The sequence below is a fragment of the Aplysia californica genome, unplaced genomic scaffold (assembly GCF_000002075.1).
Source record: "Aplysia californica isolate F4 #8 unplaced genomic scaffold, AplCal3.0 scaffold00102, whole genome shotgun sequence".
NCBI classification, from domain to species: domain Eukaryota; kingdom Metazoa; phylum Mollusca; class Gastropoda; order Aplysiida; family Aplysiidae; genus Aplysia; species Aplysia californica.
In genome coordinates, this window is record NW_004797372.1 from 248396 (window position 1) to 300872 (window position 52477).

The 52477-nt window shown below is 40.9% G+C and overlaps 5 protein-coding genes across 5 annotated transcripts; 3 read left to right on the forward strand and 2 right to left on the reverse strand.

The window, feature by feature from the left end:
• The first annotated feature begins 3685 nt into the window (after positions 1 to 3685).
• Positions 3686 to 7697, forward strand: LOC101860640 (piggyBac transposable element-derived protein 4-like). Its single transcript, XM_013080836.2, has one exon. The coding sequence runs from the start codon at positions 4982 to 4984 to the stop codon at positions 6494 to 6496; it is 1515 nt and encodes a 504-aa protein (XP_012936290.1). The 5' UTR covers positions 3686 to 4981; the 3' UTR covers positions 6497 to 7697.
• Positions 7698 to 13712: 6015 nt separating this feature from the next.
• LOC101855414 (mediator of RNA polymerase II transcription subunit 29) lies at positions 13713 to 25987 on the forward strand (the record flags this gene model as incomplete). Its single annotated transcript, XM_013080827.2, has 3 exons — positions 13713 to 13798; positions 14711 to 14795; positions 16279 to 25987. Coding segments are annotated over 3 exons (387 nt in total), but the record flags the coding sequence as incomplete, so codon positions are not given.
• Positions 22995 to 24657, reverse strand: LOC101860882. Its single transcript, XM_005095378.1, has 3 exons — positions 24552 to 24657; positions 23915 to 24024; positions 22995 to 23858 (listed from the first exon to the last, which is right to left on the reverse strand). Exons 1-3 carry the CDS (start codon positions 24655 to 24657, stop codon positions 22995 to 22997), a joined length of 1080 nt encoding a protein of 359 aa, XP_005095435.1.
• Positions 25988 to 28952: 2965 nt separating the features above from the next.
• On the reverse strand, positions 28953 to 38879 carry LOC101855552. The gene is made up of 6 exons (XM_005095354.2): positions 38706 to 38879; positions 37388 to 37509; positions 36412 to 36542; positions 35662 to 35742; positions 30354 to 30516; positions 28953 to 29197 (listed from the first exon to the last, which is right to left on the reverse strand). The coding sequence occupies exons 1-6, from the start codon at positions 38763 to 38765 to the stop codon at positions 28978 to 28980; spliced, it is 777 nt and encodes a 258-aa protein (XP_005095411.1). The 5' UTR covers positions 38766 to 38879; the 3' UTR covers positions 28953 to 28977.
• A 215-nt stretch (positions 38880 to 39094) lies between these two features.
• Positions 39095 to 51500, forward strand: LOC101855779 (dr1-associated corepressor). Its single transcript, XM_005095355.3, has 8 exons — positions 39095 to 39258; positions 40077 to 40149; positions 40769 to 40862; positions 41855 to 41995; positions 42911 to 42986; positions 44035 to 44218; positions 45924 to 45954; positions 46833 to 51500. Exons 1-8 carry the CDS (start codon positions 39199 to 39201, stop codon positions 47320 to 47322), a joined length of 1149 nt encoding a protein of 382 aa, XP_005095412.1. The 5' UTR covers positions 39095 to 39198; the 3' UTR covers positions 47323 to 51500.
• Positions 51501 to 52477: the final 977 nt, after the last annotated feature.

Genomic DNA, 52477 nt, shown 5'->3' on the forward strand with positions numbered 1-52477 from the left:
TCTCTCTCTCTCTCTCTCTCTCTCTCTCTCTCTCTCACACACACACACACACGATTTCTACCGGGTCTGTATACTTCGTGACTTTGTTCCAGGTTGTCGGGTCTGTATATACTTCGTTTTTAAAATCTGAGGCCGAGTTTAGCATGTTTTTAAAAATACGGAATGCTGAATCCTATCTTTGTCACGCAACCAATGCAGCCAATTTTGTCATTCAACTTTTTCAGCTTGTCATTCACCTTGACAAACTCAAAACTATCCTGTAACTTCTGCGGTAGTGTCAATTGCCACCGAGTGACGCGGTGGCAATTGACAAAAATTGATTTTTTGTCAATTGCCACAGAGTAAATTGATCTGGAGCTCTTTGGCATTGGTGGGTAGATCTAGCTTATTGTGCTTGAGTGCTCGGTGTTGTGCGTTCGCCTCTCTGTCCCTCTGTGTGTGTGTGTGTGGTGTGTCTTTACTCTTTTCCTGACCCCCGTCTCCCGATTTTTGTTCCCCGATATAACGTGAATTTCTGCTGGAGTTCGTGTGCGTTTGTGACTTACTTCTCTAGAATTGCCTGTGTTGGTTCTACACCAACAAGGACAAAGTGTAGGCTAAGGCTAGCCTAGATTAGATCTAGGCTTACGTCTCATTGAAAACACGCCAAGTTGGTACAGTAGCTCTAGACTAGATGCTCGTCCAATGAAATTAGTTGAGAACAAATTGACCCATTGGACACACATTATGTATTATAACGAAGTGTATACAGACCCGGTAACCGGGAACAAAGTCACGAAGTATACAGACCCGGTAGGGGAACTCTTTTGTGATTTCTGGAAGTTTCAACCCCCAGACCCGGTAGAAATCGTGTGTGTGTGTGTGAGAGAGAGAGAGAGGGAGAGAGAGAGAGAAAGAGAGGAGGGGGGGTACTAGCAAAATGTATATGACATGCCCCAGTTGGCAGGAGGGAATGAGAGAAAGATAGAGTGGGAAATAGGTGGGGACAAAGAAAGACAGAGACAAACAAAGAAAAAGAGAAGGCGAGCGATACACAGAGGAGAGAGAGAAAGAGAGAGAGAGGGGGGGGGGCCTGCTCGATTGAAATTATGACCTTGTAACTTGTTCTTTTCTTCAAATTGTGATTCCTCCAACTCCAAAACGGAGGAAAAACGATTGTTCATCGAAAAGACATCCACAATCTTCATTTGTCATTTAGATCTAGGCTAGCCGTGTAACTAGATCAAAGATTTAAGTTTGTTTGCCTAGATCTAGATCTAGATCATAGATCTAGAAGAACCTAGGTTTACCCTGAGCCAAGAGGGCGCTGGAAACTCTCCGAAATCACAAAAGAGGGTAAATTTTTACTTTCACTCCCGCTCACAGATACACTGTTTCAGGGGTCAAACTTCAAGTCACAATATTTCGCCTGCGAACACAACACATACCACTAAATTCCTACCTTAATAGGATCCACAAGGATACCCCACCCGACTGCCAGGATGAAACAGTACCACACCACCTCTTTAACTGCCCAGCACTTTGTGACCTGCGTAGCACCTACCTACTTGCCTCCCCAGACATCGGAAACACTCTATACAGCGACAAAGCACAGCTGATTAAAACCTGTCAATTCTTTGCCATATCGACAGACCGAAGGGCTAGAATCCAAATGGCCCCTGGATCGGAAAAGTAAAGTAAAGTAAAGTAGGGGTCAAACTGCAGTACTGTTTGCTGCAGATCACACATAAAGCCACTAAAACTGTCGCAAATCAATTATTTTCAAGAAAATTTCAAATCTAACTGTAAAATAATAAATTTTGGGTAAAAACAGGGGGGCATGCCCCCCTGTAACCCCCCAGATTTTCTTTTACCTCAGCCCCCCTGGAACCCCCCGATTGGTCAAAAGCACGTCTATCTCGGTTAAGAACAATTATATATTTCGAAAACTATTAATTTGCGACGGAAATGAAGTTGACGTGTTCAGAGCATCAATATTTAGTAGAAATTGGACAACTGGTAGCTGAGTGTGAAATGGGAGAGAAAGTAAAAAAATACCCAAAAGAGTTCCCTTACCGGGTCTGTATACTTTGTGACTTAATTCCCGGTTACCGGGTCTGTATACACCCCCTATGTCTGAAGCTAAAGATAGTGTTGTTTTCAAACTTGACACCGCTTCACTCGGTGGCAATTGACAAAAAGTCAATTTTTGTCAATTGTCACCGCGTCACTCGGTGGCAATTGACGCTACCTAACTCTGCTCCTACTCCTGGTCAACATTATTTGAAATGGAATGTAGGCCTACACTTGTTGTGTGTGTGTGTATGGGGGTGGGGGTGTGTGCTAAACAAAGGACAAAAAGCTTATTTTTCTAAAGATGCTTTGATTGATCAACTAGTTAAACACTGATCCTGCCATTAGTGAAAGTGCTGATCTTTTAAGGCTAAGGCCGGCTCTATTTCTCAGAACGTTTGGGAAAATAAACTTGAACTCTTCTAGGCTATTTCTCCGAACGGTTTCCGTTCTCGAGATTTGTTGATAATAAGGGAATGGAGTGGCCCGTGTGTGTGAGTGTGCATGTGTGTGTAAGGTGTGAAGGGGGGGGGGGTATTTTTTTTTTACAATAAGGATTTTAGTTTTTGCTGGGTGACTAAATGCAAAATAGGTTACTGCCAAGGTCGAGCTGTCTTGTTTTCTCGCAGTACCTTTTGAAGGTATTTTCAATTGAAGTATAGTCTGGGCACGTTGCCCCAACCACAACTGAAGTATCTGAATATTCAGACATTTAAAAATCTCTAGCTCTAGAAATTGCATTTGGTGCAAAAAATCCTTCTTCCCAGTCCTCGTAGAATGGCAGAATGATGCACGCTTAAATCTTGCAAATAACCAAAAAATCTCGAGATTGGAAACCGTTCGGAGAAATACAGTTCAACTTTATTTTCCGAACGTTCGGAGAAATAGTCACTTCGTTTTGAAAGGCCACCTCTATTCTCAACCTGGATGAGAATAGCGCAGACGGGCCTTTTAGCTATTCTCACCCAGTGTGCCTTCTTCGTGATTGGCCAGCCAGCATAGCGTTCATCTTGAACAATGTTCCAGCGCTCTTGACCTTGTGTTGAAAGCGTGCAATTTTCTATTTTGTCTGTTGGCTGTGAGAGAAAGAGAGAGGTGTGGGGGGGGGGGAGAGACAGAGAGGAGTAGCGCGAGAACATTCGTGCAAAACAAAATGGCGACCTAAGTAGTTCGGCTCGATTCGAAATGTTAAATAGCCGTTGTATCTTTGTAGACGACCAAATTAATTTACTTTTGTTTTTTAATATTAATATCATTTTTTTGTCTTTGTTTTTGTCAATTTGATAATCCACACTGATACACTGTATTCAGAAAGAGAGTGCGAGAGAGAGAGAGAGGAGTAGATCTTGCGAGAACTTCCAGGCAAAACAAAATGACGACCCGCGTAGTTCGGCTTGATTCGAAAAGTGACATAGCCCCATAGCATCTTTGTAGACGACCAAATTAGCTTAAACTACAAGTGCTATAACGTCATTTTTTCTTTGTTTTTGTCTATCTAATTATCCACACCAATAGACAGTATTCCGAGATTAGGAAGAACAGGTCTTGTTTCGCACCGGGTGAGAATAGCCAACGCTGGCAAGTCTCACCCGTGGTGAGAGGTCGATCGTATTTTTATTCTAACCCGGCGTGAGGATAGCCACTTCCTTTGTGAAATTTGCAGTTTGATGATCTGTCATCTGTGTGTTAAACCGTCGGTGTTCTTTTACTTTCACTATCGTCTCATGCTCGGGTTTTTATAATTTATTGTAGAACTCTTTACTTGCACAGAGACAAGCATAGAAAACTGTTTATTTTGTGAGACTGCTTCTCGCGCCGAACAAGGAGTGATGGAGAACGTTTTCGCACCCAACTTTCCACAGACACAATAGGTCTAGCGGACTGGTCGGTGAAATGTTGGGGGTGCTGTATAGTATCTCTGCAGGGTTTTTGTTAAGTGTGTGTGCTTCAATATACAGTGGGGGTCTGCTTTTAAATGGAAATCTGTGGGACTGCTGGATTTTCGTTGGGTTTTTTTCAGGTTTTCAATTTAGAAAGTTTACTCAAGAAGAAAAAAAAATCCAGGGTTTTATTTTCTTTCAGCTTACTGCTGGTTTTGGACTTACTGTAAATATATAATTTGGTTTAATTGTACTACAATGTAATAACACTGTACTTTGTTTTTATTCAAGTTTCTTTCTGTGTGCATCAAAACGTTTTGTCGTTTTACAATGTGTAGCATTTGTTTAGATATATGCTATGATGTTCATCCAATGAAATTTGAACAAAGGTCAGTCAGTGTCCTTGGTTTTGTTCTCTATAAATGTGGAACTTCGAAGGATATTTAAGAAACAACACTCCCATCTATTGTTATCACACCTTTAAAATGAGCTTGTTTTGAAGGTTTTTCAAAACCACTGGGAGGAGAAGGTGAAAATTGAGAGCGAATGATTGGAAAAATCTGGAAACAACTTTTTTCCCTTCTAACTTTACAAGGAAGTCCCCCCCCTTGCAACTTTCAGGAATGTTATTTTAAACAATGATTTTTTTGCAACTTTAGTTTTGCTAGAATAGCTGGCCTATTTCTCATTGTGCTCAATACTTAGTCATCAATATTTCCCTGGCCTTCTGACCCTACCAGTCTACTGAGCGGGATACCAGCAACCCAGACGCTTCGCAGTCGGACGATGCTTCAGGGTCAGACCACGACGAAATTTATGAGGAGGGGAGCGATGACGAACCCTTTCCAGAAACTGATGAAGATGGGGCCCCGGAGGAGGAAGAAGGTGGTTCAGATTCAGAAGCAGCCACAGATAGAGATGAGTGGAGAGAGGGTGCAGCATTGCTCGATGTCCTGCCCTTTGAACCCAGCAAACAGCCTGGCCCGCAGGTGGTGCTGCCTGCCACAGCCACACCTCTCCAGTTCTTGCGACTGCTCGTCACGGTCGATATGATGAAGGAGATTGCCAAGGAAACAAACCGCTACGCCAACCATTTTGTCAAGTCTACTCAACTCACGCAGGTCAGTTGCTTGTCGTCTTGGGAGGACACTGACGCAGACGAGTTGTGGGCCTTTTTTGGGTTGATAACTGGTATGGGCATCATTCGGGTCGCCTCCTTTCAGGACTACTGGTCGACGGATGCCGTGTACAGCCTGCCGTTCTTCCCGAGTATCATGACAAGGGAACGTTTCCAGAACCTGCTGACGTTTTTACATTTCAGCGACGAGAAGTTCATCCCGAGGGGAGAGGAGGGCCATGACCCACTCTTCAAGATCAGTTCTTTCCTGAACTGTCTTGCGGAGAATTTTTCGAAAAATTATTACCCCACCACAAACATCGCTATTGATGAAGCCATGATTTCATGGAAAGGTAGATGTAACGTCAGTGCCCCAGTGTACGGCCATAGAAATCAGGACAGGTTTGGACTTAAGATCTTTCAGCTGTGTGACTCCAGCAATGCCTATTGTTGCAGGTTCGAGGTATACACTGGGAAGAAGGAAGTCTCTCCAAAGGGAGTAGACTATGACATGGCCATGAGGCTGTTGTCGCCGTACCTTGGATGCGGTCATCGGCTCTTCATTGACAGCTTCTTCACAGCCCCAGTCCTCTTCAAAGACCTGCTTGCAGCCAAGACCACAGCCTGCGGTACTGTTCGGCTGAACAGGAAAGGCCTGTCAAAGATGCCACAGAATCGGAAGAAGGTGGTGAAGAGGAAGGGAGATGTAATTTCAATGACAACAGGGTCCATGAACCATATCAGGATCATTGGTCAGCAGCAAGTCAACTTCCTCACGTCCATCCACACTGACAGTATGAGCGATACTGGAGGACAGGATAGAACTGGGGAGCAAGTAAACATGCTAGATGCAGTGAGGGAGCACAGCAAGCACATGGGAGCAGTCAGCAGGTCAGATCGTTTGGTAGAACTCAGCTACGTCAAATTGAGGAGGATGAAGTGGTGGAAAAAAGTCTTCTTCCACTTCTTCATGTTGGCGGAGCGGAACGCCTACCTTCTCTACAAGGAGTCGACACAACAGCCCATGAATTATGCTGTGTTCCGGCGCGAGCTGGCCAAGGAGATGGCGAGCCAGTCTCCTCCACGACTGCCCCCAAGACATGCCGCCCTCCAGACGGGAAGTTCCTCACTGCATCGACTGACGGCACGACACTTCCCCAGCAAAATCCTTCACCCTGCTGGCTTTGAGAAGCGCAGACCCCGTACCAGACTCTGCGTTGTCTGCAGCACCAGGACGGGGAAGAGAAAAGTTCCAGGCGATGGCAGGAGGAGGAAGGAGACCACAGTGGAGTGCGTCGACTGCAATGTTGGTCTCTGTGTCATTCCCTGTTTTGAGTTGTATCATACTCAAAAGGACTATAAGAGGAGCTATCGGAGACTTCAAGAAGTTCAAGTTCAAGGCCAGGACAACTCAGCAGAAGTCTCTTCTTCCTCCTCCTCCGAGTGATGGTCCTTTGGAGTGAGGACCACCATCATCATGATCATCTGTCCTTTTGCCATTTGAGAATCATCATCTGTCCTTCATCAACTCTGTCCTTTTGAAGACCATTGACTGTCCTTCCGCAGGTGTCATTTTTTTTAGGACTGCTGTCTGCTATTTTTTTTTAGGGCCATCTGTCTTTTGACTGTTCCTTTGAGGACTATCAATTGTCATTTTGAGGACTATCATCATCTTTCATTGTAATGTAAGCTCATCAACTGGCCTTTTTAGGACCATTATCTAACCAAATGGTGTCCATCATTATCTGGCCTTTTTGAAAGCCATTGGATGTCCTGCTGAGAAACTGTACTGTGTAATTACAGATGAAATGACAGTCAAACCTTGTTATAACACCAATCTTGGAGGAGCAAGCCTAAAGTTGTTAGTACTGTGGGGCCGGTTGTACAGTGGGGCCTTTATGATGTCCTCTGTTTAACAACTCCTACAGCCCACCATCTAGGGAAATCATTCTGCTGATGTATAAATCACTGCCTGAATTTGCATCAACACCAAGCTGAGTCCACTTTTCCTTCCTTCTTTCCACTGCACACACACTATAACCCATCATATCATGTACAGTATAGAGGCAATCAACTTAGGCTTACTGTGGATCATGTTGGTCAGGTGCTATTCGCCATGTTGAATGTTATTTTGCTTCCTTTGCTTTTTTCTGAGTTCTTTAATTTCTTGTTTATGTTGGTCACTGTTATTAGTGTTATAGCCGAGTATCTATGATCTGTCCAAATGCCGGTCGTTACAGAACTTGTCAACTAGACATGAGATCGGACTCTGGGGATTTATTGTAAGCTTCTACAGCTGTAATCCTTTTAACGGACACTTTTACAATTTTACAATTGGGGCCAACTGTATGCCCATTGAAGTATTCACGTTTGTACTGAGAATGGAGAACTATGTTGAAGAGATAATATAGCCAAAGATCTGTGAGTTAATTTTGATTGAATATTGTCAATGGGACATCATGTCAATGATTTATGTGCGGTACCATTCTGTTTTGTGAACTGAGTAGATTGGGAATATATTATGTGTCTATTTTTAAATGAATGCTCATTGAAAGCGTTCATGTCATGGTTGTGGGAACCCCCTGGGGCACTGCCACTGACTGTAGTGTCTTTAGGCCATTCCCAAAGGGGGGACATTTCTCGTTCAAGCATTGTAGAATTGTAAATGGGCTGACTCATGTCACGCTCATAACTGTGCCTGATCTACAACAGGGAACTGCTTCTTTTTCTTTCTTAATCCTTACTATTGTCATTTTCCTCTACTTCTTTTGTATGTTTGTCACTCTCTTGTGACTTGCTATTTCCGGGGTGCCTTGGATAGTCGAAGCAGACCTTGTGCTGTTGAAGCTAGAGAGGTGAGCAGAATGAGTCTGATTCCCTGTAAAGACTTCTCTGTTGACACCCACCCCTTGGGGCTCATATGACCTTATGCAGTTGCGAGCGCCGTAAAACCCTCTGCTATAAAAAAAAAGGTTGTGGGTGGTTGGCGGGTGCTGTGGTGGTATTTGCTTTTTCTTTCCTATCAAACATCTATCATCGTTTTCTCTCCTTCTTTATTGTTGCTCTCTAGTAACACCTCTAATCTCCGGCAGTTATATGACCTATTTCATTTGTGTTGCAATTTAAGTCTTTTGTCATCTTTTCAGTTTTCATGTATCTATTATGATAAATTGCAATGCTCTACTAGTTTTATATAATCTAATACCCCTCTTCACAAATTATGTGGGTGGTTGACTTGTGCTCCTTTGTGGTTTACTCCTTCTTTCCTGTTAAACATCTATCATCCTTATATTATATCTCTCCTTTTTTGTGTTTGTTACTGTCTTGTAACACATCTATTCTTTTGGCACTTATAAATATGACCTTATTGTGTTGCAAGTGCCGTAAAACTAACTTACCCCCCCCCCCCCCCCCCCCTCCCGGGCAGTGCTAGTGACTGGAGTGTCTTTAGGCCACTCCCAAAGGTGGGGGGGGGGGGGGGGGGGGGACATTAACATCTCAAGTTCTTATGCACAGTGTAATTGTAAATGGGCTGATTCATGAATGTCACGCTCATAACTGTGCCTGAACTGCAACTGGGAACTGCTGCTTTTTCTTTCCTAACCCTTTCCTCTACTTCTTTTTTATGTTTGTCACACTCTTGTGTCCCTCTATTTCCGGGATGCCTTGATAGTGGAAGCAGACTTTATGCTGTTGAAGCTAAAGAGGTGAGCAGAGTAAGTCTTGATTCCCTGTAAGGACTGTTGACATCCATCCCTTGGCGCTCATGTGACCTTACGCAGTTGCGAACGCCGTAAAAGCTCTACTAAAACAAAACAAAAACTCTCACTAAAACGTAGCAAATTACAGTGTTTTTTAGAATCATGCTGCTAGTCTTTGTACTTAGAAAGAATAAGAATAAAAGGGATCATTTTGAGAACATTGCATTGACTCCCTGTGTCAGCTAAAATTGGTCGCTTTTAAGGACAAGGGGGCTATCCCGAGAAATGTAATGCTGTTTTGAGAAGATCGAAGTTAAAAGTTTTTGGATCCTTATTAAGTTTCTTTAAAATACAAGGAGAGTTTTCTCTATAACCAAATATACACATCAATGAAACCGAAGCTCTCCCATAGGTAGGGTAATGCCCACTTTTGGTGTAGGTCAAGACTTCTGGAAAACCCCGAATCAGGGTTAGCCCGCTTGTCCTTAAGAGCGACCCTTTGTAGTACCGTATACTATTATGTGTAATGTCAATAAACAAACTCCTTTATAATATCTTTATCTTACTGATCTCATCCAGCTTTATGTTTCATCTTGATCACTGAGATCAGGTGGTCAGTATCTTTTAAGAGGTCTTATGACAGGATGTAAAAGATTAGCTGAAATATCTGTTGCCCATCTTTGCTCCCTCCCTTCCCAAACCCCTGTGACATACAACTTCTGAATCTAAATTTAAAGTTTAAAACATACATAAAAGACATATCATTTAATGAAATAATTTCTAACTCAGTACCTTCATTTTCCAGTAAAATAGTATGTAACTGTCTTTTTATGTATTTTTGTTACCAATGGATGGCATTATAATAATATATGTTATATATTACATTATGTAGGCATATTTTTGTGTGTTTTCACTTCATAACGAAATATGGTGTGTGTGTGTGCATGTACGTATACATTCGTGTATGTGTGTGTGTGTGTGTAACTGTATGAGTGTGTGTGTGGATTGTGTATGTGGATGGTGTGCGCTTTCGTATGTATGTGAATGCTGTAAATGTGCGTCATTTCTTCAGTGTGCGCACATGAGCAAAAATTAAATGTTCATGTATACCATGTCAGTATTCAATTATATATGAATTTGCTATTGCATATTTTTGTGCAAACACCAAAAGCTGTGTTCACACGGAAGCAGTGCTATAAAAATTATCTACAAAATTTATTATTTTTGTTTTAAAAGTGTCTTTTTGTTAGTGAGTTACAGTATTTAGAGCAGAGAGTCGTCTGTCTGGTCTGTTTGTTGAAAGTTTGTCTGTCTCTCTCTCTCCCTCCCTCCCCCCTCTTCTCACTCTCTCTCTTTCTCTCTGTCTCCCTCTCTGTTTATGATCTAATCTCTCCACTTTATGTCTCTTTGTTTGTGTGTGTACAGATTCAAATTGGTTGGCAGGTGCTCTGGTGTGGTTTGCTCCTTCTTTCCTATCAAACATGTATCATCCTGATCTCTCCTCCTTTTTAAAAATTATTTGTTACTCTCTTGTAACACCTCCAATCTTCGGCACATATATGACCTTATTGTGTTGCAAGTGCCGTAAAACTCTTACTTAAGCCAAAACAGGAGTGGGTGCTGCTAGTTTGCTGACAGTATTGCAGGGCTAATTTACATTACTCTCTCTCTCCCTCTCCCTCCCTCCCCCCTCCTCTCACTCTTTCTCTTTCTCTCTGTCTCCCTCTCTCTTTATAGTCTCTCTCCACTTTATGTCTCTTTGTTTGTGTGTGTACAGATTCAAATTGGTTGGCGGGTGCTCTGGTGTGGTTTGCTCCTTCTTTCCTATCAAACATGTATCGTCCTGATCTCTCCTCCCTTTTTTTAAAAATTAGTTACTCTCTTGTAACTCCTCTAATCTTCGGCACATATGACCTTATTGTGTTGCAAGTGCCGTAAAACTCTTGCTTAAGCTAAAACAGGAGTGGGTGCTGCTAGTTTGCTGACTGAGTATTGCAGGGCTAATTTACATTACTCTTCTTTTTGTAAGGACTGTACAGCTCAGGCAGTGGGTGGTTGGTGGGTTTTGTGGTGTGTTTGCTCCTTCTTTGCTATCAAACGCCTATGATATCATAATCAGTGTAACTTCCATTCTTTCTTTTTTAAACGTTTTTGTTACTCTCTTATTTCATTTCTAATCTTCAGCATTTGTAGGACTCGATTGTGTTACCAGTGCTGTAAAATTTTATTACTAAAACAACTTAAACAAACAGAGTAGAATATTTGTTGGAGTTCCTTTTCGTGCATTGGCAAAACCTGTCAGTAAATGGGATGGTATAACAAATTTAATGATTCTAGTTACTTTACGAATGGTTACTCAGGAGGGACCAAAAGTGTACAACTTTTATGGTTGTCTGGTTTATGATTTGCCTGTTCGTCTATTCCGATCATAACAACCTCCTGAGTGGGTGGTTGGCGGGTGCTCTGGTGTGGTTTGCTCCTTCTTTCCTAACAAACATCTATCGTCCTTATCTCTCCTCCTCCTTTTTTTATGTATGTTACTCTTTGTAACTCCTCTATTCTTCGGCACATATATGACCTAATTGTGTTGCAAGTGCCGTAAAACCCTTACTAAAACTAAACTTCTTTTTTATGTTTGTTACTCTCTTGTAACACCTCTAATCTTTTGGCGCTCATATGACCTTATGCAGTCGCGAGTGCCGTAAAACCTCTTCTTAAACTAAAAAACGACTTGACAATAGAAAGATAAATCACGCTCAACCCTACCGATGTCTGTGGTGTAGCGGTTAGGCTCTTCACAGCTGCTGGCACGAGACGCGGATTCAACTCCTGAACTGAGTGGGGAGAATTTTTATTTGATCTCAGTCTTTCTGCTCGTATGTTGCAGTATCCCTCTCTGGTCAGGTTGGCCCTGATAGACAGGGTCAGTTAAGTAGCTCGTGTCCTAAATTATCTAAATTGAGTGGATGGTGATGTTAAAAAACCTGTATTTAAAAAAACCCCAAACAAACAAAAAAGTGAGCAGAGTAAGCCTGATTCTCCGTTTAGACTTCTCTGTTGACATCCACCCCTTGGCGCTCATATGACTATTCAGTTGCGAGCGCTGTAAAACCTTACTTAAACTAAACTATAAAAAAAAGACAAAAGAACACGCTCTAACCTGACTTCCCTTGGCACCTTCCTGTGTGTCTGCTGTCTGGCCTCAGAGCTCCGTGGAGCAGTGTGCTTGATGGACGAGGTAGTGAGGCCATCCATCAATAACACCACGAACCCCCGGCCCGTGGGTGGTTGGCAGGTGCTCTGGTGTGGTTTGCTCCTTCTTTCCTCTATCAAACATCTGTTGTCCTTCCTTATATCTCCTCGTTTTTTGTTTGTTACTCTCTTGTAACACCTCTAATCTTCGGCATTTATATGACCTAATTGTGTTGCAAGCACTGTTAAACTCTTACCAAGCAAACGGACCATGCAGAAGCAGTCAATTTGTGTTTAGTCACATCTGTAGGACAGAACCACGATGGATTTGTCACAAAGCTGATTGCCTTGATAAGCGTGCCCAGTTTTTCCGAGAGACACAGCGTGAAAGTTTGGATCAAGTGCTGGAGATTTTTATTAAGTTTGAACATCGCTGGTAATTGCTCCGCCTCATCCTTAGGCCCAGTGCACATTTATTGATACCTTTGATTCATTTGATAATGTGATACAGTCTGGATTATCCTTCATGGAGGGGCAATAGCTGCCATTTTGGCTCGGTTTGATAAAATCCGCCAAAAACAATGTTTGAATTGGAGGATTTGATAAATTTTCACCAAAATGGTAGTTTTTGCTCATCCAATGAGTGAATTCTAGCTGGCTCTTGACTCGATTTGACTGGATTCATTTGACAGTTTGCACTGGGTTTTTAGAACGAAAGCAAAGTCTAGGGCAGGTATATTCCTGCAAATGTTTATAGAGCCTAAAAGGTTCTAAGAAGACTGTTGCAACTTTACCTCTCATGGACAGAACAGGGGTGATGGATTAACCTGAACCTTCTTTTGCCACTTTTCGGGTCAAATGCAGTGACAGTGACAGTCTTCATGGGAACAGCAAGATTGCTAAACCTCCTTGTGTCACATTATAGTGTCTTTGTTAATACATGTACTGTTGAACCTGCTTTTAATTTATGGTCACCGTCTTGTAGAGTCAATCACCTGTAGGAATGTGGGTGGCTGGCGAGTACTCTGGTGTGGTTTGCTCCTTCTTTCCTATAAAAAAACCTATTCTCTATCTCCCTTCCTTTTTTGTGTGTTATTCTCTTGTAACACTTCTTCGGCACTTATATGACTGTATTGTGTTGCAAGTGCCGTAAAACTCTTTCTAAAACTAAAAAATTGTAGGAGTGGCCTCTTCCCATCCCCTCTTTTGCGCTTTTGGTACACTATGATTATAATAATGACACTGTAAACTGTCCACCTCTGTCTAAGTTAAGAGTAAGACGGTTACTTTTCTCCCCAACAATGGGTGAGTGTCTAAAAGTAGGACAATTTTCGCTGTATTAACTCTTGAGAGCCTGAGCACATTCAACCTTTACTTTACCAAAACTGAATACAGGCCTTTGACTGGGGTCTGCACTGCCTTTGCTCTTCACATTGAATGCACGCTTGAGTACAAACTGATACCCTTCTGGGTAAAAGCCTGCCTACAGCCAGGCATATATTGCCTTTACTCTGATTTCACCATGTGCATGCTAGAATGTACATAAAATTGTCCATGTGGGTGGTTGGCGGGTACTGTGGCGTGGTTTGCTCAAACATCTATCGTCCTTATCTCCCCTCCTTCTTTTTTGTGTATTTTACTCTCTTGTAACACATCTATTCTTCGGCACTTATATGACCTTATTGTGTTGAAGTGCAGTAAAATTCTTACTAAAACTAAACTAAAACTTAAATAATTGTCCATTGTGGTATGATGCATGCTTACTTGTAATTGTTTCCTTTGATCTTTTTATCACAGAATCTTTTCAAGGTTGGAGGTCATCTGTTTTATCAGAATGCACGCCAAGATGAGAACGGGTGAGTGGTTGAAAGTATAGATTGTGCCTCTGTAACATAACCTTCACTTTAAAAAAAACCCCAACCTAATTTGGATCAGAAAATTATTCATGTCCGTTGTTGTGTCTCATTGATATCACGTTATTTTTAGTTGTGGTGTCAATATGACGCCAAAACATGAAAGTTTGGACCAAGAAGAATGCACGCTTTGGTGTTATGTGTACAGTCTCCTATTTCAACTCTTCTGAGAGCATGCTTTAAAGATTTGACGTGGGTGGTTGGCGGGTGCTCTGTTGAGGTTTGCTCCTTCTTTCCTATCAAACATGTATCATCCTTATCTCTCCTCCTTCTATTTTATGTTTGTTACTCTCTTGTAACACCTCTAATCTTCTGGCGCTCATATGACCTTATGTAGTTGCGAGCGCCGTAAAACCTCCACTAAAACTAAAAACTAAAAAATTTGACAATGTTATATTTGGCAATGAAAAGTAATTTAACAAATTTGTTAGATTTACTTGTGCTGTTTGAGAGTAAACAGGATGAAAATTGTATCCTAGGTTATGGTTAGAAAGTAGCCTACAAACTAAATCTGTGCAAATACTGTTAAGTTGAGAATTAATATTATCTTTTGTATTCTGGTGCTAATGTAATTATACACTTGCCAATTAGTATAACTTTATATAAAATTATATGATCATACCTTGGAACAGCTAAAAAGGAGGTTCAAGACTGGCTGACTTATTGACCTGGGCTAAAACTGTGTAGAGACTGCTGTCTTAAATTATTTTTATTCTATTTAAATTTAATCAAAGTTTTAGCATTTCAAGAAATGTTAAACGAAAAGAGGCAGGCTGTTTTCATGTTACCAAGTCATGTACTTGACATGCAAAAGTAGAGTCATAATATTAATATAGTGAAATGCCTTTGTTTCAGCGTTCAAATTGACAATGTGTCTGGCCGCTTTGAAAAGTGTCTGGAAGAGTTTTACGCCATTTGCGATCAGATTGAGATAAACCTGGTAAGTACAAGGCATTGTAAAGCTCTGTTTGCTGCTCTTTGGAAAGTGAAACCAGCATTTGGTTTAGATATAAGAACGTAGCACTTTTCTCGTTGTGCGATTTTGTAGCTGTGCCAGTAACGTTGGGGGCACATGTTGTGTCTGTTGTTTTCACCCAATGACTGCCAATCTGTCGATTTTGCTTTTCGTTTCTATCTCTGTCCCCACCTGAGACTGAATAGTATAAGCTCAAATTTTACCTCCAGGGGCAGTGCCACTGACTGTAGTGTCTTTAGGCCATTCTCAAAGGGGGGGACATTTCTCGTTCAAGCACAGTAGAATTGCAAATGGGCTGATTCATCATGTCACGCTCATAACTGCCTGATCTACAACAGGGAACTGCTGCTTTTTCTTTCCTAATCCTTACTATTGTAATTTTCCTCTACTTGTTTTGTATGTTTGTCACTCTCTTGTGACCTGCTATTTTTGGGGTGCCTTGATAGTCGAAGCAGACCTTGTGCTGTTGAAGCTAGAGAGGTGAGCAGAATAAGTCTGATTCCCTGTAAAGACTTCTCTGTTGACACCCACCCTTTGGCGCTCATATGACCTTATGCAGTTGCGAACGACGTAAAACCCTCTACTATAAAAGAAAAAGCTCATATTTTTAGTCTTCTTCTCGTCTTGATCAATGTAATGTTTGTTAGTAAAACTGTAGATAGAGGAGGAGTGAAAAGATCACAATTCAAACTTTGTATTATTGCAAAGCTCATTTGTGCCTTTACTGGAGATGTGCTGTAAAAATGTTCTTGGTTAATGTTTCTCTGACCCCCTCTATTCATCTTTTCGGAGGCCTGCCCCTTCCTGTGTTTCCATTTGATCCTTGGCTGTAGGCTCTCGCTGCTACCCTGTCTAGTCGTTGTCTTGACATTGACAGGCCTAAACCATTCAATTTGTTATAAAATTTGCTCTCATGTAATGCAAGCAGGGAGTTAAACCAGCTAATTCTTTGATAATGTTGATAGAGGTGTTAAACCCATACACTTATTTAGTGGGTGGTTAGCGGGTGCTCTGGTATGGTTTGCTCCTTCTTTCCTATCAAACATATATATTTATTGTCCTTATCGCTCCTTTTTTGTGTTTGTGCTACTCTCTTGTAACACCCCTAATCTTTGGCACTTTACATGACCTTATTGTGTTGCAAGTGCCGTAAAACGCTTACTAAAACATGCTTAGTAAAACTAACTAATTCTCTGATTCTGATCGTCTCATTGGTAGTGTTAATATATGAACATTCAGCCCATACCCTTACTTTTGAAAAAGAAACAAACTGAAAATAAGAGAAAAAGAAAAAGCCCCAAAAACTTAAAAAATGATTGCTTTGTTCCAGAGACTGATCGTCTCGTTGAAAGTTTTGATAAGGCATACACTTAGATCTATTTAAAAAAAAACAAAAAACCCATCAAACCCCTTTAGAAAACTAACAAACGTGCTTGTGTTGTTCCAGAGACTGGCCCACGAAGTGATCCAGCAGGACCGCGACAGCTCCCGCAACACGCCCATCTCCGTGCTGCCGCCCAAGACGGAGCCCCAACAGCCCGAGGGCCAGCTGTACTCCCAGTACCTGTCCACTGTCAGGGCGCAGATCAACTGTGCCAAGGACATCCGGGACGTCCTTCACGACTGCCTCAAGAACTTCCCCGAGCACTCCTCCCATCCGTGATCCACCGCTGAGACTTTTTGTGTATTGAGTTGTGAGACAGCCGGTGTCTGGAATGTGGTGACTGAGAGGTTCTTTGCCGTGGGCCGCCTGAAGACAAGAGTTCTATTCTCGAGTGGTGCTCTTTTTTTTAAAAGTTAAAATTAAAATTTTTTTTGGACATGCAGTGTCTCCATCTGTGTGCTGGGAGGTTGTATTTTTCTCAACCTGATCTGGCCCAGGGTTGAAGCAGCCTGCCTCTCAAATGATCTGAATTGTGTCAAAACTTAGTCACTCTGCACGACATCCCTTCTTTTGGTCCCACTCCTTGGGCCAAAAATATCACATACTGCTCGAATAAAACTCCCACGGCTGGTTCAGAGCTATTTCGAAATTTGAACTGGGTACTGCAATACTGTAGAACATTACTAAAGCTGAACTTTTAGTTTTAGTTCCAGAAAAAATATCCCGCTGTAGGCAAGTTCCCGTTATAGGAGTGCAATGGGGAATTACTGAAAAATCAAACACTACACACTCTTCTCTTCTTTTACTTTTTGGCCAAGGGCTATGGCACATCACTTTTGGAGTGGCTCACGCAACGCGTCTCTCAGCACGATCTCTCTCTGCCTCTCCGTTAAACCCAAGCACAGGTAATTGAGTTGACATATATTAAAAAAAACAACTGGAAGGGGATTCTGATAAGGTCCCGCTGTAGGGATGGTGCGCTATAGTCATGTTCTACTGTATCTGCTAAGTTTACCATCACCTGCAGTAAATTGAGTGACAGACAGAACACCAACATTTGTGGTGAAGTGGCTAGGTGCTGCGCTGTCGCACGGAGGAGACCCAAGTTTGATTCCTGAGTGGGGAGAAAATTTTTGTCGAGTAGGCCTATCTCTTTCTGCTGAGATTTTGTATCCCTCTTAGCGCGGATTGACCCTGACAGGCAGGGTTGGAAGCCCAACCTGCCTATTTTTCATTCCCACAATGTTCTCATCAATAAATATGTGTGTGTGAGGGCGTGTAGACTATTGTAAAAGTGTTTGAACTCTGCGTTGAGAGCATTTGGGACTGCATAAACTTTGTGCTAGGGATCAAATTTTTCATGACCTCTTGGCATTCCTTTCTTAAATTGTCGTTGACATGGAGTATCCGATGAATGAGCAGAAATGTTCTCTCTGGCATTTTCTGTGACAAAAAGTGGAGTTCCCTGTACACCTTCATGTTCCAATAGACAGTAAGCTTCGACTTTTTAACGAGACCCATCAAGTTTATTGTGAGACCGAATAATGAGTTGAATAAAAGTGTTGATGCTGCCGTTGGTTGAAGAATGATAGAGCACGAATGATGGTCTATGAGCACGAATGATGGTCTATGTTTAACTCACTGAGCACCTCGCCCCGATTTGCCTCCAAGCCCCAGGGGACCACCCATTTCACCCACTTTTTAAAAAATTCATAAAAAATTGAGATGAAATGCTATTTCTTTGAAATTTTCTGTGCTTTTTAATAAGATATGGGTTCAATAGACACAATTAACACATTTTGTGAAGAATGAATGACAAAAAATGTATAGTATGAGACAGAAAGTTGGGTCAAATTTGCCCCAGAAAAAAATTTTTGAAAAAAAAAAAGGAAATGATGTGACAAAGCAGAAATCTAATAAACTTACACAACGTAGTTGTGGCAGTGTGTGTTTGTGTGTAGGAGAATGCAGCATGAGTGTGTACAGTGAAGTAGCATAAAAAAGTAAATGATAGGCTAATTATTTTTGACAAATAAAAATAAAAAGATCTAGATCTTCCTTGGTGCCTGGCTGAGAAGTGTTTTCATTGTCAGTGCTGTTAATGCTAGGACTAGATCTGTCAATAGATGTTCCAGGTCTGGGTACATATATATATATATCTTCTCCACTTTGAGGGCTGGTTTGAACTAGAGTTTAGTACTGGGGCTAGATAGATATCATCCCCAGCCGGACCAGGCTGCGTACTCGCTGACGAGTCAGATTCACGATTGAGAGACGATGTTGGTCTAGATTTAGGTCTAATGTAATTTTTTTCAGTCATCTTCATCCCTGCTAGGTGAATTCACATTTTGATTTATGAAGTTATCTATCTGATACTTCACTGTCACTTAAATCTTCACCAAAATTATTGAGAGTTTCAATAAACCTCGACACTACTCGCCGTGCCATGCTTCGTGTACGAGAAACTACAACGAACTGCGCGGAAGTTCCTTACTTTCAGTTGTTCAGTCCGTTTGACAAATAACCCATTTATTCGCACTAAAAGTGGTGAATATACACAAACCACAAAGAACTAGCTTGTCGATATCCTGTTTAGACCACTAGGGCTATTTGCAAGCATTTTTAAACTAATGGGTTTACTTTATAGTCAGTTATAGTTAAACCTGCGTACGCTGCGGTCGCGGTCCGCGTTTTGTGGCTCCTTCTGGGGTGGGGTCTAGACGACTCACGAAAAATAATCCAGGAATTAATGAGGCACGCTTGGACCAAGCAGCGGTACAAGTACCTCCTCCACTACTTCCCTCGACTTACGCCCGAAGTCGTAGTTGTAGCTGGACAACTGGTTGAACTGATGGACACCACCCATCCCTCCCACTGTTGTAGTTGCACAACTGGTCGAACTGATGGACACCACCCATCCCTCCCACTGTTGTAGTTGTGGACACTGGTCGAACTGATGGACAACACTTATCCCTCCCACTGTTGTAGCTGCACAACTGGTTGAACTGATCGACACCACCCATCCCTCCCACTGTTGTAGTTGCACAACTGGTTGAACTGATGGACACCACTTATCCCTCCCACTGTTGTAGCTGCACAACTGGTTGAACTGATGGACACCACCCATCCCTCCCACTGTTGTAGTTGTGGACACTGGAAGGAATAGTGGTATCGACACGGCCTCTGGGGGATGTTGCGGGTAACCGCGGTCTTTCTCGCTGAGGAATTTGTCGACAGTATGGAGACAAAGTGTTTGTCCCGCCATACCGTCCCGGCGAGGTGACCAGACTGCAGGCTCTTGATTTCACTTCACCCCGCGTCGGCGTTTTGGTCTGGTGTAGTCTCAATGGAGCAGGCCACCCCTTCCTATTTGTACGAATAGTTCCACACGAGTACGTGCTCATTTCTTCAAGCAGATGGTGTACTAGTTTCACCGATGTAAAAAACTGTCGAAATGAAAGTGGTGCCACTTGTGCAGATACCGCTTGGCGACTCTCGTGACCTCGTGGTATCCAGAGCCATGTGGCTGATCCTCGACGGTTTTGCAGGCGTAGATGTTGAAGTTATCGTTTTGGTCTGGTCTCTAAAGAGCTGGCCACCCCTTCCTATTTGTACGAATAGTTCCACACGAGTGCGTGCTCTTTTCTTTGAGCAGATGGTGTACTAGTTTCCTCGACGTAAAAGAATTGTTGAAATAAAAGTGATGCCACTTGTGCAGATACTGCTTGGCGACTGTCATGACCACGTGGTAGCCAGAGCCATGGGGCTGATCTTAGGCGGTTTTGTCTGTGTAGATGTTGAACTCTAAAAGATACTCAAGTGACAGCATCAGCTGCATACCAGGCCTTGATACCGCAAGGGTTCGGCTTGCCTCGGATGTACTGTTTGAAGCTGTCTCCCGGTGAACGGTATCATAGCTTCATCTATGCTGATTTTCTTCGAAGGAAGGTAGTGGTCTTGAATGCTCTGTCATCGTCGTAGTTTTCTACATGGAAAATTTCAAAATTTTGCGCAGAATTTTGCGACCATGTCTAAACTTCTTTTTCCATACTGTTTTAAAAATATAAGTACCAATTAATCACAAGCTGAGAAGTAGCACAAGAGACAGTAAATACCCCCCCCACCAACAATTAGCAACGTACAATCTGTATTTTCGTTTAGAAGCACAAGCTTGATAACATAGAATACCAGCAAAAGGTGTGACCCCATAGAAATGAGACACCATTGTATTATTTCAAAATCAGGTGAGCTGTCAGTTTGAGCTATGTCATTGATACATTTGTAGCGGGTTACACAAACTTTGTACTCTGTTCTTTTGATAACAGGCTGCCAGTGAAGGTCTTTCTAGGATTGGCGTTACATGATCAAACTTTTTCTTTTGAACAACCATGCTGCACAATTCTGAGTTATCAGAATTCGTTTGATGGGGAAAGCACTATATATAATGATTTTGTACATGTTTTTCATTAATTTGAAACAAATATCAAGAACATTTTTGTTTGAGAAAAATGCATTGTATACTTTACTTTTTATCAATGTTTAGGCGAACAGTTCCACATACATATATATGTGTGTTAAGCGTTGTGAGGTGTTGAAAGAGGGCTGGCAACAAGTAGTAGTTATCCATATACAAATGGTGTCCTTTACAAAAAACATCCATCCTTCTCCATAAGCCCACACACAATCTTTTCTGTACATCCGGCTGTGTCAGGCTAGCAGCTTCATCCAGGGGTGAAGTTTGTGCACAATAAATATCGAAGTAATAACAGTACCCTGTCGAGGACTCACAGAGGGTATAAAGCTTTTTCCCCAAGCGATTTAGTTTAGCGGGATTGTAAACTTTGAAGCTCACACGCCCCTTGAAAGGGCAGGTCGCTTCATCAACAGCGATGTCTCTTTGAGGAGAATAATCTGACGCAAAGACAGTCTGGTGAACCCATCCGTTTTCAACATCAGCCGGATGGTTGGCATCGTGTTCTGGAGCAAAATCTAACAAACTAACGTGTGCTGCATTCCGTCTTTCTCTTCCCAAATCTCCACTCTCAAATACTTCAGATTCATCATCAAAATCAGAACTGTCTTGAAATACGTCTACCAACTCCGTTGAACTCCCGGTCGTGGAAATCCATCACGCACGAAACAGGTTGGCTGGCTTTGGTGCCCAAGTGGGTCGCAAAGGACATGATGCTGCGCCTGATCTTGCCTTTCACGAGACACCGCGAGGGGGGAGCATCTATCCACCGGCTGCGTTGACGCCAGCAAGAATTATTATGTGCTCCTTTTAGTTTGAGTCACTGGTTCTTGAGAGAAGAGCTCTAGTGCCCTTTTTTTCGCTACAACTGCACTTGGCCTGTGGAAGAACGGTAGGCCAGTTTCGTCCATGTTCCAAATGGTGTGTGGCTTGTCCTGGAGTCCCACTTGTCATGGACCGTGGTCAGTAGAGAGTTAAAACTCTTGTCAATAACAGCAGTCTCGTTCAGCATACAGAAGCGTCTGTTCTCACACGGTTCTTGCTTCCTAATTGTCAGCTCGGGATAACGCTTTTTAAAATCTCGCCAGTAGTCGTTTCCTTCCAGGAATAGCTTTAGGCCCAAATTGAGTTTTAAGGTTTAGTTTCTTGGCTAATCTCCTCGCTTTAACTCACTCGGGACCAGCCCTATTTTCGGACACAAACCCTTGGGACCTGGGTTTTAGGAGGGTTTTCAAAAGATTATTTAGTGGTGTTGTTGTTGGGTTACAAAGCTGAAATTTGGCACACTTACAGATACAGCCTTTCTAAACACAGTGCATTTAACGAAAATCCTCTATGTTGGATACTTTTTTTCCCACGATTTTTCAAAAACACACCCTTTTTGAGAAATTCAAAAAAAAATTTTTCAGCATCCATGATACAACCCTGGCTAGGTTGTTACCTATATTTGCTGTAAAAAGACCCTAAAAGTAAAGATTGATAACTGTTATTGTGCAAGGCATGTGTATGCTTGGAATTCTGGTGAAAAAGAGACTACATTTTGCATCAAAACCCACATGGTTAGCACAGACAGAGGTTGAGAGAAAATACGAGAAGCCTCGTGAAAAAGCAAAACAAAACATACATGCAAAAACATGCAGTTTGACTCACCAAAGGCTTGTGTATCCAATAAGTATATACTCCAGTAATCCAGGGGGCAGGGGGTTTAGTTACAGTACTCCTTCTTTGTGTGGAAGTCCTGAAAGCAGGGGATCACACACAGGGGTACTTTGTGGTATGGGCACCAGAACGACGTCTCTTTCCGCTTCATTGTGGAGCCCGGTTGCTTCGCCTTCTCATAGCACACCTTGCAACTCCGGGTGGGACGTTTCTTCTTCTCAGTTGAAGGAATGTAGTCCGGGAAGCAACGTGAGTGAAGGCGGTCAAGCTGTGTGGGAGCTGGGTCCTCGGAATCTCCTGGACTCCTTCTTGCCAGCCCAAGAATTCCTCCGCCATGCCCTGTCCAAGCTTCTGGATGAACTTGGAAATCGGCAGAGGCTTCCCACCTGTTGACGTCTGTTTCCTGTTGTACAGGATGGATGCCTGCACCATCATGAGGGTAAACAGATACCCAAACAGTTTTTTCCACCATTTCATGGTGCGGCAATGGAAGGGCATATAGACCATGAGTTGGTCGCTGCGGTCTACACCCCTCATGTTGAGAGTGTAATCCTGGACCACCTGCGGTTTCTCCTTGGTCTGGGCCCTTGATCTCACTGTCACCCTTCTCCGTGGGTCATGCACCGTTGTCAGAAGGTTGACAGACTTTTTATCCTGCCACCAGTTTGTCTTGCCGTCGGTACGCACTCTCTTCAGTCCTTAGATTTAGCGCTGCCAAATCCTTCGGCATACCAACACGGTTGGCTCTTACCGTACCAACAATCATGGTTCCGCCTGCGATCATCTCTTGGTACAAAGCTGGACAGGTGTAGTAGTTGTCCGTGTACAAAATGTACCCTTTGTTCATCAGCGGCATCATCATTCGTCGGCACACATCCACGGGTTTGTTGCTGATGGTAGGGTCGCCGGCATAAATTTCAAAGGCACAGACGTACGCGGAGGCACTCTCGCACAGCATGTACAGCTTGATCCTCCACTTGCTGGGCTTGTCTTTCATGTACACCCTGAACCGCAGGTTTCCCCTCCATGGGCAGATGGCTTCATCGATGACGAGTTTCTGTTGAGGGGTCACGAGGTCTCGGAAAGTAGCAGAAAGGGGATCGATAATTGGTCGCAGCTTATGGAGAGGGTCATGACCAGTTTCTCGGAGGGGGATGTACGTGGTGTTGTCGTTGAGATGCAGGAGGCCAAGAATCTGCATGAAACGGTTCCTTGACATTATTTTGGAGGCGAACGATGTGCGGATGATTTCTGCCGTACTCCAGTAGTCCTTCAGACAGGGTTTCTTGACCAGTGACATGTGCACCCAGATGGTGAAGAACCCCCACAACTCCTTCAGTGTCACTGTGCTCCAGTTCTTGTAGAGACTCTCAGGGGGCAGCTGTCTTCGACCCAGCTCTGAAGCAGCGCACCTGTTCGTCTCTGTCTTGATAACTCGTAGGATGTCTGCCGTGAAGAAGAGACGGAAAAAATCCAAAGGAGTCACGACATTATCTGGTACGTGCACGCCAGGCTGCCCAGTAAAGGGGACCCCAGGAGGAAACCCAGTCAGATCCTCAGTCCAGTCACCTGAGGTGCAGGCGCAGGTGCCACATCACCAGACGGTCGCATGCGTTTAGGAGGCGGTCCTGCAGACGTTGAAGGTCCTGGGTCGGCATCGTCGCTGTCCTCATCAGGACCTGAAAGTATAAACATGAATGTTCGAAAAATTTAGACGACTCAAAATAACAGAGCATCAATTTCAATTTTATAATGCTTGCCTGAGTTAGAAACAGAATCTAAAAATCTACATCTAGATGTAAATAAGAGCAATGATACAGGATCTTGGGCTGACAAAATAAATCTTAGTCTGGACCTGACTTGGTACTACGGAATGACTTCAGTTCTAGATCTAGATCTAGTAGAAAATAGCTTGGTAGTGATTCACAAGCACAAAATAGCCTCCTAGATCTAAATCTTGATTTTTAGATCTGTACTAAAACAAAATAAAATCTAATGTAGATCTAGATTGTTATCTTTGTCATGATGAAATGAGGTACAAGAAGTAAACACAAAAAGTAGGCGTGGCATTGTTTACTTCTCGAAAGTGATAGATCTAGATCTAAACTTGCTCCATCAAAAACAAAATTCTCTCCTCAGTCGTGATAGTCAGTCCCGAGATGCAGTGACAACACCCTATTATCGCCAAGATGTAAATATTTCTCACCTGAATCAAAAAATTCCCCATCAGAATCAGTTTCTTCAACATCGGAGTCGAGCGTCTGGAAGAACTCAATCACTTCAGTAGCCTTTTTTCGCTGGGGTCGAGACATGATTTGATGTCGATCGAAAAACAAACTTCGAAATCTCCCTCGTTCGTTGAGAGTCACTCTTCTTTAGGTCACCGGAAGAAGGAATGGATCGAGTACCCGGATATTACAATAAACATGGATAATATATGGGATTGGACGATTTTTCGGGTTTTTATTCTCATCACGAGTTCGAGTTAACTCGTGATCGGTCCTCAGGCGACGGGAAGCCATCACGAGATAACTCGTGATTGGTCCCCAGTGAGTTAATGAGGATCATCCTTTTGGTAAAGGAAAACCCTCTGGAGCTTCCTCTAAGATTTTCTTCACCATTTTTGATTCAATTTCTTTCGGAATGCTTTGCATCCGTCCAGGCGTCCTAGCCACGGTTGATCGGCCTGCTACATGGTCTATTAATGATTAACGTGGCTTTGGGGATGTTGTACTCATTTGAGGCCTTGATATTACTAAGGCCGTTTTTGATGGCTTGGACAGCCTTCGTTTAGGTCGTCAGTTAAGTACTTTCTGTACAGCATTCTGTGAACAGAAATGAGTCTACGAAATTATGTTTAGGGAAACGTGGTCAGGGATTTTAAGTGTTTTCAACATCAATTTTAAGTCTAAAATTGCATGGTGATTGCGTGGACGGACTTGAAGATCTTATTCATTACTGCACTTTAAACTCCTGCTATATTATATACATGTATATTAATTCAAATAAAGAAAAGAAAAATATTTTAGGTTATCGATAGCTGAAATTAGGACTTGGGAAGACGAATTACAAAATTAAAAAAATATAAAAAATGAAGGTCGAAGTTGCCTCATCCTGGTCGAAGTTGTGCCAAGCCCGGGTCGAAATGAAACTTACCCCAGGTCGAATTTAACTAATTTAGGCACACGAGTAAAATAACAGGGTGTTTAGGAAAACTGCCTGTCAGTAAATAAATAATGTTTATTTTTGTTAGCCAAAGAAATTTATTAATAATGAACGAAAGTGGGGTAAACGGATGAATTGGGTGGGCATGGTAGCGCACATCAGCGATTCGGGGGTCAGCGGTGACGCTGCACATTGGCGCCTCCAAGTGGCAAATGGTTAAGAAGAGGCGATGCTTTGTGCATGTCTGTCTGAGTGACGTACTGCGTGCATGCACGCGCATGAGAGTGTGAGTACACAAGTCTGGTCACATTCCTGTGTTTGTATGTGTACGAGACGACAGCTTTTATGATCACTACCGTACATATTATTATATGTACCTTATTACATTGTATATATTTTGTAAAATATACATGTTCATGCCCTTGACTCTTTTATGTTCTTGATTAATAAAAATGTTGTTACAATAAACTTAATAAAGTTTGTTTGATCTAATTTTGTTGAATGCCTAGTTTCAATAATATATCTCACTTTCTTTTGTGGGTGGTTAGTGGACGCTCGGGTCTAATTGATTTTTATTTCACGTCAAACTTCTCTATCGTCCTTTAACTCTTTCTTCCTTCTTTTGTTCTGTGTAATTACTCATTTGTAACACCTCTAGTCTTTGGCACAGTGGGTGGTGAGCGGGTGCTCTGGTGTGGTTTGCTTCTTCTTTCCTATCAAACATCTATTGTCCTTATCTCTCCTCCGTTTTTGTTACTCTCTTGTGACACCTCTAATCTTTGGCAGTTAGATCTATATTATGAAATTATTGTGTTGCAAGTGCCGTAAAACACGTACTAAAACTAAAACTTTAAAAAATCTTTGACACTTAAAAGAGCAATGTTGCAAATGCCCTAAAACTTAATAAAACTTAAAGGTAAACACTTTCTCACGCTAGTTTATGAAGCATGGCACTACATGTATCTTCTGTGATGTTCACTTGCCTTTTCCGAAAAAGGAAGTTTACCGACGGAAGGTTGAAAGATGTCACTTCCGACTTCTTTACTTTCCTCTGTTTCTGTCTGTCCTACCTTTTCTTAGCACTAAATTACCATTATCGGGTCCTTGTGCTTCTCTTTACCCAAACAACCAAAGGGGGGATATTTATATGTTCTTTTGCACAGTAGAATTGTAAATGAGCTGATTTATCAATGTCATGCTCCTACTGTGCCGGAACGACATAGGGGGAACTGCTGCTTTTTCTTTCCTCTTCCTTACTATCATCACTTCACCCCTACTTCATAGTACTTCTTTTGTGTGTTTGTCACTCTCTTGTGAACTGCTATTTCCGGGGTGCCTTGATAGTCGAAGCAGACTTTGTGCTGTTGAGGCTTGAGAGGTGAGCAGAGTAAGCCTGATTCCCCGTTTGGACTTCTCTGTTGACATCCACCCCTTGGCGCTCATATGACCTTATGCAGTTGCGAGTGCTGTAAAGCCTTACTAAAACTAAAACTTTCCCTGTTTCTGTCTGTTCTACCTTTTCTTTGCACTAAACTACCATTATTGGGTCATTGTGCTTCGTTTTACTCAAACAAACAAACAAAGGAACTTTACTCTTGTCTCCTCACAATGCCTCCAGCCTCGTGCTGTTATTTACCGTACCTTTTACTTTGTCCGAATGATTGTGGTAGGGCTAACAGAACACACAGATATGAGTGGTTGGAGGGTGCCACTGGTTGGTCCTACTTCTTTTCTTTCCCTATTGTTCCTGCCTCTCTGCTTTTTTCCAGCTTTACGATTACTGTTCTGTGGCTTTTCTTTTTGCTTAAAAAATCCCATCCCAAAACCCAATAGATTACTACTTATTGCTGTGTGTCAAGGATCCTTTGGCATCTCATACAATGACCACGTCACAAATGAGGAAGAGCGCAGTAGAGAGAAACAACACATGAGTCACTATTTAGACTTGCTGTCTAGTGTGAAGGGAAGAAAAACAAATTGGTATGGTCATGTAACAAGATCGTGTGGCCTATCTAAGACCATTCTTCAAGGAATTGCAGGGGGGGGGGGGGGGGGGTGGAGAAGGAGAGGAAGGCAAAGAAAGAGTTAGACCGATACAATTGCAGAATGGACAGGGAAATCCTTCGCCCAAACTCAGGCGCTCGCAAAAGATTGAGAAAAGTGGCGACACCTGACAAGGCTCTCTATCATACAGAGCCCCTATGACCCTCGTGGATTACGGTATCCAGTAATCAGTAAGTATAGGAGACTGGCATCTGTGGTGTAGTGGTCAAGTGGTTCTCTGTCGCATGAAGGAGACCTGATGTGAGAGACTATGCTGGGATGTTGTTTCCCTCTCAGCCTAGGTTGGCCCTGACAGTAGGCATGGTTGAGAAGTCGCCTCCTAAATGATCTTGGTTGTGTTGATGGGGGCATAAAAACACCTGCTACATTTTAGTTTTAGTTTTAGTAAGAGTTTTACGGCGCTCGTAACTGCATAAGGTCATATGAGCGCCAGAAGATTAGAGGTGTTACAAGAGAGTAACAAACATAAAAGAGAAGAAGGGGAGATAAGGACGAAAGATGTTTGATAGGAAAGAAGAAGCAAACCACACTAGAGCACCCGCCAACCACCCACTGCTACATTTTAAAAACTCCCAGCAGTTCATGCAGTGCTATATCGTATAAATATATACAATGTAAAAAATATATATACGATGGCCGGTGATGTAGTTTTTCGCCCATAAAATACATTTACTTTTATAAATAATAAAGTTCCATTTGTATATGATATATATATATCTATCTGGAGCAGATAGATTATTGTATGAGGCTTGAGGGTATGGGGGACCCCTGAAACAAATGAAAAAGCCAAAAGAGGCAAAAGGGCTGGGAGTTAATGGATGAGATGCTGACTGGTGTCAGTGGTGTAATGGTGGTAAAGCTTTTTGCTGGTGCATAATGCATCTGGAAGATTGTTCTAGAGTGCAGAAGTCATTTTGCCGAGTATTTCTATCTGTCTGCTGGGATATGGTATCCTTTCAGCCCAGGCTGGCCTTGACAGACCAGGGTAAAAGCAATCTGCTTCTCTACTTTCAAACCATCTAAATTGTGTCAATGAGGGCGTAAATGACTTAACATAAAGAGCTCTATTATATAAGGGATGTTAGAATCTGTTTTGGTAAGAGTTTTGCGGCACTTGCAACAAAAAACAGGTCATATAAGTGCCAAAATTAGAGGTGTGACAAGATTAGAGAGTGACAAACATATATATAAAAAAAGGAGGGGAGATCAGGACGATAGATGTTAAACAGAAAAGAAGAAGCAAGCTACACCAGAGCACCCGACAACCACCTACTGTTAGAATCTGAGGTAGACCAGTAGGCAACACAACTTTACTCAAAATGAAAGAATAAAACACCTACTATTTTTGGAGAAAAAAAAGCAACAAAAAACAGAAACAATTTTATATATATAAAAGGCTAGGCCTACTTGTCATTTATTTTCGTTTTCTTTTTCTTTTTCACTTTTTTCATGGGGCAGACAATAACAAAAGGCGCCATATCTTGTGTGATGTATTCAGCCAAAAGGGCGACAAGTTCCGTCACACTGCGCCTCTCTCTGTAAGCTGACACGACAGCTTCTTTGAGCCCAGGTACGAAGGTGTCGCTCTTGACCCCCACAGCGAGAGGTTGTGGACGTCCGACGCTGAGGAGAAAGCGCAAGATGTGAAGAGGAAATGTGAACTCCGTCAAAACTGAAATCGCTGAAAAAGAAACTTTAACATGATGTCACGGTCAGAGGCTACTGTGTGCACCTAACACTTGAGGAACTGATCGATGATGATGCCATCCGCAGAGAGTTTGAGGAACAGAATGAGAGAAGGGCTTTTTTGAGAGATGAAAGTCTCCTGCCCCTTTACTCGATAACAATCCCAAGTTTTAAGGAACAAAAGGTGCATTACAATACATTTTACGAATTTAGACTGATGTTGCGAATATAAAGTGAATAGCAATACTGCACAAATGGTGCTACATTTTGGTTTTCTGAGTGTTAGTGAGGGTTGCCGGATGAGTGTGACAATCAGGTTGAGCGAGTCAAACTGTATCCGCATTCTTCACTCCAACTTTTCTGACTAATTTTATCTCAACCACTTGGACTTGGACAACTTACACACTCTTCGGCCATTTGAACTTCTACTCAAAACTGAGCACTGGGAAAAATGATAAGGAAATACTTGTGGGTGTTTGGAGGTTGCCACTGTTGTCACTCTTTCTCCTGAGCATTTAATGACCATTATTGCTCCACATGCTTTTCTTTACACAACAAATTATTTTTACCCCCTGGGGCAGTGCCACTGACTGTAGTGTCTTTAGGCCATTCCCAAAGGGGGGACATTTCTCATTCAAGAACAGTAGAATTGTAAATGGGCTGATTCATGTCACGCTCATAACCGTGCCTGATCTACAACAGGGAACTGCTGCTTTTTCTTTCCTAATTCTTACTATTGTCATTTTCCTCTACTTCTTTTGTATGTTTGTCACACTCTTGTGACCTGCTATTTCAGGGGTGCCTTGATAGTTGAAGCAGACCTTGTGCTGTTGAAGCTAGAGAGGTGAGCAGAATAAGTCTGATTCCCTGTAAAGACTACTCTGTTGACACCCACCCCTTGGCGCTCATATGACCTTATGCAGTTGCGAGCGCCGTAAACCCCTCTACTATAAAAAAAATAAACAAAACAATTTATGGCCATTATTGTTTTGAAGTGCTTCTCTATACTCAAAGATTGATTGTTATTGTGTCAATGTGTTTCCCTTTACTAAAAAAATGCAGAAGAAAAAAATAAAAAGAGGAAAAGACTCACTGTACACAGGGCCACAAAGATGTAGCCTTGATCATCACTTGAATGTGCACGTGCTGACACAGGACTGTGAACCCCAGAAGTTCAAGGACGTTCTCTCCCTGACGCTCAAGAGAGTAGGTCACGTTACTGACGGTGCTGGACTCGGGAGTTGTTGAGCTTTTATCTGTGGACGACATGAAGGTTGAGCAGCAAGTTAAAATAAATGAGATTTAAGTTAGCTCAAAGAAGAAACATTAAAAGAACAAAATGCAAAAGATGTTTCAATACCATACAGTGGAATCCACTTATAACGAGTCCTGAAATAACGAGAAGTCTGTTATAAAGACACTATTCTAAAACCCCGTTTTTTCCCCTTCTTTATCTTTGTAAATAAAATACTGCTATTTAACGCAATTAGACAAACATGTGAGTTGGTTATAGCGGAATATTGATGTTGCTGTGCACAGCAAAACCTCGCCAGTTGTTGGTGATCTTGCAAAACAAAGAATGGGAAAGCCCACGTGTGCTAACAATGAAGGCGGAGCGAATGAATGGGGAGGATGTGGTATGCACAGACAAGCAGAACTCATCGCGTGATAGGCCAGCCTAGTCTAGATTATTTAGGCCTATCACGCCTCTCACTTCTCCGATGCGGAGATGGAGAGGTCACAACGATGTGACTGTGATGGATGGAGCGAATGTGTGGCATGCACAGGAAGACGGAACGCACCACAGGGTGTGGTGGGGTGGGGGGACAACACAGCGGACGAGTTAGCCTAGAGAACTTTATTTCTGATCGCCGACACTGAGCTGTCAACATCGCTAGCGCTAGAGAAAGAAACCTTATTCGATTTTTGATCAAATAAGACCTAGAGATCATGTTGAACCAAATCATCATCAGGGGAGATTACAAAAAGAAATGAACAGACAACCAGACTCATAGATTCGGCCTACTGCACGTTTTCCCTTAAATTTATTACTGGATTCCTAATAACGAGAATCCCGCTATAACGGATGTTTTGCACTGGTCCCCTCCCTCTCGTTACAACTACAACAGGATTCCACTGTATTACATTTCTGAATAGTACAAACGTTCCCCACTGATACTCTGTCTAAGAAGGTGAATATATTATGCTGTGACAAAAATCTAAATCTGAACCAACATGGAGCTCCTAAGGAACCGTAACATGTTGCTCAAGGGTCAAATTACAAAAGGGCTATTATGATCACAGAAGCAGGTTAATTTGTAAAAAAAATTGAGGCTTTATTTCACTAGACAGGAATAATGTTTTATATATATATATATATATATATATATATATATATATATATATATATATATATATATATATATATATATATATATATATATATAGGGTGACCTTATTTAGGCCACACTGTGGCCTAAATAAGCTAAACCCCCCTCCCTTACCTTATTTAGGCCACACTGAGGCCCAAATAAGCTAAACCCCCCTCCCTTATCTTATTTAGGCCACATCATATGGTAGGTTTCTTGAACTAACCATGGATTCGGAAGGTCGAGATTCTAATTCTACTGATCTTTTTATTTAGTGCGGTGGATTATTTCAAAATAGAGGATGATACTAAATGATAAGTGGACCAAGAGTAAGAGTTGTGTGTCTGTGTGTGTGAGTATGTGTTTGTTTTGTGTGTGGTTGTGGTGAGAGAGAGAGAGATCTAGAGAGACAGAGTAAATGCAATAGTGTGTTTGTATGTGTGTAGGTGTGTAATGTGTGAATGTTATTGTGTACATGAGTGTCTATCTCAGTTGTACGGTCCAAATGTACATTATTTTGTTGAGAATTTTACATAGAACTCAACTACAAAGCACCTTTATACAAATTCACAGAAATATTCTTTTTGTGCTTATTGAGGTGCAGTACATGGTGATTTTACCTGCAAGGATTTAATTGGACAAAATGGGCAATATCTTTATAATGCTAATACTAATGGTCATATTTAGACAAATCCTATATCATTCTCTTTTTTTCTTAACAGCTCATGGTTATTAAAGAGTAAGCAAACTAGATCAAGGTAGTAATTTCGGATTCCTAATATTATGGGCATTCTTTAAAATTGTTAACTTTTTAGCGCTTTTCTCAACATAAAACGGATTGGGTTAAAAAACAACAACAACAATGACCTTATCTTTCTTTTTCAAGGTATTGTGCATACATCTGTGTGAAACTATTATATTCTATGCTTTCAAGTACATGAAAAAAGCTAATAAAGTCAAGTAAAATGTTCTTCAGAGACATAGATCTAGTAGTAGGCCCACTGGAACATTTTATAAACCGTGAAAAGATTACCAGAAAATAACAAAATTATCTTATGATCTTCACTTGCACTTGCATTTTTTTGTACAAATTATAGTCTACCTCATTATCTTTTTTTCCCCACATTTTTCTTCACTATTCATGACAACTGGCATGTTTTTCAGTTATTATCAAGGAAGTGGATAGGCGGACCACGGGGTCTATCTAGCCCCAAAAGGATAGGTGGACCCCGGGGTCTACATAACAAAATGCTGTTTTAGGATGTGAACCCCGGAGTCAGCGGAGTGAAATAAGTAGATCTAGGTTTAACTAAGGATCGGTGGACCCCGGCGTCAACATAGTGAAATAAGTAGATCTCAGTCTATTTTATAATAGGACTGGCGGAGCCCGTGGTCAACGTAGTGAAATTATAAGTAGATCTAGGTTTAATAAGGATTGGTGGACCCCGGGTCAACGTAGTGAAATAAGTACACGTAGATCTAGGTTTAATTTTAAAGATTGGTGGACCCTAGAGTCAACGTAGTGAAATAGGTAGGTTTAAGGTGGACCCCAGGGTCTACCTAACGAAATACTAGTTAGGTTTTAGAATAGGTGGACCATGCAGTCACCGTAGTAAAATAAGTAGGTTTAATCACGGTGTCCCGGGGGTCCACCAATCCTTAATTAAACCTTCTTATTCTTCTACGGCTATGGTGTCTCCGGGGTCCACCAATCCTTTTAAAATTAAACCTACTTATTTCACTACGATGACCCCGGGGTCCAACGATCTTTAAAGAAACCTAGAGAATCTACTTATTTCACTACGGTGACCCCGGGGTCCACCTGTCCTAAAACCTAGTATTTTGCTAGATAGACCCCGAGCCCCGGGGTCCACCTTAAACCTGCTTATTTATCACTACGTTGACCCCGGGGTCCACCAATCCTTACTTAAACCAAACCTTATTTCACTACGGTGACTCCGGTATTCACACCCTAAAACCTAGTATTCCGCTATGCAGACCCCGGAGTCCACCTATCCTCTGCAGGACTATACTATTATCAATTTGCAATTTTCATTGATTAGCATATTTAAAAAAAAAATTGAATCAGAGACTCACTGTCTAAAAAGTCCACTGTTAATGCTATTCTTATCAAAGAAAAGGCACAATTTGACTTTATGACATGTTAAAAAAAAAAGAGTTTTAAAAATATCCAGAAAATAAAATAAAATGATTATATAGATCTAGATCTAAACGTATTTTATTATGTATATATATATACTTAAAAGTAAAAGACTGAGCAGAGGCTTACAATGCAAATTCTGTGCTCTACAAGTAGATTAGTAGAGAAAGTCTTAAGTTTGCGCAAAACAGATTTTAGAAAAAAAAGTTGGATCTAATTATTCTAATAATAGTAAAAGTGATTGTTATGGTGAGATTTGTTATTATTAACTCTAGAAATACAGATAGTTGCTGAATCTAAAATTAACTAGAACTGTACAATTCGTTTTATTTCAATTCCAAAGCCCAAAGGCATAGCAATGAGTTAGATCTAGATCTAGCAGTTGTAGGCTCTCTGGCTGCTTCTAGAATAGGCCTGCTACTACTGATTCTAGACAGGGAATCTAGATCTAGCTATCACCTGCACTATTAAAGTCAAATATATGGTAAAATAAAAACAAAACTGTGAATCCCTTTATCAGTCAGTACATCCCAATTGCCATAGTCGCACGTATTAATAATTATACCGAAGCAACACGTTATCACAGTGTTCAGGGGAGAGTGGGGTGCCCGGGTCGCTGATCAGTCGATTCGGTGGTTTGGCTTTTGTAGATCTATGCATTCATTTATTATTTTTTTTGCGGAAAGCCCTATTACTAGATCTATTAGTGTTGTGAAAACTTTAACCTCTACAGCTAAGGCGTCAAAGGATGTTGGAAAATAATAATACGTCCTGAAGTTTCATAACTTATACAGAATAACACAGCCAGTAGTTTTTATTTCATCGAGTTTTAAAAATGGCCTTGTAACTTGTTAGTTTTCAGAAGCAAATTTTAATAGTTCCAGTTCTACCGAATCGATTTTCACGCAAATTCAACCATTTTGATGACCTTTCTTTTCCTTTTAAAAAGATGTAGGCCTGTCGGATGTGGCAGTGCGATTAACACTAAGTTGTTTAGACCCATCAAAACACGAGGCTTCGTGGCCGATCACAAAGGTCTACGGGGCTCATCGAGGCCGATTCGCCCTGCCGCGTGCACGTTCACTAAACTGCCTACTAGATAGAATCTACTACCAAAGATTCTCTACACGATCTTTGCTACTACTACTACTAGATCTACATGTACTACTACGAGACTGTACGAGGGATGTACTAGTACGAGACAGTACGAGAGAGTGCCACCCAGCCAAAGATAGTGTAACTTTGACTCAGCCACGTTGTGTACACACTTTTTATACCCCAAATTTGACCCGGAAGTCCATTCGGAGGATTTGACCTTTTCACTTGACCAAAGTGTGCCAAAATGGTAGCCTAGATTTTGTCCCTCCATAAAGGAAAAATCTGGCCCTCATTCAAACTTTTGGGGTTGAGCAAAATTTTGCGTATCATGCTTTGTTCTTACAATATCATTATGATATATATATATATATATATATATATATATATATATATATATATATATATATATATATATATATAAGTTGTACACTGAGACAAAACTGTACTAAATGAGAAGGGTGCACCATTATGAAAGTGGAACGAACTCAGTTGCCTGAAAAGGGTGTCCCCCGGTAGTTTGAGCATGTGTGGCCTAAATAAGCTAAACCCCCCTCCCTTACCTTATTTAGGCCACACTGAGGCCCAAATAAGCTAAACCCCCCTCCCTTACCTTATTTAGGCCATATGTGGCCTAAATAAGCACTCCCATATATATATATATATATATATATATATATATATATATATATATATATATATATATATATATATATATATATATACCATGATCCCAGACCTACTGCCCACACCCCAGGACAATGTCCAGCACCTACCTGTCTCTGAATGGGCTGCTCTCAGTTGTCTTAGGCTTTCTGACCACATTTTTAACGTGGAGTAACTTGCTGGTAGACAATCTGAAATACAGTACCGTACATGAATATATATTACAATGATAATTAGTCCCTACACAGATCAGAAAGGCTAAAGAGACAGAGGTAAACCACAAATCACCTACTTAGAGTCAGAGAACGTGAACAGATGGTTGATGGGGAGAGAATATTAGACACAATACAGGATTTTATATTTTGCATCCAAGTTGCGAACCAAGACTGCTGATACTTGTATCACATCTGGCAGTTGAGGGGGATAGCAGTCAATAATAGATACAACATATCTTTGACTAAACCGACTTGAGTTTGAGACAAGTGAGTCAAAAAAAGTCTCAACCATATCTGGGAATAAAATCATGACTTGCCTCAAATTGTGTTTAAATGCCTCTTCATGGAGGAAAATCTGATCAACCCCCTGCATAATCCAACTGGACTTGATTAGCAGTGTATATTAGGCATTACGAATCTATTTGCTTTGACTTTGACAATATTCCTACATTATAATAATAACAACAAAAAGCATTTATGCTGCGCATTTCCATTTTCTAAAAAATGCTCAATGCGCATTGGAGTCTGTCACATGCAAAAATATATTTGAAAATAAATTTCAGCCTAAAGGCAAAATCTTAATAACCACAAAATCATTTCTGCAAAATACTCCAGAGTGCTTCAAACTCAATAAAAACGCCTCACCAGTGAGAAGATCATTTTGTTCTTGAACAAATTGATTTTCCATCTTTCGTCTCTCGTATTCCTTTTGTTTGTCCTTGATCTTCAGCTCGATGTGGTGGATCTCCTTTACCAGAGGCAGGATGTACCTGTAGCTGATCAAGACAAGCATTTGGATTGATCATTATACAAAAATGGAAATCAGTCATATCTACTTTTAAAATTTGAAAAATCCTTTGTCCCTATCACCTTTCTTAAAATTAGAAAATTGAGATACAAAGACTTGAAAAGGTGTAGTTATTAAAAATATACAAACCTTCAGCATCTCCTTCTGTGCACGTTGGAATATGCGTTGACGTTACCTTTACCGTCCAGTAACAACTTTTACCATTTATGACTAACACTTTTCAATGTAATCTCACGCATTGGTCGTCTGTTTTATCCTTCGTCTTTTTTTCCCCACTTTCAGAATCTAAAAGAGCCACCAGGAACAATACACACGCTTAGTCATAATATGACGATTTTTTACTATACCGTTCAGATGTACAAACACATATATGACTAACACCAATAGTTTCCTCTCATCTGTTTCTGAATATTAACGCACATTAGTGCAGTGAGTCGGTATTTCTGGGTTTTTTCACCACTCATTCAATGCCTTTGCAGTCATACCCCTGATCGGAGAATTCTTTACAAAACTGTGGTGTTTTGTTCTATTATCAGCGAAAGCCCCCCCACCCCCTTTTCCAAAGACAGACATAAAATATTATGGTTGCATCCCTTCCACCTTCAACAGGTTCACACAAACCCATGCTATGTGTAAACGCATGCCGAGCAGACCCCTTGATGAGCACTGTGCATTTAGGAGGAGAGTACTGTATTAGATTAACGCACATACACATAACATATGTTCAATAAGAACTGTAAAATGGCTGCCACATTCAAATGAAACAAATCCTGTTGATATGTCAAATCTTAAAAAGCCAAAGAAACCACTTACTGTTTCAATATAGCACCTGATGGCTGAATAGGTTCTTTGATCTGAAGTCTCTCAACAAGCTCTCCATGTTCTTGTGTAAAGTTTGACAATGATTCATCTGCTTCATTTTGATCAACTTTTATCTGTGAAATAATCACAATGTAATTATTAATTAATAGGCTAATATGGTGGCGTATCGAACAGAAATTTTCAGGATTGCTGATTTTCAGTTTAAGAGAGGTTGGGCATACAGAAGAGGGATGAACAGAATTTGGAAGTGAGAGAGACAAGAGAGTGGTGTTTGGGGGGGGGGGGGGGGGGGAGATGCAAGTGTCCACAGATTGCAAAACTGACACGAGTTAGCTCTCTCACTGCATTCCTAAGTACGAGTTAGCTACACTACAACTATCACTATTGATATTTTTGTTTATTCCCACATGTACAAAAGTGAAAATGTACGTTGTAAACAGGCTGTCATTTAACCCATATCCGTACGTCGTGTTTTACTAATCGTATCCATACGACGAGGGGAGCTCTGTGCCACCACTTTCCAAAGAGGAAATTAAATCTATTAAATCCTTTCCGTACGCTTTGCATAGCAGTCAGTCAAAATGATTTTTTGAGAAATACTGAAAGTATCACAAAGAGATCTTCGTATGAGAAGTATTCTAAAATGTGAAGAATACAAATACAACCCTGAGGGTACACAATAACGACAATGCACCCCGAGGTGTAGGCCTACGGATAGGGTTAAAAAATCCCTAGAGCCTGGATCAAGAAATAGAAAAGAAAACTGAAACATTAGGTTAATATTGACGCAGAATCTAGGGCAATTGTTAAGATTCCCGCATTTAAATTCCGATGTGTGTTTTTCATAGCCTGAGTGCCTCAGGCATGTTTTGCTTTGGTCCCTAGCCCTAACCCTGACCCTAAATCTAGATCTAACCCTAACCCTGAAAAACGCATATCGGAATTAAACGCGGTCTTAACAATCGCCGAATCTAGTTTAGTGAAAAGTGTTACAACAATGAATGGGTGCATCATATGTAATTTTTTGAAAGAATGACAGTGAGCATTTTTTTAAACTTCGAAATAGATCAACGGTAACATGTAACTACAATCCATCAATGATTCCATTTGATATTGTATCAAATAGATCTAGATCTAGATCTAGAAAAACTAGGTCTTGATCTACTATAGATCGCTACACCGGCACTGGCACCTGCCGTATCGCCGTTCTTCATCTTCATCACAAAAACTCACACTTGAGACTCGAGAGTCAAGAGTTCAAGTAGGAACCCCCAACAATTCATCAGTTAGCCAAAGTAATTAGATCTACCTTAACAAGACGAGCTTGCAGTTGTGACAGCACTTCACCACAATCTTGTGGTGTTTCCATTGTTCATGTAGCATAGATGTTCTGAATTCAGTTTGTAAAATTCTGCAGGAAATATCCAGCAGTCGCTCGCACTCGCCGACTTGTTGACGTTATGGGACTGAAAGTGATTTCTTACCAAGAAAAGCTTGCAAAGAGAAAACATGATTCTATTGCTGGTATAGGAAGAGAAAATTAAAAAAAAAAAAATTATAATCCCAATTTACTTTTGTATCTTTGTATGTATTTCAAACAGAACTTATTATATATCTTCTGTTTTCAAAATAATGAACATTTGAATTTTATGTCTTATCTTTTCAGAGAACAGTGTATTGTCATCCGTATCTAAACCATGTTTTAACGGTAGTCACAATACACTTCCGGATATTACCTCCTGGACAGTTTGCTCCCGGTTTGAGAACAGCAGTAACTGTTGTTGTTCAGTTTGTAAATAAACATGCCCAAATCGCCTTCCAAAACTTCCAAGAAAAAGAAATATAATGCACGTTTTCCGCCTGTAAGCATACAAACAGAAGATGTATTTGAATGTATTTTAGCTTTGATGTTTGATTTTTATGTTCAGTTTGTCACAGACGTAGATTAGAGTGACTGTTGTGAATCGAGTGAGAGTGAGTGTATCATATATTGAATATTGAAATTGAATTATATTGGATTGTCAATATCGATGTCAGTGTATCACCCATGCCAGTGCTGTGGTCACCTGTTTCACTTTATCAGTTCAATTCGAAATTAATAATCTATACAAATTTGATAAGCCTCTAAAATACAACAATATGGGATATTTTTTTTCATATATTCTCAATTGTTGACATGTGTTATTTATCACATCATATCTCAGCCTTGCCCTTGTCACGCCTTGTGCCTTGCCCTCATCTGTCACTTACTTCTGTTGGTCAGTGACTGGCTTTTTTATATTGTAGAAACTTCTCAAGTTCATAGACTATCTGTATGCTAGAAAAGTAACTTCTAAATGGTGCTTGGAGAAACTTATAAAGAACATTTTGAGTGAACATGACGTAGAGGCTACTAGACTAGTACTAGACCTTTTAAAAATCTATTTTAATAATAGATTGCTTTGTCGTTTCACTTTTAAGCCAATGATAACGTGACAGAATATTATACAGCAAGAAATATACTTGCCAATTTCGGTAAGCCCTGGTTTTCATGTTCAGAGTGTATGTATGTTCAAAGAAATGTTCCTTTCTTTTAAAATTTTAGATTAGCTATAAGATTTTCTGACAATGCACTTTATTTTATGGTTGCTGAGCTACACATTTTATTATATATATATTCTGTTGGTTTTCTTTTACTCAGGCAAGGATCAAGAAAATCATGCAGACGGATGAAGAAGTTGGAAAAGTGGCTGCTGCCGTACCGGTCATCATTTGTATCCTTTGACCTGTAGGAGAGTGGAGTGTTTTTGTCGTGCTTTTTGTCAATTAATCTTTATTGCTAGACATTGGAACCTGTCTGAGTACACTACGACAGCCAACCATTTTTGAGGAGAAAAGAGCACGTCCTAGGCAGGACTGATTAAAATGACGGAAGAAAGCAAAGCATTCCCTTCTAAGGCCCTAAGCAGAGGCGGTCTCAGGCTCAAGACTGCCATTAGGCTCGTTAAACTGTCAGGATTTTTTTGCTTTAGGAGGGAGGTTAGAAAGGGAGGTTTGGTGGCTGCTGTGATTATTTAATTTGATTCTTATACTATTATGATGTGAAATTTTATCATCGCTATGCAGAAGAAAATGACACAATTTCTCGCAATGTTACTTTTGCTGGTGTGATGTTAATTGTACATTTTATGAAAATATCACTAATTACTTGCCTAGTCATGACCTTGAAGATGAAAGAAGTAATTGTTGATTCTTGACTCCAGTGACTTGTTTAGAGGTGCCAGGTGCTGGCAACTTAGGCTCATTAGAGAGCATCAAGTGGGCTCCAGTTTTATCTGGTTAGATTAGTTTCATCAGTTTTTTGTTGCGTTGAACCCTTAACTCTGCCACCAGCTCGAGCCCTAGAGCTCTTCATTGAGTCTTTAATTACAGAAACTTCCCAGACGACTATTGCTAAAAATGCTAAAACTCTCTCAACATCTCACATGTAAGTATGTATGTGTTTGAGGTTTACTTGCTGGATATAATGACACAGTGGAGTCTGTTTAAACTGAAATCTGCGGGATTGCAAGGTTTTCTTCGGTATAGCCATGCTTTTGGTTTGGAGACATTGTTCAAATGGTGAAGGAAAATCGGGAATTCTATTTTTTTTTCGGTTTACTGATGTTTTCAGATGAGCTCCACTGTAGTTGTAAGTTTAAATGTATGGTCCATGGGGACAGTGAGAGCAGTACAGTGGAAGTGAAGTTTGTGCGCCATTTTGTGTTGACCTAAGATTTGACTTGTATGGCACTGATGTTGACTGACTGTGGGTGGTTGGTGGGTGCTCGGTGTGTTTTGCTCCTTCTTTCCTATCAAACATCTATTGTCCTTATCTTTGCTCCTTTTTTATGTTTGTTACTCTCTTGTTACACCCCTAATTTTCAGCACTTGTATGATCTAATTGTCTTGCAAGTGCTGTTAAATGTTAACTAAAACAAATTAGCTAAGCCTTGTGTGCCCCGGTTCTGAGAGCTAAAAGGAACTGTAAACGACTTGTGTTGACTACTAAATTAACGTTGCAGTGTGCATTTGATGTTCAGAAGAGTTAAGGTACCGTAGTTTATGATCAGGTATGCGCTTGGGCCGATAGGCTTGACTATTTCACAAGTTGGAAGCTACTCTTTCTAGGCAGACGATTGATTGTTGATTGTTGCAACAGATAAATACTTTGATCTTCTGTTTACCATTGATTTAAATTTGCCTGTTTGGTTTCTATTTTACTTCCAAGACAACAACTAATCATTATGATGTTCTTGCCAATCTTATACTTGTCTGATTCAGACGGTCGTCTGAGATGGAGCCCTTCAGCCTGATTGCCAATATTATCAGTTGGCTATTCTTCAACTCAGTTGGACTTGGGAATGGATTGGGGGGGGGGGGGGGGGAGGAGAGGGCGTGCCGAGCCATTTCTATTTTTTGTTTGTTTTATTTTTACAGAAAGCAGACAATTGAATCAAAGAAACAGTTTGATTTCCTGCGAGACTTGGTGTCCAACCTGCCAGATCATCAAAACGAGGAGAACAATGGAGAAGGTGTTCACACCGAGGCAGATGTCGTGGTGAAGAAAGGCCGGGGCAGGTATGCTTTGTTTCGAGAGGTTAAAGACTGTGGTTTTGCTTGCTCTGACATTTTTACACAGTCGGCAAGCTGTTCAATTGTTCCAAGCCAAAAAAGTAATATTTATCAGGAGAGAGAAAAAACCAAAACAATTTTATTCTTTTAAAAACTACCTAAATTATGTATCCTTTGTTGATTTTTCCAATAATAAAATTCAACTTTCAACAAAATTTCTTGAGCTCATGCAACTGATACCACAAAGAAAGAAAGTGTGATTTTTTTAAAATTCTCAATTTTGGGCATAGTACGTCTGAACAGCTGGATGACAATATATGTCTTTTTGATAGTATTACTTCTTCTTTACTAATCTTGTAGGGCTTATTGTTAGTAAATATTACAAACTTGGTGCTCCTTTCCCTCTCCCAATTCCTGTGTACATCATCCGTTAATTCTGGTCATAACTGAGCCAGTGTGCTTGCAAGTGGTTGGAGGACACCGCTGGTAGGTTCTACTTTTTCATTATTCCTCTTTCCCTCTTTCGTTTCTGTCTGCCTTTTCTTACTCTTTTCCTGTGCTACATGACCATTACTTTGTCACTTTTCTTCTCTGTATTGTAACATGTAACATCGACACTTCTCTTTGGGTAAAAAAGATTTTGAATTTTAAAATAAAATTTGTCTTATATTTTGGTAAAAACGGGAGTGGGTGGGTCGAGGATGCCATTGGTAGGTCCTTTTTCTTTACTTTCCGTCCGTTGTTTTTGTCTGTCTCATTATCCCAGCACTAAATGACCATTGTTGTGTCGATGTGCTTCTCTTTACTCAAACAAACAATACAAACTCTATGGGATCCTACTGAGATATGTAGTCTGAATGCTAAAAGTAAGATCCAGTTGAGATTTTGGATTACTACAGTCTTATGTGTGGATTTTTTCAGACCCAGAAAGACCAAAGATCCCAACGATAGTAAGAGAGTGAAGGGAGAATCTTCCAAGGCTTCCACAGACAGCTCGGTGGGTGTTTGTGTTATCTCTTGTCTGACTGTCTGTGTGATTTCTCATAGGGCTGTCTGGTTAGTTCTTATTGCACCGTCTGTGTGACCTCTCATAGGGTCAGCTGTGTTTGACATCTTATAATAAAATATGCAGCCTTTTATATTATGCGGCTTCTAAGAAGGGTGTCTATTTGCAACTTCTTCCGGTGTTGTCTATGGGTGACCTCTAATTGGGTAATGTCTGTAGGACCTTGCGTAGTGCTGTTTTCATGTGGGTTTTTATAGCACTGTCAGTGGGGATGCTGGTTACTGAACGATGTTTAATAGAATGTTTGAACTAAATGGGATGAGGAAGTACATAGTTTGAGATAAGGAATGAAGAAAAATTGAAGGTGTTGGTGTAGCGTAGTTTTATCTACACCTTCTGTTGCTTTATAAAAATGTTTGTGTCAAAGAAAAACAGAATTAGTACTGTGCTGTCATATTGTAATTGATCTTAGTGGAGCCAAATGTTTTTGTTGAAGGGAAAGGTTGTAAACTGTTCAATGTGTTTTGGTCCTATTACCTTGCCTTGCAGAGCATGATTAGAACTTTTTAAAGATCACTGAGGGAGTAAGCCATGACTTTCATAATGATTTCTGAAGCTGTCTGTTTTTACATGGAGATGCGTTACAGCTCACACACATATAAATCTTTTCTCGGGGGCTTGTGGTCCTGACAGGGTCTGTATTTCTGTCTGTCGTTTTTACCCTTCCTAGCACTAAATAACCATTATTGTGTCGCTGTGCTTACCATTATTGTGTCAATGTGCTTCTCTTTACTCAAACAAAACAAAAAAGATACAAAAACACTTTTGAGGGTGGTTGTCGGGCACCCTGGTGTGGTTTGCTCCTTTTTTCGTTTCAAACATCTATCATTGTTATCTCTCTTTCTTTTCTATGTACGTTACTCTCTAGTAACCTGTTTGATCTTCAGCTCTTGTATGACCTATTTGTGTTGCAAATGCTGTAAAACTCTTATTAGAACTTTTAAAAAAAAACCCTAAAAGCTTTGATGTTGTCTGACAGGAGGAAGAGGAAGATGAGGACGATGAAGGCACAGAGACAGATGAGGAGACGCACACTGTGCCCTCAGCCAGCGCCTCCGCCTCCTATCTCCCGCCCGCCCCCAGCAAGTCCCTTCAGCAGAACTCCTCCGGTAGCTCACAGGACAGACTGGCAGCTCCCCCTGGCTTGCCGGCACATGTCGCTCGTAAGGAGATGATTGATATATAATTGATGTTGGCAAATAGGATTCTTTTCATATTTAGGTAGTGGGTAGTTGGCGGGGGCTCTGATGTGGTTTGCTCCTTTTTCTTATATATCTATCATCATTATCTCTCTATACTTCTCCTCTTATTATGTTACTCCCTAGTAACACCTCTAATTTTCGGCACTTATTTGACCTAATTGTGTTGTAGTTTCAGTTAGATTCTTTCTACAACTGAAAAAAAAAAAAAGATTGAGGTTGCTTTTTGCTGACATTTAAAAGAATATGTATTTTGGGACATTTGAGCTGCGCCTCTCAATCCAAGACCTGACATTAACATCACACTCTAGACCTAACATTAACATCACACTCTATGGAACATCACAGCAACTGCAGCAAACCTGCACTCATCACTACATGGCATTGGCAAGGTAGGCTTGAGCCCAGCTGTTGCTGGATCGATAAAGACAACAACAACATAAATATTATGCTATATCAGCTTTGTACTGGTGGTTGGAGGGTGCCACTGGTAGGTCCTCCTCCTTTTTTTACCCACTGTTGCTTCAGTCTGTCTGTGTTACTTTCTCCTTGCTATTTTGTTGATGAGGTTCTCTTTACTCAAAGTGACCAAACATCAACTTTGTGATGTAAAAGTCCAGTATCTATCGTCCTTATCTCCCCTACTTCTTTTTTTATGTTTGTTACTCTCTTGTAACTCCTCTAATCTTCTGGCACTCATATGACCTAATGCAGTTGCGAGCGCCGTAAAACTTCTACTTAAACAAACAAACTAAAACAAAAGTCCAGTGTAAGGCAACCACCCGTTGTTGAGGAGGAAAGTGGCCATTTTGGGAGGGAGGAGGTCTTACAGTGTCAATAGAAAGTAAAAAAAAAAAAGAAAAAAAAAAGAAAAAAGAAATACAAGGGGGAAATGGGAAGTGGCCATTTGTACAGGTGTGAATGTCTTCTTGTACAGGTGGGCGGTAGAGCAGGTACAGTTGTATAATCTTTGAGACTCTCCGTGAAGCAAAAGTAGCTCAACTGTCAAGTTATTTAATTGAAAATGATAGAACTGTCTGTTCTTGTTGAAAGAATGATGCATAAGACTTCCAGGAATAACTGTAGTGTTGTTATGACTAAATGTTTTTGCTTTTGTTGGACTATGAGTAATGAATGAAGTGAAGGTGGGTACAGGGATGCCGTTTTTCCCCGTTACTTTGTGTAGAAGAACGGTGATTATTCTAAGTATTTGTTTTCTATTTAACCCCATATTAGATGTACTAGATAACTATCTTTTTGTTTGCAAATGCAACTTGACAAATTTTAAAGTATTTTCACAAAATCCTAGTGGCATCCATGCTGGTATCACTGGTGGCGTTTTTGAATTCGTTACTTCTTCAAAAGCTAAGTCTGAAACAAACATCAGTAATCATTGTTTGCCACTCATTTCGTTGCCCTGAAGCTTTCATTAATAAAACGCCTTTATTTTCCTGGTCTTTTCTCGCCACACATTTCGTGGGTGGTTGGAGGACGTCACTGGTAGGTCCTACTTCTTTACTTTCCCTCTGCTGTTTCTGTCTGTCTTACTTTCCCCCCAGCACTAAATGATCGTTATTTTGTCGATGTGCTTCTCTTTTCTCAAACAGACACACAAACAAGCAAACAATGGCCTCCCATTAATTTTTTTGTCCATATTTTCTATTTTCAGCTCCTGGATTGCTGCCGAACCAGCATGGGGGGTGAGTTGACGCTTTTTTTTTTTTTTCTCATTAAAAAAATGTTTTGGGTTTCGTCCCATGTCCTGATTTTGTTCTAGATATTTGTAAATTTTGTAGAAAATGTATGAACGTGGTAGTAATACCTATAGTTCTACTTCAAGAAGATACAAGAACGGAAAAGGACAGTGTCGTTAGAATGTAGGAAAAAACAACACGCGGTGGAGTGGGAGGTGATCATTTTGTGAGTGATTGTCTTGGACAGGTGGCCATTAGAGCAGGTTTGACTGTATTTAGGATGAAAATATTGTAATTAATTTGGATGGAGGTTGGCTGTAAAGACTCAGTGTTATGTCGCAATAGATGCAAGATACATACTCATGCTTTGACTTACACTTCTATGTTAGATTGACAAGATAAAATTTGTAATATATGTCTCCCTACGAAGCTCATCTAAACACTGCTCAACTTTCAAAGTGACTGATGAAATATTTTCATCCCTTAGAAGGAGATATGACAGTCACTCTTTATCACCCTCTGTGAGCACATGGGGATAGTCAATAAATAATGAATATGTTTCCGTCCTTTATTCACCCTCCATTTTTGGTGTGTAGTCTTATGCTGATAGATGTTAAGTCTAACTTTTAAAATATGATGGAGTCTGCTTAATCTGAAATTTTCCGGAAGACCAGATTTTCTCAGGTTTAGTGGGGTTTTCGCTTTAGAGAGGTTGCTCGAAATATGAGCAAAGAATTGAGGATGTTATTTTCTTTGTCTTTTTATATTGGCTTGACCATGATCGGTTCAAGCGGACTCCACACTGTAGTGTTTGAGCAAATTGTGCATTGTCCAGTGGCGCGAAGTTCCTTGCTTCTGATATCCATGTTGTATTTGTGTGACAGGTGGCCGCCCCAGTTCATGAACCACCCGGCCTTGATGCCACTGCCGCCGCCCCTGCGGTTCGAGCCCATGAACGACCAGCATTCCCCCCAGGCCTTCCACCATCCGGCCGGGCAGCCCCAGCAGCGCCCGCCTGTCCCCCCCCACGTGATGCCGGGCTATCCGGGGGCGGCCGGCTACGCAGCCATGTACCAGAGTCCCCACCCAGCCAGTGCCAGCCACCCGTATCCACTCCCTCCTGCCCCGATGCCGTCGCAGCAGCAGTACGCGCCGTTGTACCAGCCCATGATGCAGCCGCCTCACGCCCTGCCTCCTCACAGTTTACATGAGCCTGCTCACCAACAACAACCGCAGCAGCAGCAGCAGCAGCAGCAGCAGCAGTCGTTACCAAATGTACAGCAAGAACAGCAGCAGCAGCAACAGCCTATGAATTTATCGTACTCCGCACGAGCTCAGAGACATGCCACAGAGGACGACGACTACGACTCATGACGAAAGAAGGGAAGAAACGATTTAATTCAACACTAGATTAATGTTTCTTTTTTCTTGTTTTTTTTTCTTCTGAGTGTGTATGTTTGGTGTGTGGGCTGAACGCCAGAGGAAAGTCCTAGGATTTTAAAAGAATTTACAGTAGACCCGCGTCTAGTGAAACATAACATTTGTTATTGTGTTTTTATTTGTCAATCAAAGCAGAGAGAGTGAGAGAGGCACTAGTATTTGTGTTTGTTGAGGCAGCAGCAGGGAAATGTTTAGTTGTGTACAATACAGTAGTCTAGTATGTTTTGTCCTTTATTTTATGTTACTGAAGATCATAGCATTCCATTTTTTTTATTTTGTATGTTTTATTTCATTTTGTATTCAACATTTTTGCTAGTGTGCTCCTTATTTTCAAAGTCAAGAATGGTTTGTAGGTAGATTCTGTTGTTGGATTTGTTTTTTGACTTGGCTAATCAGAGCTTTCTTTGAGGTCAGCCACTGTGTTAGTTTTCTGGTTTTGCTTCAAGGAGTTTGTCGTGCGTCCTTGTAATAATAATAGAATAGTTCGTCCGTCAATGTCTGACGATGATCAATGCAGTTGCATTCTAAAAGAAAAATGTAAGAGATAAAGATTAAGATGATTTGTGGCTTCAGTAAAAGCCAATGAGATAGATTCTGGCCGAAGAGTTTACCACATTTTGAGAATATGAAGGCTTCATTTCCACTTGTGGGTGCGTGTAGTTTGGGGGGGCTTCTCTCTTGGCTTCTGAATTTCTAATTCGCGAAGCCTCATATGTTTTCTAATTCGTGAAGCCTCATATGTTTTGCTGCCCTCTGGTTTGCTGCTTTCTTACTGGGTCTGTCAGGAGCTAGACTCTTCCATGTCAATGGATTAGTGCATGTTGAAGTCCTTCAGAGACATTTATTTACTGGGTGTCTTTGAAGTGTTTTTTTGTGTGCGTCAGCTGTGCGCTTCCCCGAGAACAGCTGTAAATAGAATACAATAAATGTACTGCCTTTAAAATCAGGCATTCCCAAGAAATGGCAAGCCCAGCGCAGTTGAGTCCTTGGTATTTGCCCTTTTGAGAAGTTTGGTGTGTAGTATTTTGTCCTGCCATTTGATGCTGAAAATCCTTCATAAATAAATGTATAAAGATGAACTTCTGGTTTTAGTTTTGGGGGAACTTCCCCCCCCCCCCCTGTGTGTTTGTACACACTCACATGAATGCAGCACATGTTGCCAGGGTTGCTCTTCCTCTCTCTTTTTAGAGTGAAGACAATTTTGTAGGCCATTTTGTCAGATTGTTCAGAACCTTTTCAATTAGGAAGGGCAATTTTTATCCTCAAAACTCGTCTCTTACTTGAAGGTAGAAATGGGAGGTAGTTTTTTTGACTTCTCCTTGTCTATTTCTGTCATGGCATTTCTGTGGGAGCCACGAGCACCAGGAACAGTTTCTCGGCTTTGCTACAGATGAGAAAATCATTAGAGCTGCAATGTGTATGCAGTAAAAAGAAAGATTTATAGCAGAGAAATTGATGTCTTGTTGGCAATTTTTGTACCTGCAAACACAGCAGGTATTGCTTTCAGTGTCAGCTAAAGATTTGGGTAAATAAAAAGAATGGGATAGGAGAACGGTTGTGGGATGTTGTGCTCTGTCACTGTCCTTTGTACTTTGAGAAATTTGAGCTTTATGAAGTTAACCTTTTTTTTGTCTCTTCTCCTCTCGCATATTGCCTTTGAGGTACTATCTATTATTGCAGATTTTTGTAGTCTCTAAAGTAACTGCGCTCTTGGAAAGGCTAAATGATGTCAATTAAATTATATCATTTTTAAATGTCTTTGGCCAATAGGATATAAGGAATTTTACAGCAGTAATAAAGATACATATATTTTCTAGTTTGTTCCAGAGGACAACAGATTTTCTCAGCCTGAATAGCCAGGTCTAGAAGTTATGTAAACTCAGAAGAAAAAAAAAAATGGAGTTACAAGATGCCAGCATGACGCGCAGGAATGCAGTTGTTTCTGTTTTATTTGTCTATGGAAGATCAAAGATCTTGTTCTGCTGATCGGATTAATTTGAATTTAAGACCTCCTGCCTCCAGGAAGTAATGAAAGTGTTGTAAAAGACTCTTTTGCACGAGCCACAAACTTATTGTTGTCTTATCATAGTTGTTTTTCATTAAGATTTTACCCTTTTTGTAATAAACAATTATTTTCTAGTTTTCCGAAATTGATTTTGAAAATTGTCAATTTATTTACTGATTTTACTTCTAAAGTTAGCGGTAAAACAAGTGTTTTGTGTTACATGTACACTATATACACACGCGCAGTGTTCTTGAGCTGGGCTTTTTTTTCAGTTTGCTGAGGGTGTGGTTGTTCAACTTCCTGCCTTTTGTCTGTGTGTACTTACTCGCTAGAGTTCATTCTTTGACCCGGGCCAAGGGGAAAAACCCCCCAAAAATACAGCAGGAGAGCACTCGGGACTCATGATCTGAGTGTGGCCCGGCCGCCTCAGAGTGTCGGGTAGTTAGGGACGAAACACTTGCTTGAAGGAAGCTCTTCTCTGAAGATCTCCTGCTGTCCGCTTGCCCGACGAGTTTTCTCCCTCTTACTCTATTGCTCTAGTTATTTCCAAAGCATTGGAAGGAGCTGACTTGCTGTTTTTTTCACTCACAGTATAGGGAAGGCTATTCCTCATTTGTACGCAGCCAATTTTGTCATTATTAAAGTTTCCGGCGTCACAAACTTCCTTGTAACTCCGCTCCTGTGTAAACTATTTGCATAAAATAAACACTGAACTGGGTAGAAATTAATGATCCAAGCAATAAATATATCTTTTGATCATAGATAAGATGGATGGGCTGGTGTTTGGTAGAAATGAATGATTCGAGCAATAAAGGTACAGTTTGATGATAGATAAGATGGATGGGCCAGTGTTTGGTAGACTTTTGTTATGGCTGTACTGTAAACAATCGAGTGATGCTGGGGGCAGGCTGAACCGGTGCGCCGTATACTGAAAGTTGATATAATGTATGATGAGGTTGTTCTGGAAAAAAATGGGGAGACTTTAAACTGTTAAGTCAACGCGCTTGGTTTTGTTTTAGTTTTGTTTCTTTTCGTCGGTGAATGAACATATTTCTGTTTTGTTTTCATGTTAGAAAAACAAAAAGTTTTGGTTGTAAAGATTTTGTTATTTGTTTTATGCAGGGTACCCAAAGTTCCGACTCAGAATGACAGCTTTAACTTTAAGATTTTATAACATCTGCCAATTTTCTCAGTGGTAATGCTAGTTTCAGTATTTTACCTAGGACGTAATGTATTTTGTTTTCAACAGCTATTAAGGGCATTATGTTGTTGACTTTGAAAATCTGTTGGTTTCATAAATATTTCAATGTTTCTCGTGCAAATTGATAAAACTTCAAAAATCTTTTCTCTTCTGAATGGTACCGTGGGTAGTGGGGGTCGCGATAGACAAATAAAATGAGAAAAAGGTTTGGTCCTACTTTGTAAGTTCTACCTGCTGTGCTGTTATATATAGATATAACCCTCCAGGCACAACCTTTCATCTCCGCATGTGGGAAGTTGTTTTGTTGTTGTATTGAACCACAGCAAGGTCGGTAAATGTCCTGGGTAGGATGGGGCTCCCTGACTGACCTCTGTCTGGGCATTCAATATATGTGAAGCGTGCTGACAAAACGAAGTAAGTTCTTCTCGGATTTTAGCCCTTTGGCCATAGATACATCAAATTTGTAGATTGAGTGAGTCACACTCGTACTATATAATGACATGGAAAAAAAAAGGCATGGGTTGAAAATCCTCTAATTTGATCCATTTTGCGGCTGATGTCTGCATTCGTGGATTAGATTGCAAGATGCAACTCATTTTGTCAGCGTGCTTCTCATATATATTTGTCCAAAACAGAAAGTTTTTGTATTCTTGGAGACTCTGCACGGGGTTTGGTTTAGGGGTGAGTGATGTGTTATGATGTTAAAACTTCCTCATGCTAGATCCAGGCGTCAACTTCATGGTTTGTGTAATAGGCTGCATTACGATTTACGTGTATTGGGACGAAACACTTTGTACTAAGTAGTAGTTTTGATTGAGAAGTTACGTTATATATATATAATATGTACATTCATTTCTTGTTGATTGTTAATTGAAGCTTGTAAAAGTAAACTGGACTTAAATGTTCTGCCTTGTCTTTGTTTTCTTTTCTTTTTTGTACTGTTGTACATTGTTGTATCACAGTGGGTGGTTGGCGGGTGCTGTGGTGTGGTTTGCTCCTTTTTTCCTATCAAACATCTATCGTCCTTATCTTTCCTCCTTCTTTTTTGTGTATGTTACTCTCTTGTAACACCTCTAATCTTCGGCACGTATATGACCTTATTGTGTTGCAAGTGCCGTAAAACACTTACTAAAAAAACTAAAATAAAAACGTGTGTCACCGTCACTTCTGAACAAACCTAACCTGAGCACATGTCGTGTTGCGATGTGGTGGAATCTGGCGCTCGTCAATTTTTAGGCATGTGGAGTTACAATATATCTAAATCTGTCCCCGTCGTTTTATGCAAGAAAAATTCTGAAATTATGCAAACTGAGCTAAAAAATATGTGACATTATCATCATTATGCGATTTTGTTAATTTTAGTAAATAATCAGAAATTATGCAAAAAATGATCAAATTTTGCTAAATTATTCGGGGTGCATAAAGCCATTGGGACAGCTAAATGGCTGTTCAGCTCATCAGGGAATGTGCCCAGCTCTCTGATCAGCCTGTTTTCGTTTGCTTTTATATATATATGGTTGCTTTTAAGGACAAGCGGGCTTACCCAGATTTTGGGTTTTTCCAGAACGGAGTGTCTACATACACAGTAACCGGGCACCTAGACTCAGTGTCTACGTACACGGTAACCGGCAAACGGGCACGTAATCTCAGTGTCATGTACACAGTAACCGGGCATGTAGCCTCAATATCTACGTACACGGTAACCGGCTACCGGGCATGTAGTCTCAGTGTCACCAGAGACTATAATATAATTAAATACTCTCTGGTGTCACGTACACGGTTACCGGGCAGTTCAGAACTCCAAGTTTCTGTCATCCGGTGTTGCCTTCATCCCCACCCCTCCCTCAACTGTATCTTTTTTAAAAATCAATAATCTCTCCCCC

Coding starts and splice junctions, on each gene's coding strand:
- LOC101860640 (XM_013080836.2), top strand. CDS start 4,982: ATGATGAAGGAGATTGCCAAGGAAACAAACCGCTACGCCAACCATTTT.
- LOC101855779 (XM_005095355.3), top strand. CDS start 39,199: ATGCCCAAATCGCCTTCCAAAACTTCCAAGAAAAAGAAATATAATGCA. Junction 40,863..41,854: donor ACTCTCTCAACATCTCACAT/GTAAGTATGTAT, acceptor TTATTTTTACAG/AAAGCAGACAATTGAATCAA. Junction 42,987..44,034: donor AGGCTTCCACAGACAGCTCG/GTGGGTGTTTGT, acceptor GTTGTCTGACAG/GAGGAAGAGGAAGATGAGGA.
- LOC101860882 (XM_005095378.1), bottom strand. CDS start 24,657: ATGTCTCGACCCCAGCGAAAAAAGGCTACTGAAGTGATTGAGTTCTTC. Junction 24,025..24,551: donor TGGGGAATTTTTTGATTCAG/GTGAGAAATATT, acceptor TTATACTTTCAG/GTCCTGATGAGGACAGCGAC. Junction 23,859..23,914: donor CACCTGCGCCTGCACCTCAG/GTGACTGGACTG, acceptor TTTACTGGGCAG/CCTGGCGTGCACGTACCAGA.
- LOC101855552 (XM_005095354.2), bottom strand. CDS start 38,765: ATGGAAACACCACAAGATTGTGGTGAAGTGCTGTCACAACTGCAAGCT. Junction 37,510..38,705: donor TGCAAGCTCGTCTTGTTAAG/GTAGATCTAATT, acceptor ATTATTTCACAG/ATAAAAGTTGATCAAAATGA. Junction 29,198..30,353: donor TCTTTGTGGCCCTGTGTACA/GTGAGTCTTTTC, acceptor CTTTCTCCTCAG/CGTCGGACGTCCACAACCTC.